Source organism: Chionomys nivalis, chromosome 16, assembly GCF_950005125.1.
Source record: "Chionomys nivalis chromosome 16, mChiNiv1.1, whole genome shotgun sequence".
Lineage (NCBI taxonomy): Eukaryota > Metazoa > Chordata > Mammalia > Rodentia > Cricetidae > Chionomys > Chionomys nivalis.
The window spans coordinates 10,115,225-10,187,313 of NC_080101.1; positions in this window are offsets into that span (position 1 = coordinate 10,115,225).

Sequence of the window (72,089 nt, forward strand, 5' to 3'; positions counted from 1 at the left end):
GTAGTCTGGGCTTGCATCCATGGTCTCGTAGTTTCTGCAGTATATCTATCCAGGACCTTCTGGCTTTCATGGTTTCCATAGAGAAATCAGGTGTAAGTCTGATAGGTTTACCTTTATAGGTAACTTGACCTTTTTCCTTTGCAGCTCTTAATATTCTTTCTTTATTCTGTATGTTTTGTGTTTTGATTATTATATGACGAGGAGATGTTTTTTTTTGATCCAGTCGATTTGGTGTTCTGTATGCTTCTTGGACCTTCAAAGGAATATCTTTCTTAAGGTTGGGAAAGTTTTCTTCTATAATTTTATTAAATATATTTTCTGGACCATTGAGCTGTACTTCTTCTCCTTCTTCTATCCCTATTATTCTTAGGTTTGGTCTTTTTATTGTGTCCCAGATTTCCTGAATGTTTTGTGATGAGAATTTGTTGGTTATGCTGTTTTCTTTGATGAGAGTGTTTATTTTCTCTATGGTATCTTCAGTGTCTGAGATTCTTTCTTCTATCTCTTGTAATCTGTTGGTGGTACTTGTCTCTGTAGTTCCTGTTCGTTTATTCAAATTTTCCATCTCCATCCTTCCCTCGGTTTGTGTTTTCTTTATTACTTCCACTTCGTTCTTCAAGTCTTGAACCGTTTCCCTTACCTGTTTGATTACTTTTTCTTGTTTCTCTTGGTTTTCTTGGGTATCTTTGAGATATTTATTCATTTCCTCTACCTTTTTGTTTGTAATCTCTAATTGGTTGTGGCAGTTTTTCACCTCCTGTTTAAGGTCCTCTATTATTTTCATAAAATTCACTTTTGAGTCGAATTCTTCTAATTCTTCTGTATTAGGGTTTAGACTTCTCATTTCGGGATTCCTGGATCCTGGTGATGTCACATTGCCTTTCAAGTTGTTGGGGGAATTCTTGCATTGGCGCCTGCCCATCTTTTCCTTCAAATGGAGCCAGGAGAGGCCTGATGTCTTGGACCAGTCTTTGCTGTGACTAACTCTCTAGGTGTATCTCCTCAGTGTAGGGGCAGGAACCGTTCCCTTCCAGGTGAACTCCTCAACACCAAAACATGGATGCGTGGTATTCCAATGACCCGCGTAAAGAAGGCCGAATGCAAGGGGTCGGGCGGGGTCCAGTAGAACACAGGCGACACTGCAGTACAAGCTGGAGGTGCCTGCGCTCCCTTTCGGGGGTTGCTGAGGCCTGCCCGCTGCTCTGGTTGGGTAGCCTTAGTGTAGGGGCGTTTGTGCTCTCTACCGGGACCGTCCGCCCCAGGATAGTACACACTCACCCGTCCCGATGAAACTTCTTGGCACCTACACAGGAACTCCTGGATGCCCCAATGAGCCAGGGACTAATGGAAATAGGGCGCAGGCAGAGCAGGTCCAGCAGATCACAGCAGAGACTGCAGCCCCAGCAGCAGGGGCCCGCTTTCCCTGGCGGGGAACTTGAGGCCTGCCCTCTAGTCAGGGACTCACTGCTCTGGGTTGGTAGCCTTAGTAAAATGGCAGGAAACTGTTCCACAGCTAAGGACCTTGCAGACAAGGCAGGTTTGGGGGTGGGGGTGGGGGCGGGTGTGTAGGAGAGCAAGCCCTGCAGCAGGAGCTGGGGGAGGGGTGTTTGTGCTCTCTACCTGGACAGTCCGCCCCAGGATAGCACACACTCACCCGTCCCGATGAAACTTCTCGGCACCTACACAGGAACTCCTGGATGCCCCAATGAGCCAGGGACTAAGGGAAGTAGGGCGCAGGCAGAGCAGGTCCAGCAGATCACAGCAGAGATTGCAGCCCCAGCAGCAAGGGCCAGCTTTCCCTGGCGGGGGCCTTGAGGCCTGCCCTCTGGTCAGGGACTCACTGCTCTGGGTTGGTAGCCTTAGTAAAATGGCAGGAAACTGTTCCACAGCTAAGGACCTTGCAGACAAGGCAGGTTTGGGGGTGGGGGTGGGGGCGGGTGTGTAGGAGAGCAAGCCCTGCAGCAGGAGCTGGGGGAGGGGTGTTTGTGCTCTCTACCTGGACAGTCCGCCCCAGGATAGCACACACTCACCCGTCCCGATGAAACTTCTCGGCACCTACACAGGAACTCCTGGATGCCCCAATGAGCCAGGGACTAAGGGAAGTAGGGCGCAGGCAGAGCAGGTCCAGCAGATCACAGCAGAGACTGCAGCCCCAGCAGCAAGGGCCAGCTTTCCCTGGCGGGGGCCTTGAGGCCTGCCCTCTGGTCAGGGACTCACTGCTCTGGGTTGGTAGCCTTAGTAAAATGGCAGGAAACTGTTCCACAGCTAAGGACCTTGCAGACAAGGCAGGTTTGGGGGTGGGGGTGGGGGCGGGTGTGTAGGAGAGCAAGCCCTGCAGCAGGAGCTGGGGGAGGGGTGTTTGTGCTCTCTACCTGGACAGTCCGCCCCAGGATAGCACACACTCACCCGTCCCGATGAAACTTCTCGGCACCTACACAGGAACTCCTGGATGCCCCAATGAGCCAGGGACTAAGGGAAGTAGGGCGCAGGCAGAGCAGGTCCAGCAGATCACAGCAGAGACTGCAGCCCCAGCAGCAGGGGCCCGCTTTCCCTGGCGGGGACCTTGAGGCCTGCCCTCTAGTCAGGGACTCACTGCTCTGGGTTGGTAGCCTTAGTGAAATGGCAGGAAACTGTTCCACAGCTAAGGACCTTGCAGACAAGGCAGGTTTGGGGGTGGGGGTGGGGGCGGGTGTGTAGGAGAGCAAGCCCTGCAGCAGGAGCTGGGGGAGGGGTGTTTGTGCTCTCTACCTGGACAGTCCGCCCCAGGATAGCACACACTCACCCGTCCCGATGAAACTTCTCGGCACCTACACAGGAACTCCTGGATGCCCCAATGAGCCAGGGACTAAGGGAAGTAGGGCGCAGGCAGAGCAGGTCCAGCAGATCACAGCAGAGACTGCAGCCCCAGCAGCAAGGGCCAGCTTTCCCTGGCGGGGGCCTTGAGGCCTGCCCTCTGGTCAGGGACTCACTGCTCTGGGTTGGTAGCCTTAGTAAAATGGCAGGAAACTGTTCCACAGCTAAGGACCTTGCAGACAAGGCAGGTTTGGGGGTGGGGGTGGGGGCGGGTGTGTAGGAGAGCAAGCCCTGCAGCAGGAGCTGGGGGAGGGGTGTTTGTGCTCTCTACCTGGACAGTCCGCCCCAGGATAGCACACACTCACCCGTCCCGATGAAACTTCTCGGCACCTACACAGGAACTCCTGGATGCCCCAATGAGCCAGGGACTAAGGGAAGTAGGGCGCAGGCAGAGCAGGTCCAGCAGATCACAGCAGAGACTGCAGCCCCAGCAGCAGGGGCCCGCTTTCCCTGGCGGGGACCTTTAGGCCTGCCCTCTGGTCAGGGACTCATTGCTCTGGGTTGGTAGCCTTAGTGAAATGGCAGGAAACTGTCCATATTATGTATTTTTATGAATAAACAGGAGAGAGTAATTTGAAAGCCCCAAACCAAGGAATAATAAATAGATCAGAAGAAAATGATGTCTTCATTCCACACTCTCTGAGAGTATCAAACTGCTACATTGCCTATCACAGATATGTAGAACTGTTATATGCCGTTGTTACATGCCAGCACTTGTGAAGCCTATATACACCAGGGAAATGCTTTCCAGTTATTGGTTGGCTTACAGAATTACACATGGTGTTCAAAAAATGATTTGACACATACATTTGCCTCCTACGAGGTGAGGTTACAATGTGTTAACAGTTAAAATTAGATTAGATTCTTGTTGAAAAGCTATCCTGAGAATTTAATAATTCAGCATTTGAAATGATCAAACAATGACAGATGTTTGGGAATCATAATAGTAGTAATATCTTTGATTTCCTGTCCATGCCAGAGGTGCACTGTCAAGGTCAGAATGCAAGCCAGAGTGACAGCAGAATTCAAGTCACATAAAAGCAGGGGAAATTTTTTCTATCCTTAATGGATGTCTCTAATTGCACATAGCCTGGAAACAGTGATAATTCCATAGCCATCCTGCCAATGAGAACTGGGCATAAGCAACAGTTCTCTCCCTTCTTGAGAAAATGTAGCCAGAAATCTGTATGGAAGAAGAAGGCAATAATATTAGCAATAAATTTGACAGAGGTTTTAGAAGGAATTTCTTCATTTGGGAGAATAACTTTACAAATAAACTTGCTTGAACTCTAGGTTTGTACTTAAAATCCACTGAGGACAAGGCAGGGAAATGTCAGCCAAAGGATCCAAACGTTCAGTTAGGAAGGAAGGAAGGAAGGAAGGAAGGAAGGAAGGAAGGAAGGAAGGAAGGAAGGAAGGAAGGAAGGAAGGAAGGATCATAATCAACTATCTATTGTATCTATCTATTACATCAGCAACAATGACTAGCAATGCATAGTACTTTCAAAAATTGTGAAGAAAACAAGGTGTTCTTTTTAAAATCCATGTAAGGTAACACATTGATAATCAGCTTGATTTAGCTATTTACAATATGTAACTCCTTTAAAACATGTTGTACACAATAAATACATACAATTTTGTGAGTGAAAAACAAGGAACCACCTCAAGAAAATTATTCCACTGTTAATTAGGAACCCTCCCCCTTGCATAGGAGGCAGTCAAAGCTTAGTCTCATTAGGAAAGGATGCCCAGGTCTGAGGAAATGGTTCAGTCAGGAATGTTTGCTGCATGAGCATGAGGATCCGAGTGGAGATCCCCAGCACATACATAAAAAGCTGAGCCTGTGATACATGTCTGTAATCCTAGAGATGGAAGGGGAAGACAGGAAGAGGGTGAAAGCATGCCTAGCAACAAGTCTACCTGAAATAATGAGCCTCATGTTAAGTGGCCAATCTTGTCACAGAAAAGTAAGGAAGAGCGATAAAGGGAGACACCTGGCATCAACTTCTGGTCTCCACACAAACATGGGGCACTGCATGAACATATGTGCGCGCACACACACACACATGCAATGCCTCACTCACAAGTTCAGAATCCTAAGTTCGACCATTTCCATAACGAGTCCACTGCAGACTTACAGTTCAATCATATTCAGGCAACTTAAAACCTCACTGAGAGTTGCTCATATTTTCTGGGCATCACTAATTGTCAGGGGCCATGAGAGTTACAGCAGGGGACAACTAGTGTTCAGATGTCAGCCCACCAGAGGATTGATTCTCTGATGAAGGTTAATCCTGTCCAGACAAGGTCTGCAGGACCATTGACTCTGGAAACTGTTGCTCACTTTTGCTAAAGCACTTTGGTGTCTCCCCAATACCAGCATTGCAGTGTGTAATCTCATGTGATGTGTATATGTAATCTTATGATTGCATCTCAATCTTATGGGCACATATAACTGTGGATGGTCAGGAAGGTGATTTTTCATTTAGCTATATAGTTTTAATATATAGAATATATACTGGGACATGCTTCATAACTGGATCTATTTGTCCCAAAAGGACTGTGGACATTTAAAAGCTTCCTTGTTCCTTTGCTTATTGAGTAACTTCCCCCCACTCTTTGTACCCCCAGTGAGAAAACTTAATCACACAGTCAAAAAATCTTTGCTCTATTCTCTGAGATAGAACTTAGAAGTCATATCCCTGCAATTATCTTTTATTGAAAGGACATTGAAACCTAAGAGAAGTTTTTAAAATAGATAACATCTGAGACCTTCAAAGATAGGGCTATGGCGTGTCCAAGCTTGTTTGATTCTTAGTCCTTCATTTTAAGGAAACTGGGTGTCCCAAATTCTCCAGAAACCAACTTGGGAAAGTACTAATTTCAGTTGACCCCCAGGTTTAACCCTAAAAAAGTTATTAATTGCCTACAACTGCCCTCACCTCAGTTTATTGATACAAGATTTTAATATAGGAATGTAGTATCATACATGAACTCCTCTTCCCCCTTCTTAGAATTCAAAGCCTCCTAAATCAACAAATTTGCCTTTTAGTGCTACAGCGGTGTCCTTCTAGCCATCCTCCCTGGGGCCTTAAAGAGGCTGAGAGTGTGGCTTTGAGCCGCTCTTATCTGTTTTATGACCCTAAGAAATTTGGGCCTTGTAACCTTGCTTTTACCAGAGAATTGCTGATTTTGTGTGTGTGTGTGTGTGTGTGTGTGTGTCTGTGTGTGTGTGTGTGTGTCTGTGTAAACTGGAAACCTTGCAGCATGGAAAAACAAGAAAGAAACTGTCACAAAGAAGTATGGAGTGAGAGAATATTTCATTTGTTCTCAAATAAACAGAGAAAAAAGTCTTCTTTGCTTCTTGTAGTTTCTAATATGAACCATGAAGGGTGCCTTGGGGCTGGACCCAAAGGCTCTTGTTAACTTATAACTCTACTGTGTCCTAAGTAAAGGAGGAATGATATCCTCTGATTTCCTTTGATATTTCCATTTCCCCTTAACCAATGAGAAAATTTCTTCTCTTCTTGTGACAGTAAATCTCATGGGTCACCCAACTGCTGACTTCCAAACGTTGACTAAGCATGCTTTTCTCTAATGAAAAAGAAAATCCCCCCAAAAGGCAGGCTATTTCACCCTTAGTGCACGAATCCTAATATTCCCACCATTGAATGCGCATGTGTAGAAGATATAGTTCAGGAGAGGGCTAGGTTTTACCTTTCTTGCATACTAGTATTACAGATGATTTCCCTGCTATTGGATATACAGAAACACACACACACACAACTCCCAACACACCACACACACACACACACACACACATCCATTTTTTTGATATAGAGATACAGATCTACACCCTTTACAAATGTATGCATATGTATCACTGTGTTTATTTCTTTATATATAACAAAGAAATGCTCTTTACTGCCAGATATCTAAACTGCAATAGCTCCCTATTTGCCAAGTAAATCTTAGAATTAGAAAAAAAGCTTTATCAAGGGTGAATGTATTATTCAGTCACCATAGTGGCTTTCTTACAATGAAACACTGGAAGTAGTGGGTAAAGCACTGAAATCGGCTTAATTGTGCTCCCATATTTACTGAGTTCCTGCCTTTAAATCCTAGGCTCTGGTGCCTAAGTATGTGATTGTAGTCCTAGATAATCTTCACAGTAGTTATCAAGTTAAAATGAGGTTATGAGCAAAGGTCCTAACTCAATGAGATAGTGTCTCATGAGGGGAGATTTAGAGATAGACACATACACAAGCGAGCCATGAGAACATAGTGGTGGTTTCTGTAAGCCAACACCACTAGTACACTGATCTTAGGCACCAGCCTCTAGAATTAGGCAAGAAAGACTGATTGGTCATTGCACAGCATCTAATTATATGAACTGGAGGAAAGAGTGAGATTTATCTGCTAAATCATACAACGTTTGCAGGGAGCACCAAATACGATCAAGCATCTGAGCTTAGGGACACTCTAAAGTTAGACAGAGAAGAGGAAGCCCTGCTGAGAAAGGGAGTCCTCCATTCTTTTTTTTTTTTTTTTGGTTTTTCGAGACAGGGTTTCTCTGTGGTTTTTGGAGCCTGTCCTGGAACTAGCTCTTGTAGACCAGGCTGGTCTCGAACTCACAGAGATCCGCCTGCCTCTGCCTCCCGAGTGCTGGGATAAAAGGCGTGCGCCACCACCGCCCGGCGGGAGTCCTCCATTCTGCATGAGCTCAGAGAGCTATCCTGACAAGGCAGAGAACCACCTTAATAGGAGGGTTCTCCAATAAGCCTAAGCTACATGGTGAGAGCTTATCTCTGAAACACAACAAATGACCAACAGAACATTTTTTCAAGACAGGAGAAGACATCCACCTTCTCCTCATAACCATAGCACACAGTGAGATGATCACACCAGCTGCCACCATTTGATCTGCCAGGCTCTTGAAGCATCTCCATAAACATGGTACTTGTGAGTGGTCTGACTTTAGAGAAAGCCCTTTAAGCTGAGCTGGGAATGATGGGAAGGACTACCAGGTGAGCGTGGGAACTCCCAGAGAGAAGGCAAAGCGTCCAAGCTTCTGAAGATCCTCGGGATTTGCTGAGCCTTTGACATGCTCATGTGAACTCAGGGGAGGTACACAGGCTGGTCTTCTCTCTGGCAAGTTCTCTTTCATCTCACCACACTCTCGTGCCAACTAGTGACGGTATCCTCTGGAAGAAGGCCAAGTCAGGATCCAAAGCGCTGCAGTCATCCTGACAGGGTTGCACAAGATAAACACAGCTCCTGGGAAAGACAGCTGTACACCCAACATTGGTGAAGTACAAGTTGCTTGCATGCCACTCCTCAGTGCTGCAAAGAATGCAAAATTGAGGCAGCAATCACCTGCTGTCAGTCAAGTTAGACTTGATTCTAACTAACATAAGGATGAGGGTTAGTTACGAGAGAAAGGCTCAGTCCTTTAAATCCCTATGGAACTTTGGATACCCCAGGGTGGCTTAATATGACCACTGAGTATCTATTGGAGAATGAACGTTAATAGTGAGGTGCTTGGGAAAAAAGTTTCAACACAGCTGAGGCTCAAAGGCTGGTGGTCTGACACTACTATACCACATGGACAACTGAAGGAACCACGTGGGTCCTCCTGTACAGTATCTTTATATAATTTAGTGTCATTCATTATTTCTTGTCCAGAATTAATTGAGAGTATTAGGATTATGATAATAAGGAGTGCATTCATAATTAAATACACCATTTTATTAGATACAATGAGTTGGAAATTTATAACTCGTTTTACCAAAATCTTGTCTTCCCAGGGTCTGGATAAAGAAGTTGATTCTGCAAGTAATTCACAAACAAGCCTCAGAGAGGAAGTGTTCTTAAACTTTATTTAAATGAAAACTTGTTTATAGTTCGAGAGAGCTTGCTCCAGCTGAGTAAGCCCCAAGGCCTTTCAATAATGTTCCATGGTGATTTAATTAAAAGATAACTGGAAGCAAGGAAATCAGAGGAAAAACACTCCCATAGGAAGGCAGCAGAAATAAGGGAGGACAGGAAGGAAGCAGGAGGACAAGGAGTAGGAAGAAATTAGTAGAAAGCAATGTTGGACTATCACATAGTTTCCCTATCATGACCAATGCAAACCAGATACTCAAAACCACTGGAAAAGCAGTTCCTGAGGAGAGTAAACCAGACTTCTGTTAGTCTCCCTTATCTTTAGCAATACAATAGGCTTTCTGAGTCTGTTGCTTTATTTTTAATTACATTTTTGTTTATTTATTGTCCCTGTGGTGTGAGGGTGTGTGTGCATGCCACAGTGTGTGAATGTGTGTGTGTAGGGGTGTGTGGGGGAGGGTCAGAGGACAACTTGAGAGCTATGTTCGCTTTCCTTCTACCATGTGGATCACTGGGATCAAACTTAGGTCACAGGCTTGGCAGCAGGCGTCTACTCGCCAAGACGTCTTCAGGGCTCCTAGGTTGTTATATTACTTTTGTTGTTTCTTATCCTCTTTTGAAGATAAAAGACAAGAGATATCAGATTATGAGGATATCTGTAGCCTGGGGAGCATCCACACCGTGAGCAAAGCCACATCCGTTCCTGTTCGTATGGATGTGGGTGCTGGAGTGAAGCCCACGACGGTGGCACCGTCTACAGGTCTGAGCCCTTTCCTTGGGGGTGGACATTAGGGATGGTCTAATGGAGAACCAGACTCCTTTTTAGAAACCCATAGGCCACCCTCCAGCCATGAGCAAAGCTAAAGAAATATTCAGCAATACTTTTCTGCATACTCAAAATTAAGTTGACTTTACATGTGAATGAGAGACTAATGGACAGCGCTCTTCCATTTCAGCTCGGCTCAATTTAGTGCTAAATGCCATGTTCGATAGTTTATGAAAGCTGAATGTCAGTCTTCAATGGCATAATTATGCCCTGGAATTGTGCTTAAGTAACTAAGGGTAATATTTAGATTATATTTATATCTGAGTACCTCACATTAAAACCTTACCAAGATCATGTCATAAACTTTAAATTATAGGGGACTGCCTATTTGCAGAAATCAACTCCAGGCTACATATTAATTTTCCAACATTATTCAGCAGTCCATTACCAGCACATGATTATAATATGATTATAATAATTATCTCAACAACACTGGTTCTAATTCTATGATATTTCATCTGGATTTCACCCAAGAGACAACACTTCTGAGAATATCCACTGCTGTGCTCTTGGGTTGTGACAGGAGATGACAAACAATAGAAGGTGGTATCTCTCCAGAGAAGTCTGAAAAGACCATATCTATAGACTATAAACGAGTTCATTAATAGAAAACAAACTGAATACCTTTCCAAAGTGCCACATCATGAGATGTTGTTACACATCCCATCTACAACTATAAGAATTTGAGTTAGAAAGCAAGTAAGCAAGGCTTTTCAGAATCATATATATGGCTTCAAAATGAAGGATAGAAGGAAGGAAGGAAGGAAGGAAGGAAGGAAGGAAGGAAGGAAGGAAGGAAGGAAAATAGGAAGGAAAGAAGGAAGGAAGGAAGGAAGGAAGGAAAGAAGGAAAGAAGAAAAGAAGGAAAGAAGGAAAAGAAAATAGTTCATTTCTGTCTCTAGCCCATGATGGGGTCTGCCTATTGTCAGTGTCCCTCCTTCCCTTAGAATTTTCTAGAAGTTACCTAACAGAGTAACATTGGTAACTGGAGGACTCACTCCTCATGTCTCATCTTTTCAGAACCATCATTTTGTTTGTTGTCTGATGCCAAATATGTCTAAAACTATTTGGTTGTTTAGGGAAATGGATCCATGTAGCTTCTTTCATTCCATCTTGGTCAAGAGTAGCAATCTGGTAAAGAGATATAAATGCCTATGAAGTAAATATTTATACAAGTATAAATAGCATATGTGATACGACCTGAGAACTGTTAATTTAGCAGGTTTCTTGTTTTTAATCAGGCCACGTTTTTAAGAACATATGTGTGCTTTACAAGATTTCGCTTGTTTTTTGGAGGAAGGGAAATAACATGTCCTATGAAAATTAAGACACCATCTAATAATGAATGAGCATTTAATATGACGTTCTAAGGTGTGAGTCTCAGTAAAGAGCACAGAAGCAGGAAATCATCTAAGTTATATGCATGACATTTGAAAGGTATTGATAAAATGGCCATACATTCTGAACATGTGAGAACATGTCACAATGAAACCCATTATTATGTCTATTATACTACTAAGTTTTTAAACACAAAATATAAGAAATTATGTACATATTCTGAAACCAAAAAGTTTACACAGAAAACAAAAATTTCTAATGAATGAATACAAAACAGGGTGAAAATATGGAAAAATATTACAGTAGAAATATTATTTTTATTTTAGATAATCTTGAAATATTTTACACATATGTGATTAATAAGCTATATTTTTATAGAGAGTTTTGAACCTTTTCCAAAATTAATACTATGGACGTTTGAAAAAGCCATATAGAACCCCAATATTTTATAAGCTTCTTTTAAAAATAAAATATATATAAAGAACTTAATTGGAGTTATTATATATGGAAGGGAAACATGGATCCTTCCAGAGGAGCTGTATAAATGAAATAAAAAGTTCAGTGCCATATGTAGGACACCCTCTCTCCAGTTGTCAATCAGGGGATTCTGAAGATCCCGAAAACAGTACCATCTATTTACCACATTGATCTTGGTTACCAATTATAATTTTATATTGCTGAAGACAGCCAGCCTTTGGCCACACAGGACAAAAAGAAATCAAAGTGGTACTGCCCTGGTAGTTTCATCCGTACTGGCTAGGTTACACAGAGCTGATCGTGCCTTATAGGCTAATAGATGAGACAAATCATTAACTAACAAGTTGTAAACCCCTATGGGCACAACAATGACCATCTTTGCAAGATAGTCCATTGGTGCAATAATGGCATGGATGTTATTGGAGTAATAAACAGCTTTCTAATTGCATTTAAGTCCTGCAATTAGAGGAATTAAGTACTGCAATTAAGAGGAAACCCAGGTCTGATATTATAAAGCTGTGTTTGAGTCCTTTAATTTTGGTTGGTGACCAAGATTGGGCTCATGCCTTAGAGTCTCTTGTTGTTGGGGTCAGAGGTACAGTATTTTTGGAGGCAAAACCTACAAATCACATCAATGCCAGATGATAGTCATAGAAACCTTGCAACATTTTCTTAGGCAGAATGTAGTAGTTATTTCAGATATAATATGACAATTATTTTATAGCTCCTTTCATTGTTTTAGTCTATGTTAATAAACATTGATTATTTTGCTTAATACATGTAGAGCATGGTCAGGGTCATAGAAATCCCTAATGTGTTACCAAGATAGGTGTCGCTGTTGGGAGAGGGGTGGAGGGCTGCAGAGTGTGTAAGCAGATACAAAATGAAGTCAGGACAAAATGATGTTACCTGAGCCACTTTACCTTACAGATAGACTCCTACTAAGCTCACCAGACCAGCCTTGCATTTTGGACCTCAAAGCTTCCTTCTGCTTCAGTCTTGCACGTAGCGTAGTTGAGACTATTGGCATGTGCCACCTCCCAAGCCGCATCGTAGTACATTAGCAGAGGACACACATAAACAAGCAATAGAAAATCTCTACAAGGAGAGAGAAATTAAAAAACAAATAAATAAAAGGATCAGATAAAGATTATAGAAATGAAAATATGTAGCATCCGAATTAAAACATGTTGGGTGAGATGAACAGGAGAGTGGATATGGAAGAGAACAGAAATAGGAAGTTGGCAACAGACCAGCGGATACCTCCCTGCCTGAGCTACGCAGAGAAAACCTGTTGGAGGAAAATAGAGTCTCATGGATCATGGACAAGAGCAAAGAAGTTAACATGTGTGTAATCAGAGTGCCAGAAAGATATGAGAAATAGTTTTTTTAAAATTACTCAAACAAAAGGTAAGTGAAACATCCACAAATTCGGCAGAACTTTAGACCTACATCTTTAGAATCTTAGGAAATACTGTGAAAAAAGATGAAGTCAAATATCTACTGAGAAATACCATAGTTTAGCTTCTGGAAGATTATCACAACTTAAATTTAAAGCAGTCACCGTGAACTGGCCCACTGCCCACTGAGCATCATTTCAACTGATGGAAAATGTCTCATAGAACCTTATGGCCTGAAGCAAGTGGAGCATTTGTTTTCAAGCACTGATGGAAAGCAGCGTCAGCTGTAAGATAAGATCTGGAGAAATGGAGATAAAATAGAAACATATTCAGACCAAAAAGAAAAAAATTACCATCATTAGTCAATGTAGATGACTATTTCCCACCGTTTTCTGTCGTTTCATTAATATGTTTGGCCCTTAACTATTTCCTAACGTCTCTTTATGCTTCTTAAGACTAACTTGGTTTGCTATTCCCTCTTCCTGAAAGACATCTGCAAAGGAGCCAGAGAGCTGCAGAGGGGCTATGCAGCTCATTAGATGGTCATACCACAAACATCTGCTTAGCTTCCAGAATAACCACAGGACAAAAACATGATGGCTAGGCAAAATATTTGTTTGTCTGCTTTTGAGCTACTCTTGTTTCCCACTTGGAGGATGTCTGCAGCCATTCCAGTCAAGCCTTTTGTAGGAAAATGGAAAGTCTAGTTGAATAGTTCTTCCGCAAAGATGTTTACAATTCTGCATTACAGAAGTGTTTGGTTTTTGTCTCTTATTACCACTTAAGTGATGGAGGTGGGTCATCTTTCTATCTGTTGTTTCATTGGTTAAGTAATAAAGAAACTGCCTTGGCCCCTTTAATAGGACAGAAAATTAGGTAGGCGGAGTAGACAGAACAGAATGCTGGGAGAAAGAAGCCGAGTGAGAGAGTCGCCATGATTGTCTCACTCCAGACAGACGCAGGTTAAGATCTTTCCTGGTAAGCCAGCTCATGGTACTACACAGAATATTAAAAATGGGTTAGATCAATATGTAAGAGCTAGCCAATAAGAGGCTGGAACTAATGGGCCAGGCAGTGATTAAAAGAATACAGTTTCCGTGTAATTATTTCGGGGCATAAGCTAAGCCATGTGGGCGGCCGGGTGCCGGGGACGCAGCCCCGCCGCTCTTATTACAACACTTAAGAATGAAGACTTGTGCTGAGTAATGACATGACAAACATTAATATTTTAATGACAAATTAAAGTTTCCATGCCAATAGTCAGTAACATGAACATGAACTGTGTTAGAAAAGACATCGATAGATAAGTGTCCACAAGGGGAAAGATGAGGCTTCATAACAGCCAATGCTCTGAGAGTCTGACTTGGAAGTAAGGTTGATTTCCCCTTGCCATTGTCAAAAAAATACACACACACACAAATACACTGCTTACCTACTCAGAAACTACCAATTTTCATCAAGGATATGCATGCTTGTAAGATATTTGAGTTAAAAATTGCCCTCAACAACAAAAATCACTTCCATCTAGAGAGGATTTCTAGGTTTCCACATAGAGATCTGGGAGAACAAGTGAGCAAAGAGAAAGACAAGAAGGCTATCATGAAGTGATGTTAAAAAGGAAAACACCAGAGATCTCTGGGACTCAGCCGGGGTGTATCCTACCATCCCAGTACGGAAAATGACTGTGTCTCAATCAACCAGCAACCTGAGAGCAACAGGCAGCTCCACCTCACCCACCAGTACTTCTTAGTGTTGACTTTTTTGTTGATTTTAGGTGCATTTTACTCAACGGGAAATACTTGATGAATATTCCCAGACAGGCAGGACCAAGTACATCACCTACAGGGACTGAATCACAATAAGAGGGGGAGAAACATGTTCAAAAGTTAAGCCTTTGAAGACGACAACAGTTGAGTATTACAATAACTCCTAGATCAGAAGCAACACCCGTCCTCACCAGAGAAGCTTCTCGCAGTAGATGGTAATGGACACGGAGGCCCAGAACTGGACAAAGTGTATAGAGTGAGAGACTTCGGAGCACTCAGCCCTAATGGGCTTTCTCCCCTCGAGGCTCAGGGATTTACCTGGAGGAAAGAGAAAGAGGATTAAGAGCCAGGGATGCTAGGTAAGTCCAAGAAATAAATACCTTCCAGGTCAAATCAAACAGGGCTAATGCACATATGAACTCAAGACACTGATAGCACATGCAATATCCGCACAAGTTTAAGCCATACACGATCTCAGCAGAGAGGAGGGGAGTGGGCGGGTACAAAGTTCCATCTCTAACAAGAAACTGTTTATGAATGATACCTGCCGACGGAGGGAAAACCCATTTTCTCCAATGGAGTGTCGCCAGGTATATCAACAACACTCGGAACATATTCAGGCTCAGTAAGAGTTGACCAGCACAGAGCAGGCCCTGTGCTTTTCTGTACTTTTGCTTATATGTTTAGGTTTTGGTTTGGTATTGTTTTTGGTCTCCTTTATTTGTTTCTTAATTTGGAAGTGGATTTTGTTTGTTTGAGAAAGAAAAGCAGAGGAGAGAAAGAACACAAAGCTGGGTGAGTAGGAAGGTGGAAGGTTCTTGGAGGAGGAGTTGGATGAGGGAAAGAATATGATCAGAATATATTAAACAAAAAATAAAAAGTAGAAATAAAAGAAAGGGCGAGTCTTTCTGAGGCAATACCTGTGTGACTGTCCATGCAATACACCTACAGAGGCAGCTCTGAGAGCAGTTACGTTACTAAGTTGTAGGAGATGACTGATGCGGCAAGTCCCTGGGTTTTCAGATGCCTTTGAGCAGATCTGTGTGAAACTTATTTAATGAGACCGTGTTATCATGTGATTCTTCCCTTTTATCAATAGCAATAGGAAACGGTTACTACTGCCTTCTAAATGCAGGGGGTTAAACTGGGGCAGAAGGCTGAGAAGAACACAGACACCAGGAACGGTGATGCTGCATCTTGGAGGGAAACAGCTCCAAAGTAAAATTCTGAACATGTGCCTTTGCCTAAACACACACACACACACAGAGAGAGAGAGAGAGAGATACATAGGTAGGTAGATAGAAAGATAGATAGATATAGATAGATAGATAGATAGATAGATAGATAGATAGATAGATGATAGATAGATATGAATAGATAAATAGATAGATAATGATAGAAGATAGATAGATAGATAGAAGATAGATAGATGATAGATAGATAGATAGATAGATAGATAGATAGATAGATAGATGATAGATAGATAGATAGATAGGTGATAGATAGATAGATAGATAGATAGATAGATAGATAGATAGATAGATGATAGATATGAATAGATAAATAGATAATGATAGAAGATAGATAGATGATAGATAGAAGATAGATGATAGATAGATAGATGATAGATATGAATAGATAAATAGATAGATAATGATAGAAGATAGATAGATAGATGATAGATAGAAGATAGATAGATGATAGATAGATAGATAGATAGATAGATGATAGATAGATGATAGATAGATAGATAGATAGATAGATAGATAGATAGATAGATAGATAGATAGAAAAAGAAAAAGAATGTTTTGGGGGTTACCTGGTAGTATGGAGAACATAAAAGGGGTTAAAGGAATGAAAATGAAGTGGAGGAGGACTGGAGAGAAGAAAAAAGGGGGAGAAATATCACCTTTAATTAAAAATATACTTAAACAAACACTAAAACCAAATGACAACGGGGAGAAAGCCCAAGAGCTGTCCAAATGCAAGAGGCTAAGTGCTCATTAACCACTCTCTCCTAATTACTGTATCTTCACTGGGAGCATTCAGTGCATAATCTAACCAAGGATTATTTATTGCAGTGTCTCCTTTCGTAGTTTGACAGCATAATATGCAAAACAATACATAGCCACCATGATTTATTTTAAGCTGAAGCTTTCGTGTGAATTTTCAAAAAATGACCTTCAGTTTAACTTTATAGAAATAAATGATTATAGAAAGAGTTCAAAGTTTTCATCTTACATAGAATTAGATTGTGATTCTCCAAGGTACGTGATACCCCTCTTACATCTGGCTACATTTGGAGTCAAGTGTGTGGTCCTCTCCTGCTGACCCTAAGCTGATCAGGCCATTTGCTAGCAGGTATTTTCCTATAATGTCAAGCTGTCACGATTGCTCCGTGATGATAGGACAGCTTTCTGAGACATTGTTAAGAATGGTGTGCAGTGATTTCCAAGTATTAGGAAAACTGGCCTTAACACTTAGACTGTGTTCCTAGATGTTCTATTTGCCAAATGGACAAAGGAGAGCCAGAGGAAAGAATGCCCTGATCCCGGAGGCAATCTCTGAGACGCTGGGGCAGCGGTTCTCAGTCTCCCTAATGCTGCGACCCTTTAAGACAGGTACTTGAGTTGTGGTGACCCGAGACATAAAAATATTTTGTTGCTACATCATAGCTGCAATTTCACTACTGATATAAGTCATAATGTAAATTCTGATACGTGATTCCCAAAGGGTCAGGACCCACAGGTTGAGAACTACTGCTCTTGGGCCTTCTGCTCTCCCTAAAGAATCAATTCTGAATAAGCTTTATTTGAACATTACTTGTATGCAAACAATTTAAACCACTCTATTTTTATATTCTTTGGTGCATTAAGCTCTCAGCATTCAGTATGTTCACAACACTGCACTCGGGGTAGAGAAGTCAATGAGCGAACACTCTGACCTCCAATAAATTCTCAGAGACTATAAGACAATCCAGTGACGTTATTAAACAGAGTAAGAAAACCCACCAGGGTTTGAAGGAAGGAGTTATCTGGGAAATGTCTGGGCTGGTGGGTAAAATGGGATTAGGCTGATGATAAGGGAAACAGAAATATGCCTCAACATTGCGAGAGATTGTGGAGCCACATGAGGAAGGAAACTTTGGGTGTCATAGTAACGCTTTTTGTTCTATCTCGAAATAATGAAAAATGGGAATTAAATATAACTGATCCTCAGAATCTACGGGTTTTTTCTAGGATTCTCTTTGACATCAAAATACATAGATGCTCAAGCCATTAATATAAAATAGTACAGCACATCTCCCTTCATACTTGAATTCACCTTCTCACCCTTACTTACAGTGCCTAACATAAAGCAAATGCTGCATAGCTATCAGACAGCCTTGCAGAGAGAAGAGTTAGAAGAAAAGCATCTATAGCACAGCTCTCAGCCCTCATCAGAGATTTTTTTTTTTGCAGGGGATGTATTACTGCAGAGACTCAACTAGCCAGAGTCAAGAAAACAAGTGACTGTTCCATGTTCGTTCCTAAACAGGACACCTATATCTATCTCACCCCTATTCGCAGGGTTTAGGGAACATGAATGAGAAAGCAGAAGTTCATAAGAGCCAGGATGGAGAGGACTATTGGAAATGGGAATTGCTTTTTTTGTGCTTTGCTGTTAGAGGAGGTCACTGTTGCCTTGGAAACCTCAGTCTGGGTGGAACAAAAGCAGTGTACTTTGTGGGTGGATACCTGACCTAGTACAGGCTTTGTCGGCACTAGGATCGAGACTTGGTTCTGTATATGACACATGATAGCCACAGTATATCTGTAAAATATTTCTGAGCAAAGCAAATATTACAAGAGTAAAAATCACTTGATGAACTTTGTTTTGAACATATGCCACCAACAAAGCATAGCCAAAAGGGAAAAATGACCTCAAACTTAAGCCCCATAGTCAAGTTATTCATTCACCATTCCTAAGTCTTCTAAGATGTGCAAATGTTGCATTTACTCTGTCTTCATTACTGTTAAGCTTGTGGGATCGTTTTTCTGGAGCCAGAGATGACAGCCAATAAGAATTTTATAGTTTTATCTCTATGGGAAACAGAGGAATTTGCATTTTTTGGCAAAAGATGGAAAAAAATTATAAACCATGGTGGCTATTATGTACTTAAGAAAACAAATACTGTTCTTCTCAAGAGTCTTTGGAAAATAATGATTAAGAACAACCATTATTAAAGGCTTTTACTTATAACAGAAAGAGTTCATCATAGCCATTACAATTTACCCCTCTGGAGAAACAGTATTCTTATGATTATATTCAATGTTCCTCCATGGGACACTTCTATTACTTAGATAGTAAATATTTGTTAAGTGATCAGTTGTTCTTTCTCTGTGTTTTTTATGCTGTACACTTTTACTAATGCGCATTTCCAGTTATTAGGGGCTTAAATGCAAAGCCGCCACATTCCTGAAAGCCTCCTTGTGACTTAAAGTAATAGAGGGATCTTGTTTCCAAAGTCTACAATGAAGCTGTGTCTTGTCTGAGATTGAGCTCTTTGGGAAAAGAGTGGGGTGAAGGGTTGCTTGTAGAAATTTTATTGGGAAGTTTTCTTGTGAAATACAACCATAAGGAAATTTTGAAGGCAAAACTGAGCAGAGAATGATCTAGAAGGCAATTCCAACTTGGGCCTCTGTGGAGCTCTGTTGATAAGGTACTTCAAAGTTCTCCCCCAAGAAGAAGGAGGAGGAGGAAGAGGAGGAAGAGAAGGAGGAGGAGGAGAGCTAGTAACAAACCTAAACTAAGGCTGAGAATTTATAATTAATAAGTCTCTGTGTCATGATTTGGGGGCTGGCAGTGTCCAGCTTCATGAAAATACCACTGGCAGACATCTGAATCCCACCACTCCCATCCAAGCCTCTAATTCGGGTGTTGGCCATTGCAAGATCTATAAGTGCCTCTCCTTCTGTAGCAGAAGGATTGTTGGTCCTTGCTGCCCTAAGACTGAGTAGTTGAAGCCTACCAGGAAGTTTACTGCCTTGGGGCTGCTGGCTCCTGAAGCTAACTGGAAGTGCTAGAGGTAATGGTCATCCTAGAGAAGCAGAAGGAGAAGGCGAGGGTGTACTGCTAGAACTATCCATTATGCGGTCTTAGAAACAGATAGAAAAAAATAGCAAGTTCACAGAGGTCCTCCAAACTAACAGATTCCTGATAGCCTCCCAACAGGGACTGCTTTAGGTCTGACTGCTCTGCTAGTCCTTTCTGAATGTCCCAGGATGTGTGGCCAAAGGGTCCTTTACTCAATGTCTTTGTGGATGAGGAGTTTTTTAACAGCCCTGAAAAGTGATGCAGACTTAGCTTGTGATTATATGATCCTTTCTGAATTTTATTAAAGTAGTGACCCTCATTTACTTGGTATTTGAAAAAGTATGCTGGACCCGTCAGCACACAGGGAAGGTGTGCTCTACTTGGCTGGTCCAATGCCATATTCCATAGCTGTGGGAATAGGGGCCCCACCACTGTGCTGGTATTAAGGAAGGCACAGCCAGGGTCCCAGGCACTGCCTCTGTTCCTTCCCAACCAACACTCTGTGATTAGAAATTTATAGAACAATGTACAAATAAGTGGTATCATTTTTAAAGGAAAAGAGGTATTAAATAGGGACAGAATTTTGTTTCCATTTGCCCATTTTAACAAAATAATCTCCTGTAGACTGATATAGAAGGAAAAGGTTCCTTGATTTCTTGGCATGACAGATTTAGGATTCCCAACAACACTGAAGGCTTCTCTGTACTCCCAGGCCTATGGCAGCAGTTCCCCTGGGGACAATGTAGACTGATCCTGAACCCCAGCAGAGACAGGCTCCCCGGGGCAGACCATTCCTCCCTCAATAGCTCCACTTAAAAGTTTCTTGGTCTCATCAACTAAGATAGGCCTCCCCGTGTGACAACACAAGGCTTTGTGAATTTCATCTCAAAATGGACCTGGAGGCAGCCTCCGGCCCTCAGGCTAACATTGGTGTAGTCCACAGCTCTTAAGATTCTCAAAGTCCAAAGCAAGTTTACATTAAAAAATATAGACTTTTTTTTTTTTTTTAACTTTAAGTGTTCAGAATGTAAACTCTCCATCAGTGCAGGCAGGGCACAGGGCACATAACTTGTGACTCCATTTCTTCCTGTTAAAATTCTCAGTAGCCACCCTAGGGATTCTCACTTGGAAACCAACTGTGGCACGACCTGTGATCAAAGAAGAAACTGAGAAAATAAAGATGTGAACCCTCGCCAGACTGCAGTGTGAACTAAGAAGTCAATCAAAACAGTATGCAAGATAAAATAGGAATGAATCAATAAGCTACAAAAGCTAAACACTCACTAAAGACACACCACACACACCTCGCCCTTGTCAGAGACCAGTTTGGACAAAAATACCACTTACCAAGGTAGGGGTAAGGGGATTAGAAAAATAGTAAGGAGGACAAAGATGCAAGTGAAAATAATAAAACAGAAATATATGATAGTACCAGGAGGGAATTCCAGTGAATACTGAAATCCCACATTTAATTTTCTATACACTTCTATACTTCAATACAAAAGGGGTAAGAAGGCAACAAAAGACTTCTTTAACACGATACAAAGGACAGCTCCAACAGTTGATTGCTTCAACACTTTGAGACATCAAGTCATTAGCGTTCTGTCAAAAGAACCAAGTAACCACATTCTGGGTCAGGATGTGTAGCTCTGGTTGCTGTCAAAAAGTGTGAGCAACCTCAAACTCTCTGACCTTCAGACAAGGTAGAAATAAGCTCACATTTTCGGGGCTCCACATGCCCTTGACCAAAAGCTATAAATAACCTGTCAATTCAGTCCATCCTTATACAACCCCTGATGTAGTCAGCATAGCATTCCTGTTATACAGGTGGAGAAGCCAATGGGAAGAAAAATTTATTTGATGCCACATGCCTCTTAAACAATAAACCACAAACAGGTTCGAAATGAGGATTTGTGTTGCTGTGGCCTTCTCCCTGGCAGTGAACAAAGCCAGAATGGAAAGTCAGGGACCCCAGATTTTAGAATGGGTGTTGATATCTGCTTTCCATTTGCTGTGAGGGGGGTCTGTGGGGGCACTGGACTAGTTTCTTTGGCCTTCTCTACCTCTCTTCCCATTTCCCCTCTTCGGCACTCTCCTCCTTTTCTTCCCCCCTTCTTCATCCTTTACCCTGTCTCCTTTTCTCTGCAACTGTAGAATGGCACCAAGTTAAATCCCCAAGCCTCTTTAATCTCAGGCATTCTGCAACCTTTGCTGTAAATAATTTAATGCAACTAATTGTATGGGGCGGGCTTCTCTGAGAATATTCTTAGACATCCTTCCAGGGTAAAAACTGTTTCTACAAATGAACTCAAATGTTTTCCTGTACTTTCATGAAAGTGGGAAAGCAGAAAGAGAGGAAGGTGGGAGTCTGTGCCCTCTTTGACTTTGTCAGTTGTCTGACTCAGTTACTTTCCAGAGTGAGAGTGAAACGAGGAAGTCATTTGACTGGAAACATCCCTCGTGTTATTTGAGGAGAAAAGTCTGAAGCCTTTTGGTTACATCTTAAGTAAGTGCAGCAGTTGATTTCCTTGGGTTCCAGTCCCTTCTCCATTGCCAGTTACTGAATATTTTTTTCTCTTTTGCATCAGAAATGACTGAACCTCATACTAAATGAGCCCTATTTGATTCAGGGCTACAGAAGAGTGGCTGCAGCTTCTTTCATTATCATTTGGAACCTATAGAGATGAGCTCCCAAAATAAAACTTTTTCCAGATTTCTCCATGAACTATAATTATAGTTCAAAATGAAAAATCATGTTTTTATTTTGCATTATAATTTCCCTTGCTAGAATATGAATAAATGATCAAAGTACAGCTGTTCCTAAATGACTATAGCTGTCTTTCATACTTTCCTGGAGGGCTACAGTCCTTATTCCATCGAATACAATTTTTATAAACATATCTAAATGACCACAATCTCTGCTCATTGACTCCAATCCATCTGATGTATTTACAAATAGAAAAAACAAACTTTTCATAAGGTTCCTTTGCAGCACATTTGTTGCTATCATTTGCACATTCAAAATCCTGCATGCGTAATTAGAGCTATAAAAGTAAATATTCAATCCTAGTTAAAAGAAAAGACATTGAAAGAATTGATTGTGAGTATTGAGTAGGGTTGGATGCTGGGAAGAGAAACTGTGTGTATCTAGCAAATGCACAGGAATGATGGATTCCAGCTCTTTTAAATAACACCTTCACATTGTTGTTGAAGCATTTCCAAATTGCTGAATTATAAAGAGTGCTGTACAAAGAACCAAGCCAGAAATTACACACAGGTGCAAGAAAATGATAGGTCTGAATGGCTCAGAAATGATTTGCAGAAGCACTGGGAAGACATTTTTTGTGTCTTTCAAACAGTATTCTCATAAGAACACCAAAACATCTAACGTTTCTACAATGTCATGACCAAGTCATTTAGATATCTGTTCAGTGGGTAATTGAACAAAAGTCAAAAACTCAGATCTTCCTTTTCTAAGTGGAGAAAATGTTCCAACCCTATGAAGCTGTTTTGAAATTCAAATTAGATCATATACAGATGCTGAAAAACACTCGTTATATTATGTTACACAAATGCAGAGTAATGCAATAATGGTAACATTAGATTATGTAATACTTTTGCAGTTCAACTTATATGAGGTATGGAGTGGTTGGCTTAACCTCCAGAAGTCTTATTAACATTCTCATTCACCAAGTGTGCAAACAAGCTGGGGACCTCTCTACAGATCCCACCCCAAGCAGAAAATGGTTGCTCCTGGCATAGGGACTCCTTTGCTACCATCCTCTTTTAGTCACCAAGGCGCTGCCTGGAGGCAAGAAACCTAGGCCCTGATTCCTCTCAGAGACTTCCAGGACTCTTCTTTGTCACAGGGCGGCACTTTCACTTGTAGATTGTCATCTGCAAAATGCTGAGGAACAAGAGAGGAGGAGGGAAAGCATGCCAGGGTCACTGCTCTGTCAGGGGAAGGGAGAAGAAACCAGAACTCCCTTTGAGTCTTTGCACTTGCTCAAACACACTCTTAACTTCTGTGTCATCTGGCATGTGAAATTCACGCTTTAGGATTCATTTCTACAATATTGGCTTTGACTCTCGGACGATCCTACAAGAATGGCAATTATATGGGATATCAGTAAATTCACCTTAATTGAAATGAATCTCAATTATTTTCACGTGATCACTTGAGAGGAAGGAAAATTTAAAACAACGAGAGACATTAAAAGGAAGAAAATTGCTGGCATATTTGCCCTGGTTTCATCAAATTCCTGAGTGAAATAATACAGATATCGTCCATGTCTATTCCACCGTCCTGGGAATCCACGGACACATAAGGAGTTGTCTTATGATTTCACATATTTGGGATTCATGAATGGAAAATTAACCAAAGTCAAACAAGGAGAAACAGAATGAATTGCTCACCTGATCTGTGTTTATGTAAGTGGAGTAAAGACTGAGCCAGCAAGATGTTTCAGCTGGTAAAGCTGCAGCCCTGAAGCCTGACCAGCTAAATTCAAGCCCTGAAACCTACATAGTGGAAACAGAGAATCAGCTTTTGCAAGTTGTCCTATGACCTCCACATGTATACTGTGACATATGCACACACGATATTGTTTGTATAAGTTATTGTCCAGATAATATAGGAGGAGGAGGGATGGCTTTAATGGGTGTATAATCACCCTGAATGAAGAAAGGAGACCACACCCATTATAAATAGAGAAACGGGATTCAGTGGGTCTTTTGATTCTGGCAATTCTAGGTAACTTCTTACATTTAAAAATATAATTAAGTCCAAAATTGGATCGTGGAGATTTGACAGTTACTTCATGACTTTATTAATTTTTATAGCCAAATAAGATATTTCAGGCAAAGAAAGAAAGGAAGGAAGGAAGGAAGGAAGGAAGGAAGGAAGGAAGGAAGGAAGGAAGGAAGGAAGGAAGGAGGGAAGGAAGGAAGAATGTCTGCAAGGATAGAAAGCTTTCGGGTTTGGAAAGTCTAATGTGTCTCCGACAATACTGAAGGCAGCTTTGTGCAGAAATACTGATGTCTCATCAGGAGTCAGCAGAATTTGCTGCCTGGTTGCACAAATAAGCAAGAAGAAGAAGTGAAGGAGTGACATGAAGAAGTCTGCCAACTCTTTCCCCTTCTTTCCTCTTCACTAAATCCAGACAGCTCCTAATGCTGTCTCCCATCCATCCTTTCCCCTCTGTCAATGTATATCTTTTTCATCATCTCTTGCCTGGGTAACTGCTCAGACCTTTGTTCCCTCTCTAGTCTACTAGACTTTTCCATCAAGTGTGTGTTTAGTCAACTCACTTCTACTGTTAAGTATTATCAATGTTCCCAGAGCTACTGAGGGTTTAACATAGTATAATTACAACTCAGGGATCCGAGTTTGAGAAATATTCCTAGTGAGGTATGTTGAATAAGTAAGGTCATAAACACGAGAGGAGACATGAATAATAGAATTCCTTTTATCAAATTACAAATGATTTATAAAACTATCAAGTTATTTTCACCTCTATTAGCATAAATTCGGGTACAATTTCTCACCATCTCTTGCAGATGCTGTAATGGAGTAGTTAACCTGAACTATAGACAGTGTGGTGTAGAAAATGATTTGGTCTATATATCACCCCCCTGTTGAACATAACCTGCTGCATGGTCTATTTGTGAGCTTTTATGTCCTTTGAACCGGGGAAGGACATACATGAAAATCTCTGAATAAGCTTGTTGGTTATACCAAAACCTCCAACAGTCAGGTTTCCTGAAGAATCCGTGTTGTCTAGCAGTTCATCCACACACTATCACACGAAAATAGTGAATACTTTCATTGCATTTGCAGATATTAGGGCTTTATTTTATTTTATTTTATTTTTTTGATTTTCGAGACAGGGTTCCTCCGCAGCTTTTGGTTCCTGTCCTGGAACTAGCTTTTCTAGACCAGGCTGGCCTCGAACTCACAGAGATCCGCCTGCCTCTGCCTCCCAAGTGCTGGGATTAAAGGCGTGTGCCACCACCGCCCGGCTAGGGCTTTCTTGTTAGAAAACAGAGGAACTTTCCACACACTAATCTAGCAAGTAATCTGGTCTCCAAATTAATTTATATTTTATTCAGATTTTCATAAATATAAAAACACCGAGTTATACTCATTTTGAAAATCAAAGATTCAGATATGATATTAAACTGCATGCCCGGCCCTGTATGCTTTGCTTGAGAATGACTTCAGTGCAGCACGCACTTCTTTGCTGCTCACTCAGAAACCAAGGAAAACTCAATTTTGCTTTTGTGAACATGGTGTTCACCTGCCTGCCATGTCCTGCCCCATCTCCACTGACTGACTATAAAGCTCAGACTCACTGTTTTATGTCCTTATTTCTCTTATAAGAAGGTTTATGTGATCTTTATTTGCCAAATGATTTTTGCCAAAGGCTAGCTTGGATTGCTTGATAGTTTTTTCATCTTATTGCAAACATCCTCCTGGTTTAATGGAATCACATGCCTGTAATCAGGGTGCTTTTTAGAAAGTTTGTTTATTAGGCATACGTTTTAGTTACTTTTCTCTTTGCTACACTAGAACAAATACTGGACAGAAAGCAACTGAAGGAAGAGAGGCTTACGTAGACTTACAGTTGAAGGGTACAATGCAGTCAGGAAGCATGGGGTGGACAAGAAATAGACAAGGCTCTCAAACCTCAAGTATCCACTCCAGTAGCTCACTTCCCCAGCACCCAACTTTTGAAACATTCCACGTCCTACCAAAATAGTGCCAGCAGCTGCGTAGCAAGTGTCTAAACACAGAAACCTCTGTGGACCATTTCACAGTCAAATTGTGACAGACTGTAGGTTCAAAATGAACAATTTAACAGACGTGCAGTTCACTGGTACCTCTTTGCAGAAAACTCAGTGGGTTCATGCAACATCACCATCCCTCCCCCTCTGCTCCAGATTCATATAGTTGAGATGGAATGTGGTTATTATTGTTGCTTCTGGGACAAGGCTGACTGCACATGGTCCCATGCCTTCTCTAGACCAATCATCTTAAGTTCTCCTTCATAACACAGTTGTAACTGATGCACACTAGCTTACTCTGTTTGCACCATTAAGCTGTTCTATAGTAGCCTTCCCTACACATATAATTCTGTCTCGAGAGCAGGGGCGCACTGATGGATCCCCTTTACAGGAGGCTTTCATGGAATGGCGGTTATCAACCTATTCTCTGATTATGGACATGATGTGGTACCATCCATGGGATGTTGGTCCTGGGTTCTATAAGAAAGTAAACAGAACAAGCCACAAGAAACAAGCCAGGGAGCAGCACCCCCTCCATGGTGTCAGCTCCTGCCTCCAGGATCCTGCTCTGTTTCAGTTCCTGTCCTGACTTCCTTTGATATGAACAGCAATACAGACATGCAAACCAAATAAAACCTTTCCTCACTGACTTGCTTTATAATCATGGTGTTTTGTTACAGCAATAGAAACCCTAACTAATACACCAAGTTATAGTCCGTAGAATCACAGAGATTAGGTAGAGAATAAAGGTCCTGGTTGGAGGGGGCAAAGAGAACTGCCTAGGAAAATGAAATAGAAAAGGTAGTTGTGAATGGAGGGGGGCACTGTAATGGGAGGATGAAGAGAAGAGTAGGAAGGGAAGAGGGAACAAGGGGGGAATATAAGACAAGAGACATAAAATTAAGAATCATGTGACCATGTGAGGGGTAATATGGAAACCTAATACAGAAGAAATATATATATATATATATGTGTGTGTGTGTGTGTGTGTGTGTGTGTGTGTGTATGTATATATGAAGGCAGTCTAAATAAAATCACCAAATAATGGGGGAGACAGATTCTCAAATGGTTCTGTCACCAGTCACCAGCTCTTTGATCTACAGTGGTGCCCCACCTTCAAGTTATGCTAGGGCAATGGTGGCACAAATTCTGTAAGGGTGAACAATCAAGGTCTGATTTGACTTAAGGGCCACTCTATGAAATGGAACCCATATCCAACATTGCTTGGGTGACCAAGAACCTGCAGTTAGATAACCCAGAGATGTAAAATTTAATGCTACTGTTCTTAGAAATACATATAAACAGAAAACAAACAAAAACCCTGTCTTCCAATGTTCCCTTTATCGTGATCTTGGGCCCTGCACTGTCTAAATCCATCCAAGGAATATGTGCCTACTCACTCACCAAGAGGTTCATTCAATTTTGAGTTATAAACTGCAAGGATGTAATATTTATGTCAAGTATAAATTGATTTTCCTGTATTTTTCAGTGATCCATCTAATAAAACTCCAGGAACAACAAAAGTTTATTGCTTCTTTTACAAGGGAGCTAGCGAGTCCCTTATCTTAAAAGGAACCTCAACTCTGCACACAAACTTCCTCCCAGTATCCTTGCAGAGCCTGACACTGATTTGTAGACCCAGGTGTTCTCCACATGCTGCTCTCTGTTAGCCAGGATGCTGATAACACCATGATCACAGACCTGGACCTGCTCCCAAAGTCTTCCCCAAGGATGTGAAGCAAAGTGCAGCCTGAGAGTCAGTCACTTCTGTGCTCTAAGTGCTCCATGACACACTAAGCTATTGTGTTTCCCTGGTGATGGTAGCAAAACCAGACAAGTGCTATGGACAAAATTCTTTTGCTGACCCTGTGTCATTTAGTAGTAAGATGGTGTGATCAGGCAGCACATAATTTTTTATATTGCTGATGCAAATTTATCAGTCAAAAGCAGCATACTACAATGTCATTGTCTAACAGGTCTGGAGATCAGAAGTCCTGTGTAGTCCTGTCTAATCCAAAGTTAACATTTTTGCAAGAGTTGCCATCTTGGATGGACAGTACAGGGATTTGTTTCCTTGCTCCTTGGAGTTGCTTCTTGAAGTTGTAAGGAGAAGAACTCCTTGCCTGTAGACTGTTGGTGACAGACCATTTCCAGACTTTAGGGACATCCTTGTCCTCACAGCTTATAAGTCCATTTCTCCATTTCAGTGAGTTAAAGTCCTTCCTTACCTTAGGTCTCTATTGACTGTTCTTCCAATTCTTCCACTTTGCACAACTGGTGTTAAGGTTCCGTATGTCCACATCAACGCCACCCAGATAATGCAGGGTAGCATTCCTGTTCAAAGTCAGCTGACTAGCAGCTATGTTTCTACCTTGACATGCCATGTAGCGTAGTCATAAGAGGAACTCCAAAAAGTAAAGCAGGAGTCAACTTTCCATGTAAATAGGACTCCATCTACATGGTAGCGGATGAAATAAATTCTAGAAATAGACTTCCTGGACATGGATTTCCAAATGTTGATCTGTCATGTATTGAAACCTTGAGATGATAACAATGAAATCTCAGAGACTGAATATTACAAACATATCAACCTTGGTGTCTGTGTACTTCTCTGATTGTGGCAAAGTGGACAGTGGCTAACCTAGGCACAACATTAGGCAATTTTGAGTGCCACAGAAAATATGATTCGTGTGTATTTTCATAGACTAAACACAAATGAGGCTCTCCCACTGTCCCCTGACTGGCATTGGTATTTCTGTGTGGAGTCTCAAGTTGAAAATAGACTTTTCTCCAGTGAAGTGATACTCCATGAGAGCATACTCCAAAGGTGTACAAGAAACATGCCAAGTTCGAGACCAGCCTGGTCATGCAATACCAAGTAGTCAGTGTTGAAATTATATATATATATAAATTATATATATATATACACACACACACACACACATGAGGGAAGAAAGACGAGGGGGAAAATAATTATTATTGTCTTGGTTGGGCTTTTTGTTTGTTTTGTTGTTGCTGTTTATTTGATGTTGGGGGTTTCATTTTGTTTTGTCAACTTGACAGAGGTTAGCTAGGGTCATTGAGAACCTCAGTTAAGAAAATGTCTCCACAAGATTGGCCTGGAGGCAAGCCGAGAGGTATTTTCGCGATTGGTGAATAATGTGAAAGGACCCAGCTCACTGGGAGTGGCCTCACCTGCAGGCAGGTGCTCCTAGGGTTTAGAAGAAGTCCAGCTGAGAAAGCCACAAGAAGCAAGTCAGTAAGCAGAAGCCTCCATAGCTTCTGCCTCAGTTCCTGCCTCCAGGTTCCCGCTTTGAGTTCCTGTACTGGGTAATGAATTACAAACTGGGAGATGAAATAAACCCTTTCTTCACCATATTTGATTGTGGTGTTCTATCACAGAAGTAGAACTCTGAGACACGATAGAATGATTTTAATTTTAAAATAATAAAGAATATGTTCTAAAGTGGGCTTGAGATTTTTCTGAAAGTCATAACCTGAGGCCCTTATAACTAAGAATATTGGTCTTAAATAGAGATTAGCTTTAGATCTTTTGAGATTCTTCTTTTCTATGGGTAGGAATATAAAATGTTTTGAGTGGTGTGCTAAAGAGTAAAGAAGTTACTGAGAAATATTCATTTAGATAGTCATCTGGATTAGCAATCCCATTGTGGATATACATTCAAAAGAACTGAAAGCAAGGTCCTTTAAAATGTTCATAAATAATGCTCATGCTCATTTCAGTATTATTTACAAAAGAAACAATATAAAAAATCCCAGTGTTTGTTGACAGATAATAGATAAGAAAATATGGCATATGCATAAACAACGCTATTTACTTTTAAGAAATTCCTGTCACATTCTATAATATGGATGAAGTATAATTCCATTTCTATGAGGAAGCCTAGGCAGTCAAATGCATAAAGAGAATGTGAGTCATAGCTGTCAGAGAGTGGGAGAAGTGCAAACCGGGGGCTGTTGCTGGGGAACACAATCTCACTTTTGCAGAATGATGAAGCCCTAGAGATCAGTATCACAGGAATTTGAATGAATCCACTTCATCCTAAGAATCACACAATTGAAAACTGTTAAGATGGTACAATTTCTGTTTTTACCATAATATTTTTAAAGAGGAATTCATTGCTTTTAATTGTGCAATTCATTAGCTCAGTTTTTTTTTCCTTTAAGTTCACTACAATTGCTACATGCCTCTCTAAAATGGTGAGAAGTAGAATGTTCATCAACCTAGCATGTTTATGGGTTGAAAGATTAAGAATACAAGCTCCTAACAAATATTTTCCTCAGCACCATATATATGCATTGCTCTGAATGTCTGCATAACCTAATAAGGATCGTTCTTATAAAAGCACAAAATGAGATCTTCCGTGGAAGATGACAGATGCAATCCAGAGAAGAAAAGGCAGAGATAGAATAGACTCTTCCGAAGAAACAAAGAGAAAGCTTCAGTGACTCATGCTAGCAATGATAAAACAGGTGGAGAGTGCTTAGCTATGCTCACAGCAGAAGGCAAATGCAGCCCCGAAGCCCCTGCCCTCAACAACCATGGAGGATCCTGAGGAGGGGCTCTAGGTAGCTAATCGAGTAAGTTCTCTGTCATTTTTAAAATCAAGTAAAATTTTATCCTTCTCAAAGATCTCTGATGCAGTTTGATAGCTGAGAGGTTTTGCCAGTTTAAAAAGGAAACCTCACAAAACAGATTTCAGCATAACTTCTTACCATGTGTAAATAAAAGCTGTTTTAAGATGCTAAGCTCAAACCTGCAAGCCCATATTTCTACACTGAATGGCGACCAGACTTCCAGGCCATAGTTTGTACCTGCCACCTCCCTAACAAAGGGTCAGGATGTGCTAAAGTTGTTCCGCTCCTTCTTTGTAATTTGGAGGATGCCTGGGATAGAGAAGTGAATTCAGCCTACAGGACAGGGCTGGCATACAGAAGAGAGAGATAGAAAGACCTGACAGAGCAGGCATAGGTAGATGTGTGGACATAACCACAGCCATTCACCTGGTTACCTAGGAAACAGAATGCTAATGAATTTCCCCCTCAGTTTACATTTTGGTATAAAAGCTGTTTTGGAGAATAAATGCAGAGGAATGTTCAGGATTTGAACTCAGGATTTCATGAGGGATCACTGAGAATCTCCCTCCTGATAAAGCCATGTGAGTTGTGTCTTTAATCCCATGCTTTCCCTCTGTTCCAGAGAAATAATTTATGGTCCAGGCTGGCACCGGACCATGACACAAACCAAAAAGTTGTTTTAAGATATATAGAAATGCAAGTTTAAAGGTCTGAGGACAAATGCAATTTATAAAATTTCTCTCTCATTATGCTGCTGCTCATAGACTTAACAATATCAATAAAATGCTGCAAAGCTCTTAATCTAACAGAGTGCTACCATGACTATACCATAAGAGCAAGATTTTAAATGTTCACAAGCTCAAAGATTTCTTATAAATTCTAGAGAGCTGAATTGAAGGATTCACCTTAAACAGGTCAGATACACCCCTCTCTCAATTCTCTGGTCCTGACACCTTCCTCCTCAATTACCAGGACTTAAAGAAAAATTTTCTGCCAACACCTCACCAGGTCCAAGAGACTCGAGACAGTTCCACACCACAAATCTTGAACAGGAGTGAATCAACCAGATATCCCAAGGTGTGGTTAGTACCCCATCTTTCTTAGGTCCCCCAAGACTCTGACATCCACAAATCAGCAAAAAGCAGTTTTGAGAACTCTACACCCTCAATCTTTTATCCTGCCATGCCTAACTCCTCACATTTTTATTTTAAGAAAAAGGTGGGCATATGATTATGGGGGCCTGCCCTGTCACCTGGGTACTCTCTCCCTTTAAGAAACAAGCCCCACCCACTCCCAATCTCCCCCTTCCCACCAAGGCAAGCTGATCTCCATTTTCTCTTCTCTCTCTCTGTCCATTCTTCCGAAGAGGCAGCCTCTGCCTCCTCCTCCCCCTTCCTTTTCACTTTGTATGTGGATGTGCATGGGGGTGTCTGTGTGAGTGTGGAGGGGATGTCTTTGTGTGTGTGCACGCAAACACAGGGATACATGCTGTGCCACATAGGTGAAAGTCAGAGAAAACTTTTAGGGGTGGGTCTCACCTTCTACCACATTACAACAGGCTCTCTTGTTTCTGTATGTTTGCTCTGCACACTCTCAGCTAAGTGTCCTTGGAGCTTCTGGACAGTTCTGTCACTGCTTCTCATGGCATCACAGGAGTGGGGCGATTTTAGAGGTGAGCATCACTGCCACATTTTGCTGTTGCTTTGTTTTTGTCTTTCTTACTTTAACGTGTGTTCCAAGGATTGAGCAGACCCCAGGCTATGTGGCAAAGAGTTTCACCTGCTGAGCCATCTCACCAGCCCCACAGCTAACTATTCAGAATATTTTTCTTAGACTTCATTCACTAATAAAGCGTGAGAGATCAAAGAAAGAATATTATACACTTTTAAATTGCAAAGCAGAAGCATGGAAAATCTGTTGAAATGCTAGTGTCAAGTCATTTACTTACAAAGCAATGCTGACATTTTCAAAACAGATATTATTCAAGAAACTTCTTGCACTGTATTATGACTTAAGATCTCCCAGGTTTTTCATGTTTTAAATGTCAAACATATCAGGCAAATTCCCTTAAACTAAAGTCAAATGCTTATTTAACCCTGTAAGCACCAGTTACATATCTGCGGTATTTCCCAGGCAAACACCAACACTGCTCATCACCCTTCATTTGAACTGAATTGTGTGAAGAGGTCAACCATCTGTTGCACTCACAAATAGCATGGCTGAATGTAGAAAAATCATGTCTATACTTAATATAGCTTGCTGCTTTTTTTCCTAGTCAGAGTCTCGTGTAGCGCAGGCTAGCCCCAAGCTAAACTATATTGGTGAGGATATCCCCTAGCATCTGATTCTTCTGCTTCTACCCACCAAATTCAGGGATTCCAGGCATGCATGACCACACTAAGTTTATGTGATTCTAAGGACAGAACCTAGGGCTTCATGCACACAAGCAAACACTTTACAACTGGTTCTCCATCATCTATATAGCTTTTCAGTCTTGTTTTAGGGAACAAAATGGCTAAAACCTCATGATTGCTGTCTTTTGTAATAATAGTTCTTAATTTTTATGACACGGGTACAAACCTAGAACAGCAACAATATTAACAAACATTATCATCAAATATCCCCATCTCCCCTTTTAAAGTGCCATTGGAGTCCCTACAACAATAAACCTTGTGGGGTCCTAACTGTCCAGATACCAACCATAGTCCGTGTTGGTTTTGAAACTGCCTTTTATTTCGTAAGACAAGACCTCGAACCCTTGCCACTGTCCCTGGGGAAGTTCCCCGTGATCTTTGACTCATAATGAAAATGAAGTCAGGCCTGTGTCACCTTGGTTGACAACTGTACTCATCATGGCTACACGGCTTTGGGCTGTGACTTTGTTCCCTTTCAAACTACACTCACTTCTCCCTTTTGCCCAGCTACCTAAGACTTTAATTTCCAGAAAAGACGAAGGTCTAAGCAAGGCGTGATGTCTAGCTCAAGCAAGCAAATATCCCTTAAGGAACACTGTGCAATAAGCCCAGGGATAAGTGGAAATACCTATACAAATAATTATTTTAGTATAAAATGTATATTTATGTTGGAAACACGTTCAATTTGCAAAACAGCACAGCCTCTTAGAACCCCCAAGAATCTATGCGATTCATTGTCAGACTTCCCACAACTTCCATTACGTAGGTAATGGGTGAAACAGAAATAGTAGCCACAACACTAACATCTGCATCCTTATTCTGATCATTTTCTTTAAACATCATACGCTGAAAAAGAAGCTAGAGTCTTGAAATGTAGGACTAGCAGTCCACAATCCTCAGGAAAGCACCACTAATTACGTAGTCATTCTATTTCTATAGCAGCTGAGCTGTTATCAATTAGACAACAAATGTCCATTTCTTTTATAGTGACCTCAATGCCAGAGAGATGGCCCAGCCTGCTCCGATATTGGTATGGAAAATGATCCCAATGAAATTAATAAATTAAGTAAAGTTATTTACAACCTGATAAATATTATTTGTTATTCCTATGTCCTTTGTGTTTCTATCAGAGAGTATGAACATTATGTCCATATTATACCAGGACACACTTCCAGAGTATTCATGTTCTCATTAGAAATCTCTTCTTACTCTCATAACTCTTGAATTATGTGATACTTTACTAATTTACAACATTATTATTATCATCATTATTATTGCTGTTGTTTTATTGTAACAAATCTAATTATTATAAATAGACAAATAGACTTGGGTTCAAGCACATCTGCTAAAGACGGAAGATCCTACCTCTTACTGTGACTGTGGTCGAAATTTAACTAACTGAATAAGCAAGCAGCAATTGTTGAAGGGGTTGTGCACATAGCACACAATCACCCACCGTAGGTACACTGAAATATTAAGCAGCCCTGGACTGGAGTGATGGCTCAACAGTTAGGAGCAGCGACTGCTTCTGCAGAGTGCCCTGATTCGATTACAGGCATACACATAGTAGATTATAACTACTGTAACTCCAGTTGCAAGAATCTGATGGCCTCCATGAGTTTCAGGTATGTACGTGGTACACATACAGACGCATGGCAGAACACCCATAAAAATGATTTTTAAGAAAGAAACTCTGGGCAGGACACACTGAAGGTTGAAGGTTCACTCCCTCCACTGGAAGTCTTGCCTGATCACAGGAGGTGGTCAGCTCAGGCTATGTATCAGCTATTGCTTAGAGTCTTAGCTGGGGTCATCCTGTAGATTCCTGGGAGTTTCTTTTGCACCAGGTTTCTACCTGATTCTGAAATGCACCCCTTTTCCAATCATCTCTTTCAGTAATCTCACCCACCTACTCCACGTGATCCTTCATGTTCCCATCCCTACCTGCCCTCCGTCCAACCACAAAATCTCTTCTATTTCTCCTCCCCAAGAGGATCCAAGTATCCCCCTTGGGCTCTCCTTGTTACCAAGCCTCTCTGGGTCTGTGGACTACGGCATGGTTATCTTTTACTTTACAGCTTATAAGTGAGTACATACCATGTTTGTCATTCTTGGTCTGTGTTAAATCACTCAGGATATTTTTTTTCTAGTTCTATTCATTTGCCTTTGAATTTCATTATGCCATTGTTTTTTAGTAGTATTCCACTGTGTAAACGTACCACATTTTGTTTATTCATTCCTCATTTGATTGAACATCTAGGTTTTTTCCAGATTGTGGCTATTAGAAATAACGCTGTTATGAACATAGTTGAGCAAGTGTCTTGTGATATGATTGACCATCGTTTTGGCATATGCCCAAGAGTGGTATAGGTGGGTCTTGAAGTAGATCAATTCCAAATTTTCTAAGGAACCACCATATTGATTTCTAAAGTGGCTGGACAAGATTGCACTCCCACCAGGAATAGAGGAATACTCCCTTTGCCCCACATCCTCTCCAGCATGAGTTGTCACTGTTTTTCTGATCTTAGGTTAAGGGTGGCAACAGTGACTGTGGGAGTGGCCAACCAATGACTTGTCCAGCTTGAAACCCAAGCCATGAGAGTGAGCCCATTCATGACAGTAGCTAGAGCACTGGGTTCAAGAAGCTGGATGGCCTAGAGACGTAGGATAGAAGCAAACATGACTCGAGAAAAAAATGCCGGTGTAATGATGCCTACTGATATTCTCTTATACTCATAGATTGGTGCCTATCCCAATAGTCACAGAGAGGCTGATATGCAGCAAATGGTAGAAATAGATTTTAAAAATCCCACAGACAAACATTAGGCCAAGCTCAGGGAATCCTGATGAAGAGAGGGTGGAAGGATTATAGGAGTTCAGAAGGGATAAGGACATCACAAGAAAACCAACGGAATCAACTAATTTGAGCTCATAGGAGCTCACAGAGACTCAACTGACAACCAGCGAGCCTGCATGTGACAGTTAGGTAGCTTGTTATTTTTGTGGTACTCTTTACAGTGGGAGAAGGGACTGTCTCTGACTCTTTGACTGGCTTTTAGGACAATATTCTTCATACTGGGTTGCCTTGCTCAGCCTTAATACAAGATTAGGTGCTTAAGTCTTACTACAACTTGATATGCCATGTTCTGTCAATATCCATGGAGGCCTGCCCTTTCATGAATAGAAACAGAGGAGGAGTGGATTGGGTGAGGACAGAGGCAGAGGGAAAGGTGGGAGGGGGGACGGGGAAGAGAGGATAGAGAGGAAACTGTGGTCATGATGGAAAATAAAAAGAAGAAAGAAGGAAACTCTATGCTACCACTGACTTTAAAGAAAATCCTAATTTGGTTAAATTTGGAAAATATATGCATGTAAGTATCAAACTAAATAATATAGTTGATCATACTGTTAGTGGTTTTTGCTATGAACTTCGTTAAAAATATAATTATCTAATTGGTCTTCAGTGGTGACACCTTAATCAGAATCATAATGTTGCACTAGAAGTACAGGACTCAAATGCCAGAATTATTTATATTAAACAATGATATTTTCTCCTTATTCTACTACCCAGTCTCTCCATGTGCTAATTTTTCAAAGGATGCTATAGAGACAAGGGATGTGATTGCCCTAAGGAATGTGGACCAACACACTTTTATTTCTCCTGCAATGATCCATCTGTACACTAGGAAAGCACACGCTTGCTCCCAAATCTATTCATAATAATAAGACTATAATAATAACGTGAGTTAATAAAATACCACATAATCCAGGAATTAGGAGAGCAAAAGGAAAGGTTTCTCCTGAGACTGGGAATACCCTGGAAGAGTGCACAGGTGTAAGATATTTGATAAACGTCTACACAAGGAGGCAAGGCCACTCTCAGAATTTAGAGGCTAGAGTAGTAAAAACTGGAGAACATTCTTCTCCAAATCCAGTTTTCTTGAAACAATACAAAAGCAATTATTTTTTTCTAGACTTTCTTAGTTTATGTTCATTGCTCATCGTGGTGGGTTTCACTCTGACCACAGTTATCCTCTTTGCTTCGCCTTCTCAACCATACCCCTGCGTCTGCCTGTCCCTCACCCAGAGCCTTGCTTCTCCTTTCTTATCTCTATGTAGACATGGCTATATGTATTATGTGTGTGCACAAATGATCACAAATCCGCAAAAAAGAGAAAAGATGCTGTTTGTCTGAATCTAGCTTATTTTGCTTAACATGATTTCTATTTCAATCCATCTTGCTTTCCTTATAGCTGAATAAAGCTCCATTGTGGATACATTTTGTATTTATCATTCATCTCTTGGTGGACGGCTAAACTGATCCTATAACCTGACTGTTGCACATAGTAGTTCAGTGAGCCCCATGTGCAGACACCTCTGTGGTATGTGGCTTAGATTCCTTTGGATATATTCCCTGGAATGATATAGTGGATTCCATGATCGTTCTAGTTTTAGTTTGGGGGAATGAGGAACCTCCATACTAAGTTCCATAGTAGCTGAGCTAATTTTCAAAAATTAATTGAATGGAAATGCCTGTTAGTCTAGTTTGGCTAGTGTATACTATATATTCAATACAAACACACATATTGAATTACTATAATATAGCCAACATAAAGATCTAAGTATTATATCTCAATAAAAACAATATTAAAAGCTGAAATATAAAATCATAGAATACTGTTGAGCAATAGACAAATCTCCATCAAAAGAAGACGACAAATGAAAATCCCAGGACCATCAGTGTCATACTGTAAGCGTGCACAGAACTATGGTCTGGACCAGAATGGAGGTGAGGGATGCCTGGACAGCAACTAAGGCAACCAAGTAGGAGGAAAGAAAGGCATCCTTCTGAAGGTCGTAGGGAAAGCTCCTGAGGATCAGACTACAGGCTGCAGAGTGGAGCAGCTGCAGAGGAGGGAAAGAAAAAGCTGTTACAAACACTGGAAACGCACAAGTCAAAGAGGGAAATTGCCTTGCAGCGCACAACGCCTGTCTGTGCCCTATGCGCTACCATACAGTTTCCAAGCTTTGGGCAAGGGGCTGGAGGTTGAAACACACAGAGACACAGAGAGAGAGAGACAGACACGGACCTCTAGTCACTGGTAAGAAGCCTTTTATTCAATAGCACCACAGAGGCTTATAAACCCAACACAGTCAGCTGGGCCAACAGGTGAAAACCTTATCCTCTGTTCCTCAAGGCCAAGGCAACACGTGCTCGTGAAGCAGAGCTGGTAAACAACTTTGACACAGCCTTTAGTAACTCAAATCAGAAGGAAAGTAAAGATCTCTAGCAGGGAAGAGCAGCTAGAGGCCAGGACTCCAAATGGTCCCAACAGTTCCCCACACTAGCCAATATGTTATGTGACTGTCAAAACCACAGGCAGGAATGTCTGCTTTTACAGCTAGGGCATGTGGCTTACCACAGAGAATACTCCCCCAAGTAGTGAATTGGATGTAGGATCGGATGGCAAAAGACACATTTCTGAAATTCCTTCACTCATCTCTTTTGTTCTTAGCAATTTCCAGAACATGAGGTTTGTTGTGATGGCGTTATGTGGAAAGATTGAGCAGAGAAAGGAAAATGCCTACACTCTTAAGGAAGTGTAGCTTTCCGGAGCCTCATGTAGCTTCAGAAGCTGTGTGACTGTGCTGGCCAGGTGAATCTGCAGAGCTGAGAGATCTTACGTGAACTGAGACTGCCCTTCCGTTACACCTTATGAGATGTTGTATATGTTCTGCTGCACTGGGAAGCCTCCTGAGAGAAGATACTTGGACTGAAAATAGATAGACCAAATCCCATGTCAAGGCTGATTTTTATGATTTAAAAAGTATGCTAAACATCTTGAAATCATGTGAGCTACGTTAAATGCAATCTTAACTTAAATACTGAGCATAACTGATGAGGCATTTTCTGCGGTGGAGCAATTTTTAAAGTCCTTTCAGAAAATGATACTTTTCCACGTCAAATATTCTACCTCAATTTACAGCTCTTCTCTCCACAGAATGGCATATTATAATATTATCTAAAAGTGAGATTTCAGCTGTAGTCACTCAATTCTTTAAGTATTGGAGCACAGAAAAACGTATAAGAATGGAGTAATATTCTTGCAGCCTGGCGTCATTAAGTAGCTTCTAAGATCTACCAACTACTGTGATGTTTCTTCTATTCAATGTATTTATTAAGAATTTATTTTTAAGCCGGGCGGTGGTGGCGCACACCTTTAATCCCAGCACTTGGGAGGCAGAGGCAGGCGGATCTCTGTGAGTTTGAGACCAGCCTGGTCTACAAGAGCTAGTTCCAGGACAGGCTCCAAAACCACAGAGAAACCCTGTCTCGAAAAACCAAAAAAAGGAATTTATTTTTATTTTTTAATTATGTGTTTATGTGGGAGGTGGGGAGTGTCTGAGACTATGATGCTTGTTTACACACTTCCTTCAGTGTGTAAGTATTTTCCTTCTCTGCTCAATCTTTCCACATAATGCCATTTGCAACAAGCCTCATGTCCTGACCAGAGAGACCAGAAGAGGGCACTGGATCCCCTGGAACTGGAACTACATGCACTTGTGGGAACTGTATGTAGGCAGTCTTCTGCAAAAGTAGTTTATGATTTTAACCACTGAGCTATCTCTCCAACTTCTCCCAATCTGTTTTATTTTGGGGGGGGGGGGGGAATTAGTAATAATTCTTTTCACCAGCAGACATAAATCCTGTTACCAGCTGGTCAATAAGCAATTTTCCTAGCGATTCTCATTGTTTTTATTACTCTAATATAAAATGAGAGAAAAGAATTTTCCTTGACTTCCCAATTACAGTGATTGTCCATATTTTATCTATCTGTCACTCTCAAGGGTTTTCCTTGAAATTCCATGGCTCTCTTGCACATAATCATACAAAATGTGAAGCCGTATAAAGGAACAAGAACATGTGATCCTGGAACTCTTGATTGCCCAAGACCAGACGTGAATCAAACCAATCTGAATCTCCCAAGAAGGTCAGAACCACTCAGACGCTGGGACTACCTTATTTCCTGTCATGAGGGACCAAAGAAGGGATGGACGGTGAGCCACAGGGCAGGAAAGAGAATGAATCATGTCAGAATATGCTTCTGGTCATGCTGCCAGAGTTATGAAAGCAGAAGGGAAATGGGGAATAAAGCTATGTGATCCTTTGTTTATTTGCGATCCTACCCAGGATTTCCAAGAGATGTCCCAGCAATGTCCTTGTGGGCAGTGGACTGCTAGTACTACCTAGTTTGGAATTTTTGCTTTCTAAGAAAGCAGCAAAATATTTAATATTCTAGAAGTTACTGAGACTGTAATTCCTTTTGGCAATGCTTGTAATTTATAATTCAGAAAAGCATTTGCATTTTTATATAAGCAAACATTTTTGAAAGCACCTATCCCAAATCTAACCTTTGAATAATGATGATGATGATGGCTAATGTTTGTTTGGAGGCTGTGGATTCTAAGTGCTCTCTGTTCCTTAAAATACATGTACGTTGCTGTCAAAAAAAAAAAATCACTTCAGTTACCAGCTCCTTTAAAGACAGCCTCTGGTAGAGAGATGCCTATCTCATACACATGACTTCAGTTTTGTTGCTTGTGTCCAGGGTTTGAGTGGCAACATAAAATCCCATAAGGTGATAATTCCCCAAGCTCTTTCAGTAAGGGCTGGTGAGGCTGGCAGACACACCTTTCAGCTCAACTCCTGTTCTGTACACTGTTTCCCATGACTCCCTTATGTGACCGTTTAGTATAGGAGTGTTCCCCCAATGAACCTGAGCACTAACCTCCGCCTTGGAGTGTGAACCCTAGGCAACCCATTCTGTGGCATTACATTGACTTCTCCAAGCTCCACCAGCAGACTTGACAGAATAGGAAATGGCGTTCATCTCTTTCATCCCAAAACAATATGCTGTCTTAGTCTTGGTGTACACACTACTCCCTGCAGGACCTTCAACCTAGCCAGAGCTGGTTTTTTCAGCAGGGTGCTTCATTGGTCAGTCTTGAAATAATATTCCAGAGGTAAACCAACTGTCTTTTTCTTGCTGCAAATACCTCAGTAAAGTCGTAAAATCCTAAATGAGAAAGTGAGAGGCATATTCAGTGGGGAGTCTCCCTAACTGCTGAGACAGTTCAATCGTCAAAGGCAGTCGTGTCCTCTTGGTTGGGTTGATGCAACAGGCACTGATTGGTAACATAATTCATGGTAATCTCAACCCCAAAGAACACTCAGTTATTTCCAACAAGTTATTGACTTATAATACTGAAAAAAAAAACAGAACTGTCCTATAGTTAGGCTAGTGAATATCTTAAATAGATATTCATAGAACCTTCATACAGTAACTGATGGAAACAGAGGCAGAGACCCACATCAAAACATCAAAACACTGGAGTGAGCTCCCAAAGTCCAGTTGAAGAGTGGGAAGAATGAGAATATGAGCAAAGAGGTCAAGACCATGATAGGGACACTCACTGAAACTCAGTCGACCTGAGCTAATTGGAGCTCACCAACTCCAGCCAGACTGGGAAGGAACAAGCATATCCCTACTGCTTGTATTGGCTTTTTGGGAACCTATTCTGTTTGCATGGATACCTTGTTCAGCCTAGATATAATAGGGAGGGCCTTGGACCTTCCCCAAAGCAATGTGCCTCTCTGAGGAGTGGATGGGGGGTGGGAGGAGTAAAGTGAAGGGAATGGGAGAAGACCCAGTAATTTGAAACTGGATAAATATTTCAAACAGCCCTTAGAAAAGGAGACAGAAGGTTTCAGAAGACCTTCAGAAATTTGAAACAAAACAGTAATTCTAGAACTGAGAAATCTATCTGAAATGTTTAAAGAGCCATGAACCCAAGTTTGGCGACAGCTAGCTAGATCTTGACAAATCTTCCTGCTGCCTTGGCTTTAGGCCTCGGTGCTTCTGTAGACTCTCCTCTGATGCTATTCCTTCTCTTTGCCCTCAGAGCTTCTCATCATTCCAGCTGGAGGTTTATTCCTTGCATAAGTGATGTGTCTGTATTTTTGAAATATATAAATAATAGAATATTTTGTTCTCCTTTATATGATACTCTAAAGCTTCTCTAAAAACTCAGTGTCATGTTCATGTTTTTAGACTTTATACATATTGGTATTTATACTTTATTACTTCTGGCATAGTAATCTATTTATTGGATAAATCACTATTGAGTTTTTTGTACTTTTAATGTGTACCTAACTTACAGAAGTTAATATTAAAGATGAAACTATCGTGAGATGAGGCATGGTGAGCCAAGCCTGTGATTTCAGGCAGAACGATCAGTGGTTCAAGTTTGTCAGCTCTGGCTGTCATATGAGCTGGAGGACATTTGGGATTCTGAGACTCCATCTCAAAGTAATCATGATGCTTCTGCAAATCCTCACTGTCCTTTGCTTGGTAGTAGGTAAGAGACTCCGTGTAATGTATTCCCATACAAATAGTTCCTTGTTTTATGGTTTGAACCTTTGTATAAAATTCTGTAATCAAGTTTTGCCCCATCTTGATTGTGGGACTGTGTCCATCTCCCTGTTTAAAGGTAGTGTGTAAATGCTCACATTTTGAGTACTCCCAAAATGTGACACTATTCACCTTTGAGCATATTACAAATACAGTCCTGATTCAACTTGTTTTAACTTGATTTAAGGTAACGGGTAGATAAGATACTTACATATCTACTATACCCCATTTCCATTTGGTTATCATTTGTTCGGCTCCTCTGGGAATTTTCTGCTGGGTGATTTTATGTATAATCTCCTTGTAAAAATTCTTTAAAAATTTTTAGTCTTAAAAGCAACCATTATATATTAGTTCTAAACAAACATTCTGTATTATAATCCTTCAAATAATTTCTGCTATAATATTTAATCCTAAGTACATTTTTTAAAGTTAGGGACTAGCAGGGCTTCCTATCCATTGCCACTTCAGGGCCGGATCTAAGCCTGTCACCTTTTACAGCTTCCTTGGGGTGATCTTTAGATTAGCCTAAGTACTCTTGGCTCTTCCTATGTGAATTTTAGTATTAACTTTACAACTTCCACCAAAGACATGCCATATGCATTTTCAAAATCGATTTGCATTGACTTGACAGGCTAACCTTGAGAAACTGACATCTTCGTGACAGTCATATTTTGGCCACGGGCATATTAGAACCCATCTTTTATTCAGATTTTTCTTTTTCTTTTTTCTATAATGACTTGGTGTTTTCCCCATAGAGTGCCTGCCAGCCTACCATATGTTTTTATGCGATCTAGAATATGATCATTTGTTTTTATTATATTTTTTTAATTTGTTGTTACTTGTGTAGGGCTATAGTTTTTTTTTTTTATGTGATTTGTTTGTTAGAAATATTTCGGCTCTCAGAGCCTGTTTGACAGTCGTTTGAAATGTAGTACATGAGTAAGCAGGAGGCGTGACTCAGTCTGAGTCAGACTCAATGGACACATGAAGCAGATGTTACTGCATTTGCTTGGAAATTGGTATTCACCGTCTGCTGCCGTTTTTAAAAAGCCTTAGATGGAAAGTGCTTTTGAACCACATAAGATTAAGCTAGATCCAAGCGATTAGTTTGACTGCCAAGCACTTTTCTTTAACTTCCTGTCAGATTCAGGAAGGATGCCTCTGCCAGTTACCATTTTCACGTGCACCGGTCCTTGGCCTTCGCAGTGAACCCAGATTCAGCAATGGCGCTAGTGCTATTGGATGTCCAACTGAGCTAAGGTGAGCATAAGGAATGGTTTGATTTGCATGCAGGGCCTCCTGGGGATCCATGATTCTTCAGCAAAGACCATCTCAAGTTTTATTTCATTATGAAAGGAACTGAGAGGGTCAAGTGACATTCATTGTCCCCTAGTTCTTGTATTTCTCTAAGACACATTGTCCTATTTCTAGACGAAAGGTAAGTTTCTTACATACATTTAAATAACCTGCAAACTTAGCACAGTTTGAATTCTGTTGTGCCTAATTCTAGTATCAGTGGATTTAGCTCTACATTAATTTGTAACCAATCGCTTCCTCCCCCTTTAAAATATGTCTTCATCTCCACTAGGTATAAAATATAGAAGAAAAATATATTGAGAAAATGATTTGAAGAAAAATACTTTGTAATAGCAATTTAACTAATCTGAAGAAATATTTCTCTTTGGCTCATCCTTCTACCCATGCATGGGTCAATCCTGTCCCAACACCACTTCATTGTGTGTGTTAGCCTGAACAAAAGTCCCTCAGTCCACGTGGGGACCACACAGATTCCTAGGAATGTCACTGTCTGGTATGTTAGACTCTGAATCAATAGGGAACAAACATCCTAGTCCTGAGCACTGTTGTTATCATCCCTGCACAAACAGTTACACATTGTCTGCCTCTAGAATGACATCTGTTACCTGACCATAGTTCTTCCTAGTGGCCAAGGAACAAATAAATATATCTCTAAGTCAGGGTGAAAATCTTGGGTAAAGACTGCTATTAAACTTAGTGTTCTCTGTGTGCTGGGCATTGTTCTAATGTTTTAACTAATTCATTTCATTTAGTCATTGCAAAGCTCATAATGATAGCTGAAAAGAAATTAGAAGGATGTAACTCACCTGGGATTTTGGCACCAGGTGAACCATTAAAAGAAATATAAAAGGAAATAACATGGCTACTCCTATGTTTGGTGGAGGAGCGTTTATTGCAGATAAAAGAACATAATCAGAAGCAGAGACATATGGGAGCTGGGCCGTGTGAGGAGAAGGGGGAGGGGAGAGAGGAGAGGCACCACCGACCAAGAGGGGCAGCCTGGGCCATACTGGCCAAGAGAGAATAGCGCAGCCAAAATGGCTGGATTATTTAGGGAAGGGTAGCTGGGAGAAGGGCAAGCTAGTTCCAGAACTGAAGGAGTTTAGGGTAGGGAACAGGGTATGCCAGGCAGGAGTCTAGTTAGCTTTCTCATTGGACTTTCACTGAACCTCCAGTCCCCAAATATAATGACATGGAGATTATCATTAGGCTTGTTCCCATCTAACTCTTATAACTTAATCAGTTTCTATTAATCTGCATTCTACCACATGGCTTTTTACCTCTCTTCTTTTCTGTATGTACAACTTCCTCAGTATCTTGCTGGCATCCCCTTGCATACCTAGATTCATCCTGAGTTCTCTCTGCCCAGAGGTTCTGCCTATTCCCTTGCATAGCTACTGGCCATTCATCTCGTCATGAAACCAATCAGGTGTCTTTTGCAGGTGAGACAAAACATAGACACATCTTCATGCAGTGTAAGCAAATATACCACAACACAGAAGGGCCCTGTAACAGGTAGAATGAGGGATGCAGGGAAAACAGGCAGCCAGCCTCCACTTGGATATGTTAAATAGGCACCTCACCCATTTCTCCTGGACCTGACAGGTAACGTAATGCATAGTCACGTGAGTCACACTTGTGCCTGATGCAATTTTAGTCATCCCATTTATTCCACACAGCCCTCAGAGGGGACACTGTGAGATCCCCCCTTTTAAAACACGGGAAGTAGAGAAACAAGGGAATGACTAAGGGCAAAGGATGGCCAGTAACTTGAAGGAGTCTTTGGTCCCAAGGCACACAGTCCTACATGATGTCACCCACTTCTCTAACCCCACAGACCAGGTTTATAAACCTGCATCTGACAGAAAAGAAGGCAGAAGTCCAGCGAGAATGGCTTGCATTACAGCCTGAGGCTTACGATGATGCAGTCAAATCAGGTGTTCCTGACTGGTGCTGGGCAAAGCATCTATTAGCCACTGGGTGTTTCAACTGGAGGCCACCCTCCAGGGCCTTCTAGAGTCCACAGCCTGTCACATGAATGGAAAATCTGTTCCTCAATGATCCACCACATATGGCTAAAGACCACCGTGATCTGTGAGAGTACGGAGTCTGGCATGGGATGCCTGATGGGGCTCTCCTCCTTCTGTTCAGAACAGATGGAGAGAGAAGGTGACGGTGGGGCACAAAAGAACGGAGGAATGCCGAGCAGAGCCGGCACCTGTGGGTCTGGAAACACACCAGGGCAGCTGCCTAGTGCTTTTTCCTGTTCCCTATCATTTATCTCACTATGTGCAAATGTGAGAGACATATTGATTTGTTGAAGGATAATTCAGATGCCAGAGCAAAAGGGAAGGAAATATCATCGTGGACATTTGTGAGTCTCACACATTATGCCAAGCAACCCTGAATTTATTGTCCTGTTGCAGTCCAATGATATAATTAAAAGCTAAGGTTGGCAGATGGTAATTATGCAGCATCCACCATGCTGCTTCTGGGCTTTAATATTTATTCATAATTTTCCCAACTAAATCAAATTAGTCATCTTAGACAGCTATATAGTAATTTTGGATTTTTTTCTATAAGTAGACTTCTATTGCCACTGCCAACGGATATGTGAAGAAAAGACTCTCCATCCTTCTCATTTTGTAGCTAAATATGAAACAAGCATGCCAATGGTAGAAATATTGAGTATCCAAATCTACCAAGCCTTTTAAAGACAGAACAGCATTTTAAGTCTAAAAGATGTTTTGCAGAAATTACTCTACTCTTCATGAGGTCAAAGTCAACGACGAAATTAAATGAGACTTCCCGAGAATAAGTTGGGCAAAAGAGAGGTGCAAGCAACAACTACTTTGAAGAATACTTTCTGGAGCGCAGTGGTGACGTTTGTATCTTGGAGAGAACCAATAGACATGTAGTTGGACTGAGACTGGACCAATAGGAGGGAATTCATGCCTGGTACTGTAGACTTAGCCAACATCACATGTCCTCATGGCTGATGAGGCCATAAACCCTAGAGGAAAATCTACTATTAACACTTTCCTAAACTACTAGCATTCTAAATACTAATTGTTATACAGATAGATAAGTGGAGCTCCACATCATTATCATCAAAGAAGCTTTCTTTGGCTGTAGACAGAGGTCATTACCGAAAGCCAAGACTGGTCAAAATTCAGAAAAAAAAAAAAAAAAAAACTGACCATGCATGTCTGGACCCAGCTGATCCTTCCACAATACAACCCCTATACCTTGTGTTCAGGGAACATCAAGGAAAAGGAATACAAAGAATTTTCAGAGCCAAAGGTCAAGATGTCCGCTGCAATATTGTGTTCTCTACATATGTCAGGGAAACTGCACCTATGAACATGACCCAAATAAAGACAACACCAGTTTGCATATCAACATGGATGGGGAAAATCTCAAAAGGCCCTGTCTTAGGGTTTTATTGCTGTGAAGAGACACTATGACCACAGCAACTCTTAGGAAGGAAAACATTCTACTGGGTCTGGCTCACAGGTTCAGAGGTTTAGTCCATTGTCCATCATGGTGAGGAATGCAGTGGTATACAGGCAGACATGGTAGTGATATATCCTCACTGCAGGCTCACAGTGTATCCCAGCCACCATAAAGCAGTGCATGACCAAAGCAACTTGGGGAGGAAAGAGCTATTTCGCTTCCACTGATGCTTAGGACCATAGTTCTTCATCAAAGAAAGTCAGGACAGGAACTCAAGCAAAGCAGGAACCTGCATGTAGAGCCCAATGGAGAGCTGCTGCGTATGGGCTTATTCTTCAGGACTTCCTCAGCCTGCTTTCTTATAGAGGCCATGGCGACCAGCCCAAGGATGGCACCAGCCTCCAACTACTACTGGGGCTGAATCATCACCTGATCAACTGTTCTCCATGACTCCTTCATGCCTTCAAAACCAATACCTCCTGAGTGTCTCTTACATTACCAGCTTTGGCTGCTAGTACAAGGTATAACCTTGGCAACTTTTGAAACACAGCTCTGTGTAATAAGTCTGAGAAAATACTTTCCAGAAGACTTCACCTCAGTAATGCTGGTATCTTCTTAATCACAGCTAATTGTTCAACCCCAGCTGACCAACATCTGTTATTAGCCTAGTAGAGAAAAGGTTTCACTTTAATGGTTCTGGTATCTTGTTAATTTAAGCATAGCTGATTCTTTAGCCCCACTAACCAGAACCACATTATTTTCAATTCAAATGCCCTGATGAAATCTTTCTTTCCCTCTGAAACTTTGCATGTCAGGCCTCCATCTTCTGCCATGATCTCAACATTCTTATCTCCTGACTTAGTAGAGAGCATCCCACCAGCTCTCAAGACTCGGTGGCTTTTTTTAGTCAGAAGTTCCAAAATCCTTCCACAATTCTTCCCAAAATAACATGGTCAGGTCTGTCACCATAATGCCCCACTCCTGGTACCAAATTGTCTTGGGGCTACTATAGCAGTGATGAAACACCATGACAAAAGTTAATTGCAGAGGAAAGGGTTTATTCCACTTGTGCTTCCACATCACAGTTCGTCATCAAAGAAGTCAGGATAGGAACTCATGACAGAAAGCTAGAGGCTGGAGGTGATGCAGAAGCCATGGAGGAATGCTACTTACTGGCTTGCTCCTCATGGCTTTCTTAGCCTGCTTTCTTATAAAACCCAGGATGGACTGAGCTCTCACTCCTAAACTGCTAATGAAGAAAATGCCCTATGACTTGCCTATGGCCCAATTTCGTGGAGGCATTTCTCAATTGAAGCTCCCTCTTCTCTGATGACTAGAGTTTATGCCATTGACTTCATCGGAGTCTCAGAGTAAGGAAATATATCCCTAGCCAAAATATCTGTCTCACTGCAGAGCATTGAGTTTTTAAAACTTATTTTCATATTGTGTGCGTGTATGTGGTGTGTGTGTGTGTGTGTGTGTGTGTACACATATGCATGCATGTAGGCTTGAGGATGGTGTCAGATGTCTTTCCCAATCACTTTCCATCTTTTTTTGAGATATGGTCTTTCTTTAAACCTAGAGTTCACCAATACAGATAGTCTGACAGGTCAGAGATCCCCCAGAGACCCTCTTATCTACTCCCTCTTACCTTATCCTTCCTTGATCTGGGATTATAGGTATCTGACATTTAATGTGAATGCTGAGTTCAGAATTCAGGTCCTGGTTGTGTGGCTTTTCCAGTGAGTCATCTCCCCAGCCTTAAGTATATTTTGTTCTTATTCAAACTTTCTACCCAGGAAAAGTAGTTTGTGTTCTTTACTGCTGTTGAATTCTTTCCTGTTCACTATAAACATTACACACACACACACACACACAACTCAGCTAAACTTGTATACATAGTATCTCACCATAAAAAGTATTTCTGACTGAGTACCTAATTGGCTTCCCTCTGACGTCCAGCTTAGAACTGCTGACCAGGATGGCTTACCTAGAACTCCTAGTCAGAATGGATGGTGTGACTTGATATGGTTTACCTTATCAGCATGCATCAGGGTATACTGACTCCCAAGCCAAGATTATTTTACTGCTACAGTCTTTATTTAGAATTTTTATTGATTTTCTTTCATGGCTTAAAGGCAGCACCTACCAGTTGAAGACAATTTCATCAAAATACTACTCTCAAGGAGTGGTATATTTTTATTACCAGCTCTCTTACAAGGACCTTCAACAGCCATTTGCAAACTTTCACTCCCTTTAACAATCAGTGAGGAGGTTATACAAAGCATGCTGGTCCTAAAAGTCTGTGTTCAGTCCTTCCCGTCAATCTGCCCTGAATCTCTTAAGACTCTGAAGCATCTTTCTATAGAGAAACCAGCTTATCGTCCTACTTTCTATACTGTGTTAATGACCATCATTCATCAGCAATAGTCATTCCTTGCTCTTTTCAAGTCAAAAGTAATCATAAAAGATAAGGAAGGACACTGGACATTCGTTAAAGGAGAAACCCAAGAAGATGTTACAATTCTAAACATTATGCACCAAACAAAATGTCACCCTAGTGCATAAAAGAAACACTATTACATCTAAAATTACATATTTGCCCAAAGACAGTGATAGAAGATGACTTCAGTAGGCCACTTGCACCAATAGACATGTCATCCAAACAATAACAGAGAAATGCTGAAGTTGAACGATGTCATAAATCAAATAGACCTAACAGGCATCTACAGAACATTCCACCCAATGCTAAAAAAATAACTTTGTTCCCAGCAGCACATAAAATTCTCTCCAGAACAGACCACAGATAAGACACAAAGCAAGTCACAATGGATATAAGTAAATTGAAAGAAGTGTCCTATCTCTCTATTACAGATTAAAGCTATAGATCAACAAGAGAAATTACAGAAGGTATACAAAATCATGGAAGCTGAAGAACTCACTACTGAATGAAAAATTGGCTCAAGACAGAAATCAAGAAACAAAATAAAAAAACTTTAGAGCTGAATGAACATGAAAACACAGCATATTCAATCCTACGGATTTAATGAAGGCAGTTCTAAGAGAAAAGTTCATAAAACTGTCTATACCAAAAAATGGAGAGATTTCATATCTATAACTTAATGACATATTTGAAAGCTCTAGGAAAAAATAACAATAACAACAAAATACTCAAAATAGTAGACAGGCCAAAATAATCTTCCAAAGTAATATATACAAATATATTTAAATACTTTTAATACACTGTATTTTGATCATGTTTCTACTCCCCAAACTCCACCCAGACTCCATACCCCCTACTCACCCAACTTTATGCTCTCTCTCTCTCTGTCTCTCTCTCTCTCTAACCCTAACACACACACACACACACACACACACACACAGAGAGAGAGAGAGAGTATAAAAGCAGAAGGCTCAATGAGTCTGTGCATGAGCCTGGCCATTTACTCTGCCCCTTCATATGTCTGAAGCCCCTTACCACTCCAGTGTGTGTGACTTTGCTTGTACCAGAACAGACGATGACTATGAGAGAAAAATGAGCCTAATTTTCTGCTTGTAAGCAGAATTAGTGTGTAACTTGTTTAATTCCTTGTTTGCTTTTTTGTTTTGTTCTCATCAAGATTTTTAAGGAAAAGATGAAAACCTGAAAATGTTATGTTACTGATAAAAAGTGATTCACCACTTTTTCAAACTTCGAGTTACTAATGTTCACTGTGATTAAGGACACAAAAAAATTAATCACTTTTAGGGAAATTGCTTTGGTACTTCCCACTGTCTGTTTTGAATTATGGACTCATTTGAGATACATTAGCATATTGATATTACATGGTTGATAATGGTATAACTTTAATGCTAAATTGTGTTACTTAATACTTACAGAGAATACCCAATGAGCAGAAATGAATGCTTCAAGCTAGTATCCATTTTATAGGCAAGTTGGGGGTTAGAGAATCCCACGGACTCCCTGTGCAGCCACTGCTCCTCGTACCTCCAGACATATGTGCACTTGCTGTCCTTATTCCCATCACATTTTGTTGAGAATTGTGTTGAATCTGTAGAGTGTTTTTGGTAGGATGGCCAGTAACAATATCATTCCTAGTTATCAATGAGCAGGGAAGATCATTCCATCTTCGGATATCTTCTTCAAATTTTATTAAATGTCTTAAAGTTCTCATCAAACAAGTCTTTGACTTGCTTGGTTAAAGTCATCCCAAGAAACATTTGAGGCAATTGTGATTTGAGTACAGCAAGGCTATTGATTTTTATTTGTTAATTTTGTAGCATGATACTTTGCTGAAAATCTTTATCTGCTGCAAGTTTCATGGCTGAGTTTTTAGGTTCATGCCACGGACCGGCTCAGGGGAGCCACAGTGGGAGGAGCAAGAATTCTCAGCAGATTCCATGACGGCAATAGCTGTACAGCCTTGCCAACACACCAAAATGCTGGCTTTTATGGGATACGAGATTTTAAGTATTTTAAAAACACCTGCCACATCCACTGAGCTCAGCCCCTGATGGCTAAGGCAGAACCAATTATCCTCTCTCCCAGGCCACTTCTTCCCACCGCTATGCTCTAACCCTGAAGAAGCCACATTGCTATGGTAGCCAGGAGAGGATCCAGGGCACAGAGCAGGAAATGAAGACACTGACCATACAAAGGGGCCCTAACAATGCCAAGCTCAAGCTATGGGGAATGAGAGACTAAATCAAGATGAAATGCTCCCTTTTGCATTTGCTGGACACTCAGCTGCCTACTGAAGGCTGTGTCTTATAGCTTAAAGGGAGATTTCCACTATGTAAAGAACAGAAAAAAAGACAGGATCTTTAAGGACTTCCCTTCAGGGACAAGTGAAAAGCCACATGAAGTGTTTAAAAAGAATGGACGGCACCAGTGACTGCTCAACGTGGTGTGTATAGGGTAGTGTGGAGATGTTCAACCTTCTATAAAATTTAATGAGCTATTTCTGAATTTAACAGACTGCAAGCCACGTGACACCCCATCCGCACTGCAGGGCATCTATCTGCAGGGGCTTGCAGCCCACAACTAGGGATCCCCAAGGAGCTTACAGGGGTTCATTTCTAGAAAGTCATCACTCAGTGTCCATAGAGACTGGCCACAGGATCCTGACCCACAGGAAGGTTGCTGGCTGCTTGAGCCTCTGAGATAGTATTTGCACTTTTATCATCTCAGATCACATACTAACCTGGTAAAACACAAATGTTGCACAACAGTTATTGTACACTATTGTTTATGCGACAATGGCAAGGGGAAGTCTGAATGTGCCCAGCACACTGACACTGTTGCTAATGCTTCTAGATTGTGGAGATGGCTCGGTAGGTTCTTGTATTCGTGTTCTTCAACCATGAGGACTTGCATTTGAACCACCAGCACTCATCAGACACAGAAAAAGTCAGGCTTGGCTGTGTGCTATGTGCTTGCAATCTCAGCATTGGGGATCAGAGACAGGCAGTTCTAGAGAGCTTGATTGCCAGCCAGCCCAGCAAAACACAAAACAAAAAGACAACACTAGTGTGCCTCCAGTTCACTGAAGTACACTATCTCAAATCAGACATGTAGACAGCGACCAATGAAGCCATCTGACTCTGCTCTCCAAACGCTAATGCACAGATTCCTAACACACACACACACACACACAGACAGACAGACAGACAGACAGAGACACAGAAACAGCTGTGTTTGATTGAACCTTCGAGGAAGAACCCTCGGATATGAAATGTCTAACTCTATGCATATACATTCACAGATGTCATTATGTGGAGTATTAAGGACAGGTACAGACACTAAAATCTGTGCCACTTCTCTCTCTTGAGTGATCACCAAGGTCACCAGGACTACTTCATTTGCTGAGTTTGGTGTGAATCACAGGGTTCTGTACACAGCTCTCCAGGAAGTCGCTGACAAATGAACAATATTGCACTATGGGATAAAACGTGTTATACCTATTTGCTCAAATCTTCGGCTTATTATAATTTTATTAATAATGTGCATACTTTAAAATACAAGGCAGAATAATTGTATGTCTGGGAAGTTCATACTGACCGGCATGGCTTCTGGGGGAGGGCACCCTTAAGGAGGCCCAGAGTAAGTGATGCGTGCAGCAACTAGGACGACACAGAGCTCAGGGCATTTGGAGAACACAGTTCAGAGAGCAGAAGCAGCTGTCAGTGCAAAGGATGGAAGTGTGCTTAGCTGTACAGAGGAGGGAGTCAGAATATTGTGAAAGACTGGGGAGGGAGGACAAGAGGAGACTCCCTCATTCTCTCACCAAGCCAGTGAACTACGCTGGGCCAAGAACTGCCACCCTCTGATTTCCCTTCAAAGAACTTGTGGAAGCTTCACTGTTGGCCTCAGGTCTGGAGAACAGCTGTGGAAGGGTAGTCCAGCAAGGCAAGAAGGACCAGCTGTTTCTACTGCAGGCAGGCTCTGGGTGAGCTGTGTCCTGCCCATGATCCCTGCTGGGTGAGCAGGTGCAATTGGACTTTTGCATAAGCCCAACCGCATTTCTTCTCTCTTTTTTTTTTCGTTGGCATTGACCCCCAACAAAATTTTGCTCCCAACATCTGTTTCAGAAGCTATGTCTACAGAAACAGCCTACAATCTCCCCCAAGGACATCTCTCTCTCTCTCTCTCTCTCTCTCTCTCTCTCTCTCTCTCTCTCTCTCTCTCTCTCCCTCTCCCTCTCTCCCTCTTCCTCTCTCCCTTCCTCCCTTCATCTTTTCCCTCCCTCCAACAACAACAAACAACAAAACAATGAAGTGTTTATTTATATGTGTCAAGTCCCAAGGCTAGCATGTGGCATCCCAGGAATCAAACTCATGTCTCAGGTTACGAGGCTTGGAGGAAATTACATTGACCACTGAACCATCTTGCTGACCTCCCAGCCCAATGTAATCTCTTATTCCACTGGTGAAACACACCAAGAAAATGACAAGAGACCCCTGTTGTCAGGCTGGACATATCTTCTCTCCTCATCTAGTGACTGCTGAAAGTCTCCTCAGTGAAGAAACAATGTTCTTGGCACTGTTCTGAGAGGGTGGCATATTTGAGTTGGGGGGCAGATGTTTGAATTTCTTTTTAACTAAAAAATGAATTAATCCCAAAGACCCATATCTTACATTTTCATTTGCTCTTTTGACTAGAAAAATTGAACATAAAAGCACATCCAGCGGAATTTGAATTTCCTGGCTTCACAAAGCAAAGGTGGGGGTCAGATGATGGATAGCTTACCAAGGAAGCTATGAACTTACACTCATTGAGGCTATTATTAAAACGTAACTGGAATAAAGCTGCAAATTCAAAGACACAGAAACTCTCTAGAACGAGCTCTTTCAATTCAGTGGGCTTTCAGAAACACTCTGCCTAGCTTCCATTAGCTTATGCCCCAGTGCACTGCCTCAGCACCCAATTCCAGGCCTGCAGCCAGGGCTTTAAGCCAGAGTCCCAAGAAAAGGGCTCTAGCCTGCAGTCCCCACGCACAGCCACAAGGGGTCAACCTTTGCATCTACTGCAGCCAAGAACATTTATGTTCAAGAAAAACGTGCTCATTGCTATGTGTTTTTCAAGTAAAGGCTCGTGCAACTGTAATTTTTTTTTAAAAAACAAAAGCTTACTTTTCACATCCCCTGCAAGGTAGTTTAATTTTATTCAAATGAAACCACGGATTCTGGTGGAAAGCATCTGTACTCTGCAAAGGTGTTTCCCTGTTAGGAACACAATGCTGCCAATCACATTGAAGTCTCAGTGAAACTTCCCAGGGACATCTGAGCCAGGTGCTTCCCCCATCCCCATTCCAGATCAGGAATCTGAGCCAGGTGCTCTGCCCACATTCCAGGTACTCCCCCCACACACATATTCTAGGTGCTCCCCCCACATTCCAGGTGCTCCTACCCCACATTCCAGGTACTCCCTGCTCCCTCCAGATCAGCCATGTGAGTGGTCTGGCTGGCTTTCCTATTGCTGGGGGGAAGAAGGGATTCTTCTACTTCCAGATTTTAGTTCATCACCTGGAAAAGTCACTTCAGGAACTCAAGGCAGGAGCTTGGAGCAAAAACCACAGAGGAGTTGGATATAGTTGTACACACCTTTAAGCACGTGGAAGCAGAAGCAGGTAGATCTGTGAGTTCCAGATGCCATCCTGATTCAGGACAGCCAGAGCTAAAAACAAACAAACAAACATGGAGAAACCCTGTTTCCTGGCTCGCTTCCAGGCTCACTTTCTGCTGTTTCTTACATGGCCCGGGACAACTATGTCAATTAAAAGCTAAAAAACGTTCTACAGGGTACAGATGAGGCCAAAAACAATCTGGTACAGGCAATTTCTCAGCTGAATGTCCCTCTTCCCAGGGGGAGGGGGTCAACTTTACAGAGCACGCAAACACAGCGAGCCTCAGAAAGACTACGGAACTCGCATAACAAGCATTTTAAACCACTTAAGATAACCACTTAAGATGGAGAGCAAACCCGTGGGAAGTGGGTGGACTTTGTTTTGTCTGACACCAAACCTGGGGTCTTGGTGCGTTTCTCCAATTCCTTCTTTTACAGATGGGGAAACTCTAGCAGAGAGGCAAAGGTGATTGTTGCGAGATACACCAGCCCTTAGATGTCTGTTATTGTTGTTGGGTCAATTCATGGGGCAATCAAATGTCCTGCTGGCATTTAACTGTTCTGTTGCTCACCTTTGGCACTCGGGCCGCCCCTTTGTCATGGGCGTCCATGTCACTACACTATGGTAGGTGGCGTTGTATTTCGTGTCCTGTTTACCGGGAAAGCATTTTGTGTTTCGCCTTATTGTCAAGCAGAACAATGCAGTACCCGTTTTAACATTATCCTAACTCTGTCCCCTCGCCTAGGATGCCCAGTAAGCACACAGATCATCACTGGACAAGCTGCGCCTTCTGAATTGTCCTTTGTAGCCTCTGTTTCTCACCCTTTGGTAGACTACTGTGTAGTTTCCACGTCTCTAGCTTCCAGCGCATCGCCTTTCAAACTGTATGTAGTGCACTGTGTAATCACTTGCTTATTTTCAATTAAAAAAGTATTTAAATTCCATGAATTCTTTTATTTTTAAATTTCTTATTTGTGTCTTAAGACATTTTTATGTCTTCATAAGGTACTGGCTCCTCCATTTGTATCTTTGTCTATTTTAAATATGCTCATATGATGTTCCACTTTGCTTTGCTGTTCTGATTTTTTTTTTTTTTTTGCATTCTGGGGTTCTGATCATGCACCTATTTGATGTAGGCTGTTGCCCCATCTCCTATTCTATAAACTGAGAGATAAAAATTAGCCAGGCCATATTTCTCTGAGATTCCACCGTGGTTTCTCAACAGAGGTCACCTGTGTCAAGTATTACAAAGTCTCCCAGTTCTGAGACTGGGATTCTGAGACTGGGCAGTGGTTTGTCACCTTGGCCTGCAGATAGCCTCCCACATCTACTGGGCTTCATCGTACCTGAGTTTCCTTTTCAAGATTCCAGCTCCAGATATAGACATGATATGAGATTCTGGGGGTTAGTGCTTCAGCTAATGGATTCTGGGGACACAGACATAATGGAGCCTGCAATAAATTCCAAGTGTTGATTTTCTTATGAAATCTGGTGTATCACAGACTAGGGTATATTTTTTAGAGTTCTTGTCTCAAGAGTTCGTAAGTCCAGAGGCAGTAAAAGCTCCAAAGCCCTATAGAGACAAGAAAGGCATCCCCGATACTGCAGAGAGGTCTCTACTCCTACACTACTAAGGGAAGCCGTGGGAAAGCAGTTACTCACTTCCGATGCCCTGTGTCACTGGGTTGGACTTGCTCTGCTTAACTTCAAGGTGAATGTACTGAGGGTCTTTAACTTTGTATAAATAACTGTCCTAAAAGTCTTCCTTTGTTTTTTTTGAGGTACAGTTAAAGACAGAAAGAAGGGGAGAAATAACATGGGTTTGAGTGGGTAGGGAGGTGAAGATGATCTGAGAAAGTTGGGGGAGGAGAAACAGTATAATCAGAATATATTCTATGAAATAAATATCTTAAATATGAAGAACCATAAACAAAACAAAACACATGAATCTGGTTTGGAAATGAGTTTGAAGATGATCTGTCTCTGAACATGTGTCTCTGGGTCTGGGCTACCACATAACTTCAGTGTCAGGGCATGACCTTGTGTGCCCCTGTTCTGTACATCACACAGGTCCTTCCCCTGTGTGTGGCAGAATCCACAACTGGGGTAAGATATTGGTCTCCATGTTTGGTGACCAAACAATCAGATACATTATTAACCTGGATGGAACAGACATAAAGAAAGGAGATTCTAAAAGAGGGCAAAACATCAAAGACATGCTCTCCTGATGACATTGGCCAAGAAAATCAAATCAAATCAAACAGGGAAGTCTGATGTGCGCCATCTCCATAGAGGGCAGTGTCTCTGCTGAAACCATCACAACCGTACAAACACAAGAAGTGAACTTGGACCATGTCTGGTGAACCTGGGAGGAGGCTCTTGCATTCCACTAGTAGCTCTGTGAGTGGTAGGGCTGATGGCTGCACTGCAGCCTGACAGTAACCTGGCAGCAAAGCTGGGCTGGACTTCTGCCACACAGAAGCAGGAAGTCAATGGGAGTTTACTTAAACTAGTTAGTTCACCGTAGGAAACAGCTACAGCCACCACCACCACTGCTCACGGGTCCTACCCTCTGCCTTCCATGATAACAGAGGCTTCCAGAACCTTCTCTGTGTTGGACTTTAGTTCTGTTTGTGTGGAAGCATCATAGGAACACTGAGCTTCCCAACAGAGACAGCATGGTAGTCTTTTCCACTCCATGTCACAAATGGAATATTTGTGTTGGCTGCTATGGTTAAACCTGTTAGTCACCTCCTGGAGGGGGAGGACCAGTTCACAAACAGAGCTGGTATGTCTACTTAACATGTGCATGTTACTTAATCTTCACAAACCCCTACAAGACAGTCTCCATTGTTCCCATCTGTCTTAGTTAGGGATTCAGTTGCCATGAAGAGACCCCATGACCAACTGTGACCATAGCAACTCTTAAAGAGTATGACTTACATTTTCAGAAGTTTAGTCCCATCATGGCGGGACATAGCAACATTCAGGAAGACATGGTGCTGGAGAAGGAGCTAAGAGTCGAGAAGGAGCTCCATCTTGATCTAAAGGCATCAGGAAGTGATCTGAAACACTGGATGTGGTTTGAGCATATGTGAGCCCTCAAAGCCCACCCACCAGTAACACACTTCCTCCAACAAGGCCATACCTTTTCCAACAAAGCTACACATCCTAATAGTGTAACCCCCTGTCATCTTATGGGGGCCGATTACTTTCAAACTACCATACCATTATCCTGGGGTGTCACTAAAACTCAGAAAGCTTAAACAGCTTGTTCACTAATACAATCAGTAAAGAATAGAGCCAGGTATTCAAATATTGAGTTGTGCATTTGATCTGTTGTGTGTTTTGTTGATGACATGCTACAATTTAGCTGCCACATTAAAGTTTCTGAAAGGTTTTAGGCCTGGGTTGCTAAAATAGCTGTGCAGAATTCAAGAAAAGGTGTTGCCTAGCTCCTCAGAAGAACATTATTACTTGCCTGTTCATCGTGGCTGCTTCAGGCTGGCGCCAGGACAACATTGAATTAGGACAAGTTCATGACAGGATGATGTGTTGGCTTGGTGAATTTCCTGTTGACATATTAATTACAAACATCTTTCTTTCTTGACAGACATTCTGGAAGCCAAAAGAGGTGGGTTGATTTTTAGCAGAACATTCAAAATATATCAAAATGTGTTGATTTCCTGTGGTGTGTGTTGTTCATCTTTTTATTCCCCCAATGTAATGTAAAATATGAATTTCACACAGGAACACCTCCAGTGTAATACAAAGGCACAAATCCAATCTTCAAACTGCCTCGAAGCCTCATATTACAGTATTATGCTTAATATCCCTAACTGGCAGCCATGGCCTCACACAATGGGCAGTGTGCATGGGAATATATTAAGCCCATCAATCAAAGAACAACACAGGAAAACATACCTAGAGGAAAGAGTTCGTTCACAGTTGAGCTGACATTCTTTTACCTTTCTGTCATTTCCAGTCAACCCTGTGTATTTGTGGGGAGCACAAGCCATGTACCCTTTCTTTTGAGATTACAGTCTCTATATTATCATACCAATTTAAATGCTAATCCAAGAGAGCAGTCAAAGAACTAAGTGCCTGAACATGACATTACTTTTGCCAGAATGGAATGTGTGCATAATTATTTTCATGAGGCTCAACTATGACATCCTGGCTCTCCCATCCATCCCTCAGTCTAACGTAAGGTCCACTTAATTATAAGAAAAACAAGAAGTTGTGGATGGAGGAAACCAGAGAGTCAGGGTGATTTGGAACCTTACAGGTTTTTTTTTTATTATTATTTTCTTTATTTTTTCTAATAAAACATTAAATTGAAAGATTTGATGACTTTTTTCTTTAGTTCCACAAATCATGTTGAATCGTAGTTTCCTAGTTTTTCTCTACCACCTTGCCCAGATTCCAGTGCACCACGTAGTTGCAAACAGAGAAGAACCTGAGTGCCTGGGAGAGCCAGGATGTCATAGTGTACTTGCTTTAAAAGAGCCCCAGGAAGACTCTTATCTAAGTTTGCCTTTCAGTCCAGGCCTTCTGTCCTGGCCAAACTTGGGGCTTCCCCTGCATGGGGGAAAGTGGTCCTTCTTTGGGGAGATGTAAATAATTAATTAATTCTTATTTCAGATGCATTGTTCTTCCACACCTATGCTCTCTGGGTCCCTTTCGTTAACTTACGTCAGCATGGAAGTGGAGCACATTGCAAGCATTTAACTCTTCCAGTCTCTTGCAGCAGCTTTTTTTTTTCTTTCTGGAGATGCTACACACCTTAAAATTAGTCAGAAAAGGACGATTATATGCACAGATTTGTAAGGGGAAAAAGCAGAACTCTTTTAGTCATCAAAAAACCAGTTAGCCCATACTTTTATTTTAAGGGACTTTGATAAAACTTGTTTGAATGAACAGATAAGATGGCTGTTGAAATAGAAAGCCATCCCTCAGTGAACCATCCACAAGCCAGCTGCTCAGGATGGAGTTTTGAACAGAGTGCAGTTGCTGGCTGGTGAGCTCCTCCCACCAGAGGGGAGTAAGGAGGCTGAGTGTTTAAACCTTCTTCTGTCCTTGAAGCCTGTGTAAGACACAGTGGGCCCTCTGCTGGTAGCAGCAATATACTGGGAGAGAAAATACTGCTCACCTATCTCTCTGTGGCCAGGGTTGTGAAATTTCCCTGGGCAAAAGAGTTTTTTTGTGGAAGTCGTTAGAGATACCAACGTCTGTTTGCACTATAAGAAGTTGGCATTAGGCTGGTTGAAGCTCAAACACTGAAACTTTCAAAAGCAGTGATCACCTGAGTAAATTGGGAGCATGGGGACCTTGAGAGAGGGTTGAAAGAGAAGAGACATAGAGAAAAATGTAGAGCTCGGAAAAAAAAAAAAAACAGTGTTCAAACAGAATTGGGAACAGTGTCGTCAGTTTCAATCCACAGTCTCCCTCCCATCCGGCTAGATGACGCCACAAGAGCATGCGCACCCCTATCCACTCCTCCCAAAAAGTAAAGCCTCCCATGGGGAGTTAACACAGCTTGGCACATTAATTTGGGGCAGGAACAAGACCCTTGTCTCTGCATGAAGTCTGAGTGTGGCATCCCCACATAGGGAATGAACTCTAACAAGCTAGCCCCTGCACCAGGGATAGATCCAGGTTCTACTGCCCGAGGTCCCTCAGATATCCCAACCTTCACCACTGACTCCTGTATGTGGTTGACCTAGTTCAGACCCATGAGAGCTCCACAGCTTTCCACCCAGAGTTCATAAGTTTCCATGAGCTTGGTTCATCTGTCTCTGTAGATTCCTCCTTCATGATCTTGATCTCATTTGTTCAAGAAATGGACACCAAAACACCAAATAATCCAGTTAAAAATGGGGTGGAGAACTAAACAGAATTCTTAACAGAAGAAATTCAAATGGCTAAAAGACATTTAAGGAATTGCTCAACATCTTTAATCATGAGGGACTTGAAAATCAAAATGATTCTGAGGAACCATGTTGTAGAGAATGTAGAGTAAGGGGAACACTCATTCACTGATGATGGGACTGAAATCTTATACAGCCAATTTGGAAATCAGTATTGCAGTTTCTCAAAAATTGGGACTTAATCTACCTCAACTAGTGATATCACTCTTGGGCATATGCCCAAAGGATACTCAGTCATGCCACAAGAACACTTTCTCAACAATATTCATAGCAGCATTATTCATAATAAAAAGGACCTGAAAACAATCTAGATGTCCCTCAACTGAAGAATGGATAAAGAAGATGTGGTGCAACTGTGCAATGAAGTATTACTCAACTGTGATAAACAATGACATCATGAAACTTTCAGGCAAATGGATGGAACTAGAAAAAAACATCCTGAGTGAGATAACCCAGGTTCAGAAAGACAAATATGTTATGTACTCACTCAAAAGTGGATAGAAGATATAAAACAAAGCAAAGGATAATCAGCTACAATCCACAGCTTCAGAGAAGCTAGGGACTTCTTCTTGTAATTGATAGAACTAGATGCAAAAACCCACAAGCAAGCACCAGGCCCAATTCCGGGAATCCAGTCAAAGAGAGGGAAGAGGGAATGTAAGCTTTATTTGTACACATAAGATACCACAAAATTTTTTCCTTTTTTGTCTAAAAAATAAAAATAAAGGTGATTGTTAGCATATAAAGGAGTTCCAAAATAGCCCAGAATGGAGTCTAACAAATGTTTATTTATTAAGGGATAAACTCACAAAAATAGTAGTGATCTGCAGTCTTCTACATGCACTGGAACTGGAAATGAATTCAGTATCCAAGAGGCACATGCAAGCTTTTCATCTGCATTTATAGTACATGAAACTATGCCCTAAGTGGACCGGTATCATAGAGGATTTTGACTGAAGGCATTCCCACAGTACTTATCCCTTTTATCTAAATAAAAGAATTCTACTTCTAACACAAAACTAAACAATAAGAACAAGCATTAAATATTGTCTAGGGAAAAGAAGAGACAAAAACATACATAATTAGAATTACAACCAGCATGAACAACCTTAAACAAGAAACATATGCTAAATGTTTTCATAGTTATCCTATCCTATCCTAAGGAATCTAAGTCTTAAATTAAAAATGGCTTGGCTAAGTCATGAGAGGAAAGTAACTGTAACTATCCAGTCTTCAATCCCATCAAAGGCCTGATAAGGGAAATAATATTACTTGAGTAAACAGAAAGTGTAATCAAGTAACTTCTAAAAGGTGCAAGAAATGACAAATACAACTGGCTACCTGAGCAATTACCTAAAGTCTCATTTGCAATGTTGGGACAACCAACTTTGGCTAAAGCCTAGAGTAACTGACAGGCCATTTTCAGAGGCAGCAAAATTTGAAAAACTGTCTTACCCTGTCTTGGCAAGGTTTGGCAGCCTTTTTTTTTTTGTATCCTGCTTGTCCAGTCTAGGCAACCATGCATTTTGTCAGTGACTGAATCGGGGTAGTTCTTTGCCCAATGGCCAGTTTTGCCACCAAGAAGAAAACAAGATCCAGTGGAGTAGTGTCTTGGGTGCTCAACATTCTCTCAAGAATAGATCAGTGCTTCCAAGGAGCAATCATGTCTCACATCAAAAGAATCCTAAGTTATTTAAAGGCAACATTCTACAGTTCTTTGAAGTGTTTGAAGATTACCTATCTATGTAGAATACAATCTCTATGCATCTAAGGAACCTGGTTAGTCTAACTACAAGTATGATAAAATGGAATACTAATATAGCTTAAAGAATAAGGCTTCATATTAAAATATTAAACAATTCTTAAACAAATGTTCAGCAAATGAGGACAATGACCTCAAAATGTAAACAATATGTAAATATCTTGATTATGGGTAGAAATGTATAGTGTAATATGATAAATATATCCTAAAATTGCATCAATATACAAAATATCTTGAGCATAGGTAAAAACATCCATGCATACAATATGACAAAATAACTTTGCGTAAGTATACATTTATTGTAAATAGAAATAGAAGAATATTCAATATAAAATATAATTTGAATTTGTTTCAATATACAAGAATCTATACCAATGTAAATTTTCTATAAATAATAGCTCACAAGTAATAATCTAATCTACCTATTATCCCATCCTATCCAATCCTCTTTCTTTTCTTTATCAAAAGAGATCCCTGAGCTAACTTTATTTTTACTCCCAACTTTAATCACTTATAACCATACCTAGTAAGTAAACCTGAGGACAAACTTTGTTCAGAGAGGAAACTTTGTTTTCTAGAATTACTTCTGGATGTCATGGTGGATGATGTTATTTCTATAGGATCCTGTAAAAACTAAAATGATGGTTAATTTTTGAAACTGAATAAATAATAAAGTCAGTTCTGTATTATCTGGTATAAATTCAATGGTTTTAATATGCACTAGATCATTGCTTAAAGACTTCCTTTGAAGCCTCCCCTTAGTCTGCCCCCAGCAGCCCTCCACACAGAACAGCTTACTATGACCACGTTAGGTCCATGCCTCATCTTTCTTGGGTTTTTGTTAATCTAATTCCTCAAATTCTCCTTTTTATTTCCATTATTTCTTTAGATTTGAGTCTGAAAGAGAAAGCCAAAAGTCCGTGTTTCTTTTTCTTAGTAGAAACCGGTATCTAGCTTCTTCATTTCTGATACCTACTCTTAGCATTTTAGATATCAATCTGAAAAGTTTTCGTGGTGCACTAACATAAACAGATTTATGGGTTGGCACAATCTTAAAACTTACTGAAATGTAATTCACTTCAGACTTTCAAAACTGTAGTACACATCTTTGTGCATCTGGATGGGCAACTCCCCTTTTGCTGGTTGCCAAGTATTCTATGAGTCAGTTTTTAAAGTCGGCTGAATCTTGCTTGCATAATCTAATATACATTTTATGGTAAATATTGCAAAACTAAATAAACAGAAGTGCAGTGAAGAAAAAGTTAAGGACCTTGTCTCAGCATGGCGAGGGAATAAAGATTTTCTTTGGAGGAAGTTAGATAATTAGGGTTGAGATCTCAGCTTTACAATTGAAACTTAGTTGGATCAGATGCAGGCTCAGTTGGTTATTAACTACATACCCTAGAGGTTGGGTTTGTAATCTCTTCACACTTTAGTGTGTGCGACTGTGGCTAATAACATTGCTCTGAGAATTAAGTTCTGTAACAGGCACTTGGCAAGGACCTAATTGTCCAGTAAGTACCTAATTAAAAACTATCATTTTCATTATCCTTATTCTACTTTCTAAACTAGGACTGTTTAGAAAGATGAATCAAGATGGTAGGTAAGCCTTCCTTTTGAGGATGTCTATAAAACCTCACCTAGTCCAGTGAAGCTCATTTATATGTTTGAAATATTTATGTGTATGAAAACTACAAAAAACCTAAGTTTTCATGCAAATTTTCCTTTTCCTCTTCAAATTTCGTTACTCCTTCCCATTGTTTTCAGTTTCTAAACTATTTGGTAATTTAAATGAAGCCCCCAAAAGCTTTATGGGCAATCAAATATAACACAGTTTTTGATCAGATGGTGCTTGCAATTAAGATACTTATCTTCTAGGCCTACTGAGAACCAAGGCTTTGTTAGGGTTCCAGGAAATGATGCACAGGAGAAGGCATTAAAAAGTATAAAAATAAAAATATAAAGTTGCCTAAATTATGCCTGCTTAATTTTGCTACTTGGTGGATCCCTAAACTTGTTAAGGACTTGAGACATATTTGCATATTACTGAATGGAGACGACTTTAAAAAACTTTTCTCTGATTTGCATTTACTTGAGACTTTATTTATTTCAAAATTATGTTTTGCAGTTTAAAGGTAGTTGGCAGATCTTAAGTCCTTCCCCTAGTTTTTAAAGATAGAGCTCAGGAGATTTTTGCAGTCCAAAATGAAACAACAGGCACTGATAAACACTTCTGCCTTAAACAACAAGAGATTCCAGTAGAATGTACTTTTTGTGAAGAATGTACTTTCCAGATATTAAATAATAGAGAGCCTAGGATGGCAACCTACACAAGAGCAGCAATCCAGATAAGACAACAATCACTAGGACATTCTGTGTTTGTTTTTGAGCCAGGATCCCTAAATCTAAGCTGGCCTGAACTCTCGATCCTCTGGGCTGCTCCTAACTTCCAGGATTGCAGCTCTGCAGACCATGCCTAGATCATAGTTGGTCATTGTTCCTGCTGAACATGGTAAGAACACAGAGATCTTTCTGAGCTGTGAAGCATCCAGTACTAGAGAGAATTCAAATGCAGCTAAACCAACTGCCAACCAGAACAAAGCCTAACTAACATTTTTAAAGGAAGTTAACAGAAGCAGAGCAGACACAGAGTATAACTATGTGAATGATGGCAAATATCTAACTGAAATTAGTAGACTCACAAAGAGGCAGGAAAGGGTAACACGTCAGGAGAAAAGCCAGTCCATGGAATAAGACTAGAAATGGTTTAGGTGAGGAATTAGCTCAGTGTTTCTTATAAAACTATATTCAAATGCTTAGAAGAAAACATTAATACAATGAAGAAAAACTGAATTTCACTCGGGATTACAAATCGAAGAGGATATTTTATGATGACACCAGGTTCAGATTAAGAACAAAGAAATAGCTATGGTATCCTAAACCCTAACAAATTTAAAACAAGTGCCACTCAATAACATATGGTTCAAAACCAATTATAGGAGACAGTAGAAAATATGTTAAATTGAAAACAAATATGGCTCAGGCCAGTGGAAGACACCCATGGGGCAGCCTGGGTCCTCATGGTTCAGCCTGCCTGAAGCATCCACGTGCCCACCCAGTTCCTTGTGGTGTCAGGTACCAATACAATGTGCAAGTCTATAGTGGTGAAATGGGAGAGAAAGAGAGGCAGAATGGTTTACCTGCTGTGGAGAGAGGAGTTCTGAAAAGTGAGAGCTATGAGGAAGGGGTTAATGTTAGCTACCCACTTGCCACTCGGGAGCAGGAAGATGTCCTGGCCTGGGCTACTGCCTATGGTCATATTTGGGTCTGTGACAGCCGGGGTCTAAGTTGACATCAGTGACCCATGTTACCACCAAGGCCACAGGGATGCTTGGGCTCTATAGACATCTATAACCATTTTGGTGTCCAAGGTTCATGCTGCTGCCATGGGGGCCATGGTGATCTGAATGGCCTGTGCTGCCACCAGAGGATATGATGACATTCAGGTCTAGGCTACTGCTGCGGGGCCATGTCTGAGCCAATGGTCCTGCAGCAGTTGGGATCTGTGTTGATGGTCATTGCTTCAGTAACCATTGAAGGCTGTGTGGATAATCAGGGTCCGGTCAAAAACTAAGTCAATGTTGGTCTCTAAGAGCCACCCTCTGGCCAAGGCTATGCTAAGCTGGATGACCTAGGCTGCCACCCAGGGCCATCTCGATATCTGAGCCTGGATTGTAGTGAGAGACCATGTCTGGGTCCGTGACCCCACTATAACCAGGCTCTGGGTTGATATCCGTGATTCCCAATACCACCAAGAGCCATACAAATACCCAAGGTCTGGGCCATCACCTAAGGTCCTGTGGGGATCTGAGGGTCATATTACAAGGGGAGGTATACAGAGCTGAGAGGCTTGCACTACCACAGGTGCCATGGTGACATATGGGCTGGCTTGCAGCTGGTGGCCAAGTCTCAGTCCGTGGCCCTGCTGTAGGGTCTGTGTTGATGCCTATGGCTCATAATACTATTGACAACCATGACAATGCCAGAGGTCTGGGCCAGCACTTGGGGCCAAGTTGGTGTCCGAGTATAACACTGCCACTGGAGCCTTACGAATCTGAGTGGCCTTCACTTGCCAAGGTGACAACCAAGCCTGAGCCATGTTGGTATCAAGGGCCATGTCATTACCAGGGCCAAGCCCATTTGAGTGGCCTGTGCTGCCACCTAGAGCCATGATGTTGTCTGGGCCAGGGCTGCTGCTGAGAGCCATGTCCAACTCTTCCTATGCCGCCCTGTCAAAGGCTGTGACACATAAGCAACCTGCTGCACGTCCCAGCATCCCCTCTCTTCTGTTCAGTATGAGCATCCACTCACCAGAGAATGGCCCTTCATTTGAAAAACCCATATTTCATAATATATTTATATGCATATTATACACACATGAGTGTATTATGAATTTATTTTTTCTATAATATGATTTCCATTGAATACATTTCAAACGTATTTTAAGTTAATTATAATAGAATCAACTTAGGCTTTTTAAAAGATGCTTAATTTTCCAGGGTGTGAAATACACTGTATCAACTACATTGTATCTACCATTTCATTCCTATGTTTGTATATATTCAGGGACACACACACTTGTTCTTACTAAAGATATCTGGCAAATGAGAAGCTTATAGTACATTCTTAATAGACATTTTTAAACAAGAAAGGGTCCAGATAGCACACACCTGAACTACTAGTATTTGGGTAGAGGGGAAGAAGTATCATGCATTTAAGATCCTCCTTGGCTAAAGGTGCATTTAAAGCCAGCCTGAAATATAGGAGATCCTGTCTCAAGAAAGAAAATAAGAAAAGAAAATAACCAAGGAATGTATTTTGTAATAAATGTTCTGGCATTTATTATTCTCTATGGATATTTAACAGTGGAAGTAGAGGTTTCCAACAGAAATCATATCATTCAACCCTATGAAGCAGCCCAATGCTGGAGCCCCAAACTGCAAGTCCCTCCACCTCAGTGCACAGCTGAGCGGAGAAGTTCAATTTCTCACAGTACAGCCAGGGTATGCCACATCCTACCGCTGACAGCATCTCCTGTACAAAGTCCAACCAACCACTGTCTTTAGTCTATTCCCAAGTTACTTAAAATGAGTAGGGATGCGCAATATCCAAAGTTAGAAACAAATTCTGACACCAATGTTTGTATCTTATACTCACACATTGTAACCATTGCTGTAGAAATTAGTAACAATATTGCCTAAGAATTGGAACCAAAGCTCTGGCTTGAGTATTTGTAATATTCCTGGAAGCATCTTTACTGAATGAATAATCTCACAGTTATTGAAGTGAGTTAGACTTGTCTCATAGTCAAACACTGACCTCAGAAACACCATTTCATAAGAATAAAAATGTTAGTCTCTGTGTGAAAAGAGTAAGCTTATTTATTTCCACTTGTGCTATGAAAAATATAAAACAAATTTCAAATAACTTTTCAATAACAGACTTCCACTTCAACTGGGTAAAAATTATAATTTTAAAATATGTAATAAATTTTATTATAAAAATCTTGCAAATAAAGAAAAACATCACAACAAGAACTAGCCAGACCTAAAGTCAGTATAATTTAATGAACTTCTATCCAGTTAGAACTGTCATTCAAAACAGACTCTGCAAAACTTCCTATTCAGTTTTACACTCTCAGTGTCAAGTACATTTTATGCATTTGTCTACTACCAAAACCAGGACAGAGTTAGAACCAGACAAACAACTAGCTCTACATCCTCTTGCATCACTGTCTCCTTAGCCCTCTTGTTAAACTTTATCCCATATTCCCCAACCCTTTACACGGTCAAGCAGGCTCTGTCAAATACATTTGGTTTATATAGTTTGTACCTCTAAAATATACTCATCATCAGTTAGCATGACAGCATTCTTTTTTTTCTCATTTTTTTATTCTTTTTTAATTAAAATTTCCAACTGCTCCCCGTTTCCCATTTCCCTCCCCCTCCTCCCACATATTGCCCCCTCCCCCCGCTCCCCTCCCCCTATCCCCACTCCTCTTCTCCTCCCCCCAGTCCATTCCCCCTCCCTCTCGATACTGAAGAGCAGTCCAAATTCCCTGCCCTACAGGAAGACCAAGGTCCTCCCACTTCTATCTAGGTCCAGGAAGGTGAGCATCCAAACAGGCTAAGCTCCCACAAAGCCAGTTCATGTATTAGGATCGAAACCTAGTGCCATTGTCCTTGGCTTCTCATCAGCCTTCATTGTCCGCCTTGTTCAGAGAGTCCAGTTTCAACCCATGCTTATTCAGTCCCAGTCCAGCTGGCCCTGGAGAGCTCCCAATAGATCAGTTCCACTGTCAGCATGGCAGCATTCTTATTTTCAAATCTTATATGACTCAAAAAAAGAAACAAAATACTCATTTAACTGATTTTTATCTCACTTAATAAAGTGTGCAATATAAAAACATTGATGGGAAAGCCATGTAGGAAATAATTAGTTAATACTGTTAATTTGGATGAATATTTCTTTCTATTTATGCTACTAAATCTAATCTTTGAGAGTAAAGACATCTATATCAAGTAGAGTTTTAGATTAGATCTGTATAACATCTACTACAGAAGAAGTCTCATTTTCCTGTTCCATTGCTGTAGTAAAGGGCTCTGACAAAAGCAACCTAAGGGAGGAAGCGTTTAACTCTGGCTCACAATTCAACAGTGCAGTGCAACATGGCTTGCAATCAAGACAGCAGAAGCTTGACGCCACTGGCCACATTATATCCACAACCAGGAATCAGAGTGTGATCAGTGCGTGCATGTTAGCCCTCAGTTATATCCACAACCAGGAGTCAGCGCGATCAGTGCGTGCATGCTAGCCCTCAGTTATATCCACAACCAGGAATCAGAGCATCATCAGTGCAAACATGCTAGCATCAGTTGGCTTTCTTCACTGTTACACAATTCAGGATTCCCTGCCTAGGGAATGGTGCTACCTACCCTGTGCGGATCTTTTTGCCTCAATTAGTGTGATCAAAATAATCTCACACAGACATGCTCAGAAACTAACAATAGACAATTCTTCCCAAGTGTGGCCAAAGACTTGTCTCTTAGGTGGGTCTAGATCTTATCAAATTGGTTAATTAACACTAACTATAACAAAAACTAAATTTTATAAACTTCAGATTCCTGAAAGGAAGAAAGTGGCAGACATTCTTGTTTGTTGTTGCAAGTGGTGCCCGTTCTGTCAGTAAGAACAAGATCCGATAAGTGGATTGTGACATCCTTCTCAGTGGTGTTTTCAGAAATTCTGAGCACCTTTGAAAGTCCCTGGATGAGGGGAGGACCACACAAACAAGAATTGGAGCTGTACTAAATTTTTTAAAAGTTCAATCTCCCTTATAATAAAAAAATAGTTTTTTCCTTATAAAAGGTCCAATATTGACCATTTTTATTTCCTCAGTCACTGCAACAGCTATATTTTTATTTCATTAAAATCATTTACTCTATTAAACAATGACTTGTGGGACTGGAAAAGTGCTCAGTAGCACTGGGAAATCATTTTTCTTTCAGGTTCTTATTCTCATTAATAGACAAATTAAAATTGAATTCCTAAAAAAGGCAAGGACTATTTTATTAGAGCTTGAGTGAAAACATGGCAGGCAGGCAGAAAATCTCAGCAACTGCTATGAAAAGGGAGATATGGACAAAGAAGAAAAAACTATGCCTTTTGAGCTAGGACCTGAGCAAGCTGGCATTTTCAACAATGGAAGTCAGTAAGCTGCTACAGGATAGAGGAGGAGGGAGACTTTCAAGAAAAGTTGAGAAAGCACAGAATGTCAGGGAAAGCAAATATAGGCTTTTGGCCAGTGTCCCAAAGAAACTGGGTTTTTAAAAAGGTACAGTTAAGCCTTCCTGAGTTGTAACTCAGAAAATCAGTCAGGCTTAGCAGTACTGACAAGAAGGAAGTTTTTCCAAGGGGCTGCTCCAATGACAGTTGTGTGTGTGCTTGCGCGGTGGGAGAGGAGGTATATTATCTCATTAAGGAGATAACTATATTCATTTATTCTCCTCACTGTGTCCTCAGAAGAGTCAACCTTCCAGAGAACTGGTCACCTGGAGGTCTATTGGATTATCTTCTAAGAAAGGAGGCTATAGTATTTGTCTTGGAGCAGATCAGACTGCCGTATCTCTACCCACGGCTAGAGGTAGACTCCATTCTTTTGACCAGGAAGAAATAGCTTCCCCTTAAAGAAAACCGACAAAGCACTGAGTACTCACCTTTTCCTGTGGTATTTTAAATAGTACAGAGTAGCAAATCTGATGTTTACCTTTCTAGTATTACCAGAAAACAGAAGCTAGGTTCAAAGTCAACCATGAAGGAGGACCATCTTTCGTCACCTCCAAGGATATTAATTCTTGTAACAAGAGCACTGCTCTACAAACATTGAATTCTTAATGGTCACATAAAAGCCATCCTAGCACCTGGATACAGAGAAGGGTGGATCCTGAGAACTTGCTGTTCAACCATCTTAGCCAAAATGGCAAGCTTCCAGTCCAGTTGAGAGACCTTTTCTCAGGGAAATAAAGTAGAAAGCAATAGAGGAAG